This window comes from Lissotriton helveticus, chromosome 5_1 (assembly GCF_964261635.1).
Source record: "Lissotriton helveticus chromosome 5_1, aLisHel1.1, whole genome shotgun sequence".
In the NCBI taxonomy this organism is placed as follows: domain Eukaryota; kingdom Metazoa; phylum Chordata; class Amphibia; order Caudata; family Salamandridae; genus Lissotriton; species Lissotriton helveticus.
In genome coordinates, this window is record NC_136065.1 from 1497987175 (window position 1) to 1498059263 (window position 72089).

Genomic DNA, 72089 nt, shown 5'->3' on the forward strand with positions numbered 1-72089 from the left:
TCCCAAGACAGACGATCCAGAGTCTACTGGCGTCTATTGGGTGTGACTAGTGAGGTAGGAGGCTGGTCAGGCGCCCCTAGAATTGCTTCCCTAATGGGTGATCCCCATTATAGCCTCCCCCCCCTCGGGGTAGAGATGACTCTGAAATGTTGGTTTACTGTACTTTGTTTTTTTTGCAGGTTGGGGGGTGGTGTGGGTGGGGTTCTTTACCCGGCGGGTTGGGATGGCCGGAGTGGGTGGGATGGGGTTCCGACAATTCACAGTCGCAATCATGGTAGCTTGTTGTTGTGTCTGGGTCGGGGAATTGGACGGGAACTGATGATCTATATATGCACAAACTGTGTGGCTAATTGTATGTATTGCACCTGTATGCGTGTCCAGGGTATGGTACTGCACTTGTTGACATGGGGGACGTGACGGAGGCACAATCTGATCTGCAACTGCGCTTGAGGTCATGGAATGTCCGTGGGCTCAATAACCCGCGGAAGAAGAGACTAGTATTGGGTTACTTAGCCAGACAGGGAGTTTCCATCGCCATGCTCCACGAAACACATTTAATGCCGGGAACTCCTCCACTGTTTGCGGCCCGTTGGGCCTCCGGTAGAGTGTTCTCATCATACTCCAATTATGCTAGAGGGGTGACGATTTTGGTCAGACGGGGAGTGCGTTTTATTCTTGAAGGAACTGAAGTAGACACGACCGGCAGGTTTTGCATGGCCTGGGGTAGGCTATACTCTCATAAGGTACTCTTGGCCTTTTTACTATGGCCCCAATACAGATGACCCGTCCACACTTCTCACTTTATGGGGTAAGATTCAGACGCTAGAAATTGCACATGTTGTATTAGGTGGCGATTTCAACACAACACTACGCCCCAACATTGACAGATCCCACCCACAGGCGCTACACTACACGAACACACAATGTACCCTCTCAAATATTGTGGAAGAATATCGTCTAACTGATGTCTGGAGGCACATACACCCTACGCAGGCACAGGGCACCCACTACTCCGCAGTACACTCCACCTGGGCACGCCTAGATTACGTGTTCTGCTCAGCGGGGCTCTCCTCCTGGTTTGTTGCAGCGTCCCACTTGGCTCGCACCCTCTCCGACCACGCCCCAGTGTTAGTGTCATTGCATCTCCCACAGGACGTGTCCCCCTACTTGAACTGGCGCCTTAACCCAGCACATCTCACCGACTCGGCCTTTAAGGCCGAACTAGAACAAGACATACAAGATTTCTTTGATCGTAACTTAAACTCGGTCTCCAGCATAACAACAGTCTGGGAGGCCTTTAAGGTAACCGTCAGGGGGTGGTGTATTGCTAAGGGGGGTGGAGTCCTCAAATCCCTAAGAGGCGAGCTGCGTAAGCTTGAACAAGAGCTGAAGCAAACCGAGAGGGAGGTGGAGAGTGCCACACCCGACCATGCAGCTAAGGCACGACTCCGAGAGAAGCTGAATGACTACGCAGACCTAGCAGACAAAGAATGTAAATTTCTCGGGAAACCGTACACGGCACGCAGCTATGGTGAGGGCGATAGACCAGGCAAGGCACTTGCATCCGTGGTAAACCCCCCCAGGTATCAGAATTACATCACAACACTGCTGGACGAGCACAATACACCCCAACGCGACCTGCCGGAACAACTCCGGATACTAGCGGACCATTATTCCACACTCTACACTTCCCAACGGTCTGCCCCGCTGAATCTGAACACATATCTAGAGGACACAGCGCTGGCGTGGTTAGGCCCATCTCAACAAAAATTCTTACATAACATACTCGAACTGGAAGAGATCACGGACGCTATCATGTCCATGAAATCGGGAAAATCGCCGTGTTCGGACGGCTGACCGATTGATTTTTATAAAGCCTATATGCACATTATTGCCCCGATACTGCAACAAGTCTATTATGCAGCATTAGACGAGGGTATTCTACCAAACACTATGCGGGAAGCTCTCATAACATCGCTGCTGAAGCCGGGCAAGCCGCCGGAGTCTTGTGACTCGTACAGACCCCTTTCCCTACTAAATTCGGACATAAAGATACTGGCGAAGGTACTGGCATCGCGCCTGAATCTACTAATGGAGCGACTGGTGTTGCCAGATCAGGCGGGCTTTGTCCCGAATCGCCCTTCTTCCCATAACCTACGCACGCTCCAGGCTGTAATTCAGGACATTACCCCTACGTGCGAAGCAGCCGCCGTTTTTCTAGACGCCAACAAGGCGTTCGATTCACTGGAGTGGGACTACCTGCTGGCGCTGCTGGAACAAATGGGGTTGCCTTTTAGTTTCTTAGACTGGATTCGACTGCTATATAGTCACCCCATGGCCTCAGTACTGCTGAATGGCTCCCGCTCTCCCCCCTTCGAGATTCACCGCGGGACAAGGCAGGGATGCCCACTGTCCCCGGTCCTATTTGCGATCGCTATTGAACCCCTGGCGGCCAAATTACGACAGCACCATAACCACCGTTCCCTAATATACCCGGAGTGACAATTGCTCGTTGCCCTTTACGCCGATGACATGACTCTCTATGTCCATAAACCCAAGGAAAATCTGAACCCCCTGCTACGTGAGATTACCAAATTTGGTGGTTTCGCAGGCATACAAATAAACTGGTCAAAGTCTGCCCTGTTTCCGCTGACTGACATCACCACACAATTCCCCCTAGACTACCCACTAATCTGGGAGGCGGAAGAGATCAGGTACCTAGGTATCAATGTGACGAGACGCCGTGACACTCTTATCAGAGCTAATTACGGTACAATCCTGGACAAGTTGACCGACACAGTAAATAGATGGATACATCTCCCACTGTCGATGTCAGGGCGTGTTTCCCTGATCAAAATGGTGGTGCTGCCGAAACTGCTGTACCTTTTCACAAACATCCCATATAACCCGGGCTCTCATTTTTTTCGCGCACTTACCTCCCAAATGTCAAGACTGATCTGGGGTGGCAAGCAGCCCCGACTTGGCATGAGTACGCTTATGCTTCCCTTCCATCAGGGAGTGTTCGACGTCCCTAATTTCCGGAGATATTATGATTGTGCACAAGCCCACTTCGCTGTATACTGGCTTCATCCCCCTCCATTTATGGCCCATCTGGCAGTTGAAGACGGCTACATGAGGCCAGTTCACCATCGGGGTACCTCTACACTGACGCCAAAATTGTAGTCCGGGATCCCAGTACGGTAGACTGTACGGTACTCGCCTGGAGACGCCTAGCGAACGATTTAGGCACGCCGTTCCTATACTCGCCACTAATGATGCTGGCGCGTGACCCCAGACTCCGTGTTGCCTGCGAGGAAATAGGCCGTAAAATGCTTACGAGGCTGGCACTCCACACATGGGGAGATCTGTACCTACAAGGTACTTTCCGAACGTCTGCACAATTCTTTGGAGATATTACCCCGTCCATTATGGATACTTTTCTGTATGTACGTTTGAGGCAAAATGTGAAGGCGATTACTCCTACCTTCCCTGACGAGCCGGACATGGTGCAGCCCCTCCACACTCTACTTCAAACCGATGCTCCGAAACATGTAGTTTCGTTGCTCTATAAACACACACAGGCAGCCCCGTCCCCACCTACTCTGAGAGCAAGATGTGACGGGGACAGTGACCTACAGGCCCAAATGACGGACGAACAGTGGGAGGAAAGCTGCGCTCATACTGCGGCTGTGACGGGCAACGCGCGTCTCAGACTTATACACTACAAGTTTTTGCATAGACTCTATTACACGCCAGCTAAGCTGCACCGCTTTCGGCTCCGGGAGGATGACAGGTGTGCCCGTTGCGGGGCCGAGGGTGCGGACTTTTTCCACCTCGCGTGGACATGCCGTAGTGTAGCTGCTTACTGGGAGGAAGTATTCGCGGCCTTCTCGGACATGGTCGAGGTTACCGTACTACCCTGCCAAAAAATCGCACTGCTAGGACAGCAGTGCCAGGCGTTGCAAGCCCACCGCACATTTTTTGCTTTAAGCATTCTCCTCGCGAAACGGCATGTGGCATGCCGTTGGGGACGCGGACGGGCACCCAAGTTTAAGGTGTGGATTGGGACAATGTCCACTTGGCAGGATCACCTACATAATTATGCAGAGCTCCTTCCCCACAAGTCGAGACCCAAAGACGTGTGGGGACCGCTTACTGCATATCTTCTACGTCTCCAAGATTCTACACAACCAGACACGGATACGCCTGATGGGGCAGACACCTCTGTGATATCATGCACTGCGCCCCATTCCTAATACACCTCACTGGGATACCACACTTCTGTCTTGGGCTCCTGCACGTAGCATGTTCTGCTTCCCGCGCTCCCTTACATGCTGCCTCACCTATACCATATTTCGCTGCTCTCGGCTTCCCCGTACGATGTGGCAAGCGCGTATCTCACCCCCACCTCCTAGGCTAGGCGCTTTGTATGCCCCGATACCCTGCAACATATAGGCGTACCGTGTGCCTCCTCTGCGGCATCTCCCGAGTGCTGACCTGACGACGGATAGCTGAACACGCTTCATCTTCTGCATCCCTTACTTTAGACTCTATCCCCCCAGTCCCTCCTCTTCCCCGTATTACATATCTCTCCACGGGACGAGGGGGTGCTACCATCTGGAACTTATGGCCGGGTGGGCGATCTTGAGAGGTGTCTCCTGCGCTTTGCAGCTCCCTTACACTCATGGAGAGGCGGAGGGGGGGTACTGGAGGGGCTGACCTGATGCATTAGACATACTAGATTGCCAGACCACATGCATAAGTTATAATTGACTGTTGTTCATGGGTTTTGTTGGGGATGAATACAATAAAAAGAAAATGAAAACCTCATGCATTCTCTGCTATATGACTGTCGCTGTCTTCGTCATTACTGAATGCTGCCAAATACAGCTCTCTATAACTTTCAACGCGGCCGGCCCTGAGGGGTTTTAGGCGACATGCTGTGTCAGATAATACCCCTACGTTACTACTTTATGCTGAGCACTATGAGATCGCTACCGGCCTGCACCCTGCAGGATGTCGGAGAGAACAGCTGTGTATATAACAAACATCTCAATAAAGGTTTTAAAAAAAAAAAAAAGGACAAGAGAACTTTCCAAGAGCAATATTAGTTTGCTTTAATAACTTTTTAGCACGAGAAGACATTTATGACCTCGCTAGACCAGACAAAAAGGCTAAAGCCAAGGGGTGTCGTTTCTTTGTTAGACCAGATTTCTGCCAGGCGACAGTTTCCAGGAGATGGCATTTAAGGCAACTAATTCCGGACTTTCAAAAGAAAGGTGCAGTTGTATACTTGCGTAACTTAAGGTTATGTTCAAAGGGCAAACCAAGTTCTTTCAGTCAGAAATTCAGGCGACAGAGTATTTAGAAACTTTATAGAATTTGGTGATAGAACATAATGATGCCACAATACAGGTATCTGTGTAACCGACTCTAGATAGTAGCTGCCGACTATATATATGATTGTATAGGGGAATGTGGGGGGGAGGACACAATACTCCATAATGGCAGGGTCTTATGGTCCTTGGGCCTCATGAGGTGGGAATGTCGGGAGGGGGAGGGAAGGGCAGGTCGGAAGGGGTGGGGGGAAAAGGGGTGGGAAAGGAGGGGCATGGGGTTCAGGTGATGGGGGGTGAAAATGGCACCAGCAGAGGATTCAAAGTTGGCTCTGTCAATATTTAAAATGTATGTTGAGAGGTTTTTCCAGAAAATTAAAAGTATAAGAATGATAAGAGAAATCAAATACAATAGCTAGAAAGATTAAGATATGTACATTAAAGGAATGTGGTTTAAATGATCCTCGGAAACGGCAAGTATTAGCTAAGATTATACAGATATTGGGTATAGACATACAAGAAACGTACATTGCATGGGTCAATAGAGAACACCTAAGGAACATGGGGATGGAATTAGTAGTTTTCTCAAAACAATCCGGAGTTAAAAGAGGGGTAGCGATATTAAAAAAGAGGGGGTGGGTGGACTGCATAAAGACGGCAGCAGATAAATGGGGAAGATGGGTGTTAGCAGAATTTAAGGTGGGACGGCAGGGGTTTACACTCTGTAATATATATGGTCCAAATTTAGATGATCCAGAAGTATTTAATTTTATTAATCTAGAACTGGCACAGTGGACTACTCCAGTGCTATTGTCTGGAGATTATAATATCAATGTGGAGTCAAAGGCTGATATAAGATCTAATTCAGCATACTGTGGTAAGAAAAAACTTGTATATACTGCCCTACGTGGGCTACTTCTGGAACATGGCCTTTTTGATGTTTGGCACGAAAAGAATCCGAATCATCCAGGGTTTACGTTTTTTTCTGCTCCTCATCAAAAATTTGTTAGGTTAGACTACTTTTTTATTTCACATACCTTTTTAATACAAGTTAAAATTCAGATCCATCCCAAACTAATATCTGACCACAATCCGGTAGTGTTGGAACTAAATGTTGAAACAGAGGGTAAAATTGAACCATCACGATGGCCTTTTGAGCGCAAATTATTATTGGAGACAGAGTATTGTCAATATATGTCTAAAGTAATAGAGGAATTTTTTGCCTTCAATAAAGGTACAGCAACCCATGAAATGGTCTGGGATACATTTAAAGCGGTGGTCCAGGGGGAGACTCTCAGTTATTCAGGGTTTAAGCGTAAACGACTCCTAATCGAACAACGGGAGGATTTTGATGAAATAATAAAAGCTGAGGAGAAGTTGGCAGAGACCTTAAGGCAAGGAGGGGAATCAGACTTGAGTAGACTTGCCAAAAAGGATCTTTCGATTAAAAGAGCCAATGCTTATTCTAAAATAGCCGATTTAATCGCTATTAATTATACTCAATATAAGGAAACAGCATACGAGTTTGGGGAAAAAAGCGGTAGGTTGCTAGCGAAAAGAGCAAGGGAGAAGCAGGTATACAATGATATCTTAAAAATCAGGGACCTAAAGGGGGACATACAGGAAACTAGAGGAGGAGTTTTGACTGCTTTCCAAGAGTTTTACCAATGTCTCTATAGCGAGGAAGGGGAGTTTTATCGAGTCGGTGAATATTTAAAGGAAACATGTTCTGTGCCCTTGTCGGAGGCTCAACGTCTCAATCTTTTAGCACCCCCTGAATGGGAAGAGATAGAAACAGTGATTCTAGGGCTGGCTTCAGGTAAAGCTATGGGGCCAGACAATATACCGATTTTTTAGAACATTTAGAACACAACTTAAAAAAGAACTGGTGGAAATTTGTCAACGAGCTTTTGAGGGGAAAGCCCCACAATCTTGGGCGGAAGCAATTATTGTCATTTTTAAAAAGAAAGGGAAAAATCCTGAAGAGATGGGGTCTTATAGACCAATCTCTCTATTGAATACTGATAGTAAAATTTACTCGAAGCTTATAGCAAACCGGCTAAATGATCTTATGACAGGGATTGTCTCCATAAGACAACATGGCTTTATACAGGGTAGAGGGACCACTGACCATGTCAGGCGTATAATATCTTTGCTTGACTGGGCTCAGGGGACTGGGTCCCCGGTCGGGGTGGCCCTGTTGGATGCCGAAAAAGCATTCGACAGGGTCACCTGGGCCTTTTTGTGGTCAGTGATGGAGAAAATGGGGATCCCAAGAGAATTTATTAAAGCAATAAGAACACTTTACATCCAACCGACTGCGGTAATCCGGATTTCGGGCTCTCTGTCGGGACTAGTACGGATAGCAAGGGGGACGAGACAGGGTTGTCCCTGTTCCCCCCTGCTATTTGCTTTGTACATCGATCCTTTTTTCCGAAAGTTGGAAAATAATTCTGCAATTAAATCAGTACAATTAAATGGCTGGGAAATAAAAGTCTGCGCCTACGCTGATGATATAGCCGTGGCCATGGCAAAACTCAACACGGCACTACCCAACATTATAAAGTCAGCGGAGGAATTTGGCCGTGTTTCTGGATATAAATTGAATATCGATAAAACGCAGCTCATACATTCTGTGGCTGGATGTCCAGAGAATATGAAGATAGATAAAGAGGCCATATATCTTGGAATTAAAATTTCTGCTAATATTGAGGACATTATTCCTATTCATTTAGATCCAGTAATAGCATATTCAAATAGTATTTTAGAAAGGGTTAATAATTTGAAACTTTCTCTTCTAGGTCGTAGTAATTTGATAAAAATGCTTATCTTTCCAAAATTCTTATACATTTTTCGAGCCATACCATTGCTAATCCCATCTGGCTATTTTGCTCGGTTAGAGAGAATGAGCTCCAGATTTCTGTGGGGTTATCGCCGGGCAAGGAGAGCACTAAAAAGCTGTGAATTACCTTGAGATAGAGGGGGGTGTGGCATGCCAAACTTTCAACTTTACCATTGGATGGCAATAATGCAATATATGGGTGTACTTTTACTACCGGAAGATCATTTGGAGGATTTTCTGACCCCATCGATCTATGAAATGCTTCTGGGGACAGAGGCGAAACAATGTCTAAATCGGATCATAGAGCCCAGTTATTACAAAAAGACTAAATTTAAAGATATTTGATACAGCCTATTTTATTTTGCGATCTGTCAAAAGGAAATTTCCACTCAGTACAAATCTAACGAAATACACATCTTTGCAGAATTGTTCTTTTTTGCCTGCGATATTTCAGGACGGGGTAATGTATAGGTGGAATAATTTAGGCATCAAGAATTTGGGAGATCTATTTATAGAGAAAGATTTTGTTTCATTTGACTATTTGATGTATACTTATCATATACCTCGGTCTGATTTTTTTAAATATCTTCAGGTACGAAGTTTTTGCCTGCAGAAGTTGTCACAGTCTTTAATTTTTTGGGGGAATATCGAAATTTTAGAAGCGATCAAACATCGACAAAGAATTGGATCTTTGTATCAATTAATTCTGGAAAAGAGGGAGGATGATCTAGACGCGGTAGTGATTAAATGGCAGAATAAATTGAATGTAGGAAAGCTGTGGGTGTGCATGGATGGCGAATAAAAGTTTATAAAAAAAAACAAAAAAAACATAGAGAGAAGCTTAGCAATCGCTAGAAATGCTTTAATGAACGGATCACTCATCAGCCAGCATTATATGTCTATATTTGGACATTATTATACACCAGGGAAGATAGCTAAATGGAGTGTAGGGCGTGGGACGAGCTGCAGTCGCTGCAATATACATGGAGCTGATGCAATACACATGTTTTTTGAATGTCCGAAATTGACAAGATTCATTGCTGATGTAGAGCATTTTCTTACAACCGAATTGTTTATTCCAGTTAAATTAACCGCATCTTTAGTTTTGTTTGGCTGTGAAGAAAATGCAACTAATTCAATTTTAGATCCAGTTATTGGATTTGTGTTCATATGCATGTCTGCTTTTCGCTTTTGTATAACGTCTGGCTGGCTTGATGAAGAACCACCAAATATTATTTTGTGGCGAAATAAGCTTTTATCCATGTATTATCTTGAAACTGCATTATACAAACTGAAAGGTATAAGAAAGAAGACATTCGGTCGTAATTTATGGTCTCCAGTTACTAACTGGATAGGAAAGTGAGAAGTTTTTGTCATTTAATTTTGTATTCCTTTTGATTTATGGTGTATAGTAACTGATTTATAGTTTCGGCAACTCTGCTTATTATGGATTGGAATCATACTATTGTTCTTTTTGCTGATTTGATGCTTACCTTTTTTCTCTCTCTCTGCTGATGCCAAAAAAAAGTAATAAAAAAAAAAGAAAAAAGAAAAACACACTGAACCCTCACCAACCACCCCTGACACCGTGAAGCCAGCGATCGACAACAGTACAGCCCTCACCACCAAAGACACACTGAAGACGATGAAGCCAATCCACTCCAGGGCCCCCACAGACCCCTGCCCTCACCACATTTTCAACAGAGCCGCCCACACCATTGCACCCATGCTCTGCCACACTATCAACCACTCCCTGGCAACCGCCTCATTCCCTGACAACTGGAAACACGCTGAGATCAACCCCCTCCTGAAGAAACCCTTGGCCGACCCACAGACCTAAAAAACTACAGACCTATCTCCCTGCTCCCGTTCCCTGCGAAAGTAATCGAGAAAGCCATCAACAGCCAACTCGCCACATTCATCGAAGAGCACAACATCCTCGACTCCTCCCAGTCCGGCTTCAGAAAAAAACACAATACGGAAACTGCCCTCTTTGCCGCAACAGACAACTGTATCACCTATTGGGCCACCTACTACATTGACAGTGCAAAGATGACTGAAGGCTTACCACTGTAGCCCCCTAATGCAGTTTTAAAATCAATCTGACAAAATAACCCCTTATGATAGGCCTAATCCAGAATTTTAATTTTAATTAGTCAATTCAAAGTATGCCTTACTGCTCATAAGCAGGTAGGCAGGCGGGGTGCATGGTATTTAAGATTGGGGAATGCAAAAGCTTACTCTTAAACATGTCATTACAGTGACAAGTCCCCAAAAACGATATCAACTCTTGTAGGGCTACCTGTTGAATAGGAGAGAACTGCAAATACAAAATTAAGGTAATAATGCTATCTCCCCCTAGGAAATAGCAGTTACATTAATTCTTGGACTTTTTAAAATATTTATCACAAGCCCAATTCACTAGTAGTTGGTTTTGCAATAAATATTTTGGAAAAGCTAAATTCAGAAAGTTACCTCTTTCTTGTCTAAAGCCGGGAAAGGCCATTTGCATGAGCTTCTAACTGTCATCCAGGACCTGAATATCCCCCTTGATGAGTTGTGAACTTGCTCAGAGTGCTGAGACAAAGGCGGTGGGGAGCTGTTCTTGTCCTTTGGCAGAATAGCCATCTGAGACATGCCTGGAACCTAATTTACTTTTAGAGGACTACCCTGTCGCAGGCAAATGTCAGCTGACAATTGGGGAGATCTCTCTTTTGTCCATATAGTCAGACAGGCAACACTCCCAGTGGGAGAGGTGCTGCCCCCAGGACTGGTTTGAAATATCCACACAGAGAAGGGATTGCTCATTTCTTTGGCCACACCTCTAGAGTAACCATGGACGAATTTTGCGGATTTGCGATCTGCAAATTCACGCGAAATCGCAAGAAAACCCGTGAGTTCGCGCGAAAATCCGCGAACTCGCGGATTTGCATGATATGTGACCAATGCAATGACCACGTGTGTCTGTAACTTTGCCACCGGGCCGACAGGCGCCGAGGTCCCTCGAGTGACTTGTCCATCATAGTGAGGAAAGGGTGGAAAGAAGTTGCATACCCTAGTGTGTGTGTGGCGGGGCCAAATGGTTGGGGATTCCATGCAAGTTCACATGTCTCTTGTAAGGGTCAGAGACCGATCAGAGCAGCAGATGAGAAGGAAGCAGCCTCCTGGTCACAGGAAGTACACAGGGATTGCGCTAGAGAAACTCGTGGATGCAAATACCTCCATCAAGGATTACATCTAATTGTAGGCGGGAGATATGGGGAGGAAGCGTGGGACCTTAATTTTGTGAAAAGGTTTAATTTCTCCTGCTCTATGCTTTTCCACCAAAAGTCAACTGCATCACTAGGACCTTGTCTGACTGCCATTGTGGGGCCCTTCTCGACTACAGGTCACTGCCTTGCCCTGCTTATTATTTTTGAGTTCCATTTCAGAGACTACGCCAGAAGGTAAAATTTCAGACTGGAACAAACCTTTTTTTCTGTATCTGACCTGCGCTCCATGGCAGTCGGCCCTAAATCACGTCTAGGTACTAGTCTAGCTTAAACAGATGACTGTGGTTGTCACCTAATGCTTTATGCCACTATTTTTATTTTAACATTAATATCTCCTTATTGGGTGTTTAATGTTTTGGTGTGATTTTGTTCATTAAATTATTCAACATTTTTATAAATTGAAGTGGGATTGTTTCTGTTTGTTATTCACTTTTTAACTGTTTTGGTATTTCTAAATCCTTTGCACATTTTCCTAATATAATCATGTCTGCTCTGTGCCACAGCTATGAGGGGTCGAGCTCACGTTTAAATTACTGAAACCTTTACTTGACCTCACAAAATAGTGCCATTATTACTTGTGGTGAACACTCATCCACCCCAGCTAATAATCTACTTTGTCAAACTCTTTACTATATCACTCCCCATTTGTTTTGATTTTAGCAGACTATCTAAATGGCTGGAGTATAGGTTAATTGCCAAGCACAATTCCTTAATGGTGGATAGAATTCTTGAAAGACATGTTCTTAAGTGAGGGCTTCATACAATGAGATCAAGTTTGTTTGCCAATGTGATGGGGTTTCCGTAATCCAGTGGGTTAAACAACTCAAGAGCTCTTTTTATCATCTTGAACTCAATGGCCTAGCTGAACAGAGAAATGGGGTATTGTTTGAATGTATGCTATAGTCATTGGACAATACCTATGGTGTTTCTAGTACTGAAAATACTATGGGCCTAATTACGAATTTGGCGGTCTGATGGACTGGCGCCCTGACCACCATATTCCGAGTTTGGCATTCAGAGCAGCACAGGACCACTGCAATAGCCAGGGATCCCTGATCCCGCGGTGGTGTTGCTGTGGTCAGAGGCCGCAATATGCTGGCAGTACGGTTGTATGACGTTATAACGAATTGCGTTTCAATGCCTGCCTTTTCCACGCATGCATTACAACGGGAATGCCATACCACGCATATGGTTTACCACGAAAATACCTTCACCACGCATACCTTTACAACGATTTTCGTTGTATAACTATGCAAGATAATGGCATTTTCATGGTAAACCGACTGCAGGGCTGATTATTTAGTTCCCATCTATAAATATATTTTTAATAAAGCCCAACCTAATAAATTATTATAATAAAAAATATATACTCACAGTTTCTATGGACGGAATTCTCCTTCTTCTAACACGGTTTTCAGTTGTCCTTTTTCTATTTTTCTTGTAATCACGTCGTTATTGAGGCTCATCACATGAAGCACAAGAGGCACAGAAGAGCATTTTTTAGGTAAGTTTTCTTTTTTTGTTAAAACCCACTCATTTTTGTTTTTTTAGGGGGGGAGACCCCCCAAGCCCCCTTTTTTAATTTGACCTTTAACCCAAGGTTATACATGATAACCAGGCATGCGTTGTGAAGCATGCGTGGTTAGTGTATTCATGGAAATGGCCGTGTTGTCGTGGCTGTTTCCCTGGCAGTGCCGATGCAGCACCGACAAGCATATTACAAGTTGCCTGACTATGATCCTATCCATGGCGGTGAGCCTGCCATGTTAAAGGTGGTGGTGAGGCAACTCAGTGGGCTCTTACAGGGCCCCCTGTCACCTCTGTGCAAGGGGTAGCAGCATGTTCGCACCCCCAGTTCCTGCACAGGAAGACATTCAGGACATAGTGCATTTCTCCCTGTGCAGTAATGTGATGCTGCGCTGCCTTTTAATCAGGTTAAAGTCATAATCTGGTGGGCAGTCTGACTATGGGTTTGGTGGTCTCACAGCGGGGCACTGGCACTGCGGCCTGCTGCGAGACCACTAAACTCATAATCAGGCACTATTTTTTTGTTCTATCTCTGCCTGGGCGAATTTCAAATTATGCTGGAATAGATTCGAGAATTTTGCATTGCTCTTGTTACGCAAAATTCCTGAAATGACACCATTAAACTAGTTTACGTAATATACACTGTTCGTAGTATAAAGTTACGACAAATAGTGCAAATTGAGGTAAACATTTACTTTGAATTCACAGGGACAGCATACCTTGAGAAGCTGGTATTGGCATTGCTCTAGTTTAAATGCCTCCTTGTGCCAAATAATTGTTGCTAGAATTCATGTCCCGCTAACATAGAGCATGAAATGACAGATTTGTATTTTGCATAATTGCACATGCTTGGTTCTGTGTATGTGTGTGTGTGTGTGTGTGTGTGTAGTGGGTTGTTAATTGGAGGAGAGGAAAAGAGGTACAGGATGATAGGTGAAATATGCAGAGGGTGGATTTCAGAATGATGGACGAGAGAAAACATGATTGTCAGAAATTTGATAGACTGCAGATGAAAGTGTTGCAAACGGGAGAGCAGAAGTGTATGAGAGACCCAGAAGACCGCTGTCCTAAGCAATTTTTGATTCACAGCGCCAAGACACCATTTGGTATTTGTGCACTTTTATAAATTTTATTAACATAACATAACATTAACAAGCTCATGTTTTCGAAATTGAAACACTTTCAATCCTAATTATTCACAACAATATCCTTGTTGTTACCCATTTATGAATACTACTAAAAAGCTAGGAAAAGGAAATTATTCTGACTTATTTTAGATCAGTGTTCATTGTTGTGTTATATCTCTGGATGGAATAACAGAAAACGTACAGGATTGCAGGTTATATGTTTTAAGCCATGCGCTCAATAACATAGGCCATACCTCCTGGAAATTATTTCTGGTTACATGTCTTTGGCCATGGCCTATTAGAGACAACACCTGCCTTTTTCATCCCACTTAAAGCACCAACAGCCTTCACTGACATGTGTTAGACACAACTGGTGTTTTTATTTATCTTTATCCGATTACAGTCTAAAGTCTTTCCTAGCATCATCGTGCAAATACACTTTTTGTTGTGGGGTTTATCTGTCTTGTTTTGTAGCAAATACAAATGAAAAGAGTGGTGTGTAATGCACTAATTTTACTGCAATTTAAAAAAAGGTTCTTTCAGGGGGTAGAAGCAGCTCCCACAGACCCTCCTTTAACTCCTTCGCTGCTAGGCCTCCTCCCCCCCCCCCCTTGTGCTAAGCCTTTTTTTGGCTATTTGGGGTAGTTCACGATTAGGCCCCTGTAACGTTTTGCCCACATAAGGTATCCACGTCAAATGTGCTTCCTTTTCTTCCAACATCATGGGTATTCTAAAGGTATGCAGGGTTTGTGGATTCCCCGCAGGGGACCCAGAAAGTAGCCAAAATACAGCTCATTTTTGTTTTTTGTTGTTGGGAAAAATGAGAAGAAATGTGCTGCAAATAAAAGCGTTTGGGTTTTTTCCTGCAAAGGGTATCAACAAAGGGTTTGTGGGGCTGGAATTACCATTTCCCAGCTTTCAGGGACTGACAGACTTTTCTCAGAAAACCAACATTTATTACAGTTTTGGCATTTTACTGGGCCCTAGCATATTTTTGCTATTTTTGTGGATTCAACCGTTATCCAGTTAATAGTAGAAATTGGTATAAAAGCAATAATGGATCCCAGAAAGCTCGCTATACATTTTAAAAAAGAAGACAACATTCTGAATTCAGAAAGGGGTCAATTGTGTACATCCTTCAAGGTTTCTTTATATAAACTAACAATTTAAAATAGGAAAAATTGAAAATGAGTGTAAAAAAAACAGCCATTTGTGCCAACGTTTTCACCTGTACCTTCTTCTAATTATGACAGATGTTTAAAAACAATATAACGTTACATCCGTTTGATCTTCCTGGTTGTGGGGATATATAGGACTTGTAGTTTCACCAAGAACCCGACGAATCCAGAGCCAATAACTGAGCAACATCTTGCAATGGTTTTTTATTTTGTACCGGGTATATAGCAATTAATTTGGGAAAATATATACAGTGAAAATTGGGATGAAAGACACCTATGTATTTCTGAAATTGAAATGAAATATAGAGTTTAGAAACAGTAGCTATTTGCACATTTCCAAAATTGTGAGTACGCATACTAGCATGAGAATTATAGGACATTTTTGAAAGCGACTTCTTTTTACACATTGTCTTTCATTTGAAAGGCAGAAATGCATCGATAGTCAATAGGTAATAACAGTTGTTTTACCATTCTGTGTTACCCTAAGTCTCCCGATAAAAATGCCTCCTCACTTGAGTGGGTAGGCCTAGGGCCCGGGACAGGAAACGGCTCAAAACGAAACGTGGACACACTTTATTTTTACAGTGAAAACTGACCATTTTTCGCAAAGTGCCTAGCTGTAGATTTTGAACCCTAGCTCTGCCGGCACCTAGGAAAACCTAGCAAACCTATACATTTTTTAAACCTAGACACCAGCGAAATACAGGATGGGGTGACTTGGCTGGCTCTCACCAGGTTCTGTTACCCAAAATCCCTTGCAAATCTCAAACTTCATAAAAAACAATCACTCTTTCATCACATTTCTGTTGTGGAAAGTTCGGGAATCTGCGTGGATCCACAACATTCCACCCACCCCGCATTTCGCGAAGTCTTCCCAGAAAAATGGTACCTCACTTGTGTTGGTAGACCTAGTGCCCGCGACAGGAAATGGCCCAAAACGCAACGCCGTATTTTCACAGTGAAAACGGACCATTTTTTTGCAAAGTGCGTAGCTGTAGATTTTGAACCCTAGCTCTGCCTGCATCTAGGAAAACCTAGCAAACCTAAACATTTTTGTGCTGCAAATAAAAGCGTTTGGGTTTTTTCCTGCAAAGGGTATCAACAAAGGGTTTGTGGGGCTGGAATTACCATTTTCCCAGCTTTCAGGGACTGACAGACTTTTCTCAGAAAACCAACATTTATTACACAGTTTTGGCATTTTACTGGGCCCTAGCATATTTTTGCTATTTTTGTGGATTCAACCTTTATCCAGTTAATAGTAGAAATTGGTATAAAAGCAATAATGGATCCCAGAAAGCTCGCTATACATTTTAAAAAAGAAGACAACATTCTGAATTCAGAAAGGGGTCATTTGTGTACATCCTTCAAGGTTTCTTTATATAAACTAACAATTTAAAATAGGAAAAATTGAAAATGAGTGTAAAAAAAACAGCCATTTGTGCCAACGTTTTCACCTGTACCTTCTTCTAATTATGACAGATGTTTAAAAACAATATAACGTTACATCCGTTTGATCTTCCTGGTTGTGGGGATATATAGGACTTGTAGTTTCACCAAAAACCCGACGAATCCAGAGCCAATAACTGAGCAACATCTTGCAATGGTTTTTTATTTTGTACCGGGTATATAGCAATTAATTTGGGAAAATATATACAGTGAAAATCGGGATGAAAGACACCTATGTATTTCTGAAATTGAAATGAAATATAGAGTTTAGAAACAGTAGCTATTTGCACATTTCCAAAATTGTGAGTACGCATACTAGCATGAGAATTATAGGACATTTTTGAAAGCGACTTCTTTTTACACATTGTCTTTCATTTGAAAGGCAGAAATGCATCGATAGTCAATAGGTAATAACAGTTGTTTTACCATTCTGTGTTACCCTAAGTCTCCCGATAAAAATGCCTCCTCACTTGAGTGGGTAGGCCTAGGGCCCGGGACAGGAAACGGCTCAAAACGAAACGTGGACACACTTTATTTTTACAGTGAAAACTGACCATTTTTTGCAAAGTGCCTAGCTGTAGATTTTGAACCCTAGCTCTGCCGGCACCTAGGAAAACCTAGCAAACCTATACATTTTTTAAACCTAGACACCAGCGAAATACAGGATGGGGTGACTTGGCTGGCTCTCACCAGGTTCTGTTACCCAAAATCCCTTGCAAATCTCAAACTTCATAAAAAACAATCACTCTTTCATCACATTTCTGTTGTGGAAAGTTCGGGAATCTGCGTGGATCCACAACATTCCACCCACCCCGCATTTCGCGAAGTCTTCCGAGAAAAATGGTACCTCACTTGTGTTGGTAGACCTAGTGCCCGCGACAGGAAATGGCCCAAAACGCAACGCCGTATTTTCACAGTGAAAACGGACCATTTTTTTGCAAAGTGCGTAGCTGTAGATTTTGAACCCTAGCTCTGCCTGCATCTAGGAAAACCTAGCAAACCTAAACATTTTTGTGCTGCAAATAAAAGCGTTTGGGTTTTTTCCTGCAAAGGGTATCAACAAAGGGTTTGTGGGGCTGGAATTACCATTTTCCCAGCTTTCAGGGACTGACAGACTTTTCTCAGAAAACCAACATTTATTACACAGTTTTGGCATTTTACTGGGCCCTAGCATATTTTTGCTATTTTTGTGGATTCAACCTTTATCCAGTTAATAGTAGAAATTGGTATAAAAGCAATAATGGATCCCAGAAAGCTCGCTATACATTTTAAAAAAGAAGACAACATTCTGAATTCAGAAAGGGGTCATTTGTGTACATCCTTCAAGGTTTCTTTATATAAACTAACAATTTAAAATAGGAAAAATTGAAAATGAGTGTAAAAAAAACAGCCATTTGTGCCAACGTTTTCACCTGTACCTTCTTCTAATTATGACAGATGTTTAAAAACAATATAACGTTACATCCGTTTGATCTTCCTGGTTGTGGGGATATATAGGACTTGTAGTTTCACCAAGAACCCGACGAATCCAGAGCCAATAACTGAGCAACATCTTGCAATGGTTTTTTATTTTGTACCGGGTATATAGCAATTAATTTGGGAAAATATATACAGTGAAAATCGGGATGAAAGACACCTATGTATTTCTGAAATTGAAATGAAATATAGAGTTTAGAAACAGTAGCTATTTGCACATTTCCAAAATTCTGAGTACGCATACTAGCATGAGAATTATAGGACATTTTTGAAAGCGACTTCTTTTTACAGATTGTCTTTCATTTGAAAGGCAGAAATGCATCGATAGTCAATAGGTAATAACAGTTGTTTTACCATTCTGTGTTACCCTAAGTCTCCCGATAAAAATGCCTCCTCACTTGAGTGGGTAGGCCTAGGGCCCGGGACAGGAAACGGCTCAAAACGAAACGTGGACACACTTTATTTTTACAGTGAAAACTGACCATTTTTTGCAAAGTGCCTAGCTGTAGATTTTGAACCCTAGCTCTGCCGGCACCTAGGAAAACCTAGCAAACCTATACATTTTTTCAACCTAGACACCAGCGAAATACAGGATGGGGTGACTTGGCTGGCTCTCACCAGGTTCTGTTACCCAAAATCCCTTGCAAATCTCAAACTTCATAAAAAACAATCACTCTTTCATCACATTTCTGTTGTGGAAAGTTCGGGAATCTGCGTGGATCCACAACATTCCACCCACCCCGCATTTCGCGAAGTCTTCCGAGAAAAATGGTACCTCACTTGTGTTGGTAGACCTAGTGCCCGCGACAGGAAATGGCCCAAAACGCAACGCCGTATTTTCACAGTGAAAACGGACCATTTTTTTGCAAAGTGCGTAGCTGTAGATTTTGAACCCTAGCTCTGCCTGCATCTAGGAAAACCTAGCAAACCTAAACATTTTTGTGCTGCAAATAAAAGCGTTTGGGTTTTTTCCTGCAAAGGGTATCAACAAAGGGTTTGTGGGGCTGGAATTACCATTTTCCCAGCTTTCAGGGACTGACAGACTTTTCTCAGAAAACCAACATTTATTACACAGTTTTGGCATTTTACTGGGCCCTAGCATATTTTTGCTATTTTTGTGGATTCAACCTTTATCCAGTTAATAGTAGAAATTGGTATAAAAGCAATAATGGATCCCAGAAAGCTCGCTATACATTTTAAAAAAGAAGACAACATTCTGAATTCAGAAAGGGGTCATTTGTGTACATCCTTCAAGGTTTCTTTATATAAACTAACAATTTAAAATAGGAAAAATTGAAAATGAGTGTAAAAAAAACAGCCATTTGTGCCAACGTTTTCACCTGTACCTTCTTCTAATTATGACAGATGTTTAAAAACAATATAACGTTACATCCGTTTGATCTTCCTGGTTGTGGGGATATATAGGACTTGTAGTTTCACCAAGAACCCGACGAATCCAGAGCCAATAACTGAGCAACATCTTGCAATGGTTTTTTATTTTGTACCGGGTATATAGCAATTAATTTGGGAAAATATATACAGTGAAAATCGGGATGAAAGACACCTATGTATTTCTGAAATTGAAATGAAATATAGAGTTTAGAAACAGTAGCTATTTGCACATTTCCAAAATTCTGAGTACGCATACTAGCATGAGAATTATAGGACATTTTTGAAAGCGACTTCTTTTTACAGATTGTCTTTCATTTGAAAGGCAGAAATGCATCGATAGTCAATAGGTAATAACAGTTGTTTTACCATTCTGTGTTACCCTAAGTCTCCCGATAAAAATGCCTCCTCACTTGAGTGGGTAGGCCTAGGGCCCGGGACAGGAAACGGCTCAAAACGAAACGTGGACACACTTTATTTTTACAGTGAAAACTGACAATTTTTTGCAAAGTGCCTAGCTGTAGATTTTGAACCCTAGCTCTGCCGGCACCTAGGAAAACCTAGCAAACCTATACATTTTTTAAACCTAGACACCAGCGAAATACAGGATGGGGTGACTTGGCTGGCTCTCACCAGGTTCTGTTACCCAAAATCCCTTGCAAATCTCAAACTTCATAAAAAACAATCACTCTTTCATCACATTTCTGTTTTATGGAAAGTTCGGGAATCTGCGTGGATCCACAACATTCCACCCACCCCGCATTTCGCGAAGTCTTCCGAGAAAAATGGTACCTCACTTGTGTTGGTAGACCTAGTGCCCGCGACAGGAAATGGCCCAAAACGCAACGCCGTATTTTCACAGTGAAAACGGACCATTTTTTTGCAAAGTGCGTAGCTGTAGATTTTGAACCCTAGCTCTGCCTGCATCTAGGAAAACCTAGCAAACCTAAACATTTTTGTGCTGCAAATAAAAGCGTTTGGGTTTTTTCCTGCAAAGGGTATCAACAAAGGGTTTGTGGGGCTGGAATTACCATTTTCCCAGCTTTCAGGGACTGACAGACTTTTTTCAGAAAACCAACATTTATTACACAGTTTTGGCATTTTACTGGGCCCTAGCATATTTTTGCTATTTTTGTGGATTCAACCTTTATCCAGTTAATAGTAGAAATTGGTATAAAAGCAATAATGGATCCCAGAAAGCTCGCTATACATTTTAAAAAAGAAGACAACATTCTGAATTCAGAAAGGGGTCATTTGTGTACATCCTTCAAGGTTTCTTTATATAAACTAACAATTTAAAATAGGAAAAATTGAAAATGAGTGTAAAAAAAACAGCCATTTGTGCCAACGTTTTCACCTGTACCTTCTTCTAATTATGACAGATGTTTAAAAACAATATAACGTTACATCCGTTTGATCTTCCTGGTTGTGGGGATATATAGGACTTGTAGTTTCACCAAGAACCCGACGAATCCAGAGCCAATAACTGAGCAACATCTTGCAATGGTTTTTTATTTTGTACCGGGTATATAGCAATTAATTTGGGAAAATATATACAGTGAAAATCGGGATGAAAGACACCTATGTATTTCTGAAATTGAAATGAAATATAGAGTTTAGAAACAGTAGCTATTTGCACATTTCCAAAATTCTGAGTACGCATACTAGCATGAGAATTATAGGACATTTTTGAAAGCGACTTCTTTTTACAGATTGTCTTTCATTTGAAAGGCAGAAATGCATCGATAGTCAATAGGTAATAACAGTTGTTTTACCATTCTGTGTTACCCTAAGTCTCCCGATAAAAATGCCTCCTCACTTGAGTGGGTAGGCCTAGGGCCCGGGACAGGAAACGGCTCAAAACGAAACGTGGACACACTTTATTTTTACAGTGAAAACTGACCATTTTTTGCAAAGTGCCTAGCTGTAGATTTTGAACCCTAGCTCTGCCGGCACCTAGGAAAACCTAGCAAACCTATACATTTTTTAAACCTAGACACCAGCGAAATACAGGATGGGGTGACTTGGCTGGCTCTCACCAGGTTCTGTTACCCAAAATCCCTTGCAAATCTCAAACTTCATAAAGAACAATCACTCTTTCATCACATTTCTGTTTTATGGAAAGTTCGGGAATCTGCGTGGATCCACAACATTCCACCCACCCCGCATTTCGCGAAGTCTTCCGAGAAAAATGGTACCTCACTTGTGTTGGTAGACCTAGTGCCCGCGACAGGAAATGGCCCAAAACGCAACGCCGTATTTTCACAGTGAAAACGGACCATTTTTTTGCAAAGTGCGTAGCTGTAGATTTTGAACCCTAGCTCTGCCTGCATCTAGGAAAACCTAGCAAACCTAAACATTTTTGAAAACTGGACTCACAGGAGAATACAGGATGGGGTGACTTGTCTGGCTCTCACCAGGTTCTATTACCCAGAGTCCCTTGCAAATGTCAAACTTTGGCAAAAAGAACACATTTGCCTCAGATTTTTGTGGTGGAAAGTTCCGGAATCTGCGTGGATCCAAAGAATTCCACCCACCCCACATTCCCCAAAGTCTTCCAAGAAAAATGGTACCTCACTTGTGTGGGTGGGCCTGGTACCCGCGACAGGAAACGGCTCAAAACGCAATGGACACACCACATTTTCACAGTGAAAACTGACTGTTTTTTTGCAACGTGCCAAGCTGTAGGTTTTGAACCCTAACTCTGCCGGCACCTAGAGAAACCAAGCAAACCTATACATTTTTTTTAAACTGGACACTCGGGGGAATCCAGGATGGGGTGGCTTGTCTGGCTCTCACCAGGTTCTGTTCCCCTTAATCATTTGCAAACCTCAAACTTTGTCAAAAAAACACATTTTCCTCAAATTTCTGTGGAAGAAAGTAATGGAATCTGCATGGATCCACAAAATTTCACCCACCGCGCATTCCACAAAGTCTTCAGAGAAAAATGTACCTCACATGTGTGGGTAGGCCGAGCGCCCGCGACAGGAAACGTCCCAAAATTCCTATCCCCCAGCATTCCTCCAGGTCTCCTGATAAAAATGGTACCTCCCTCGCGTGGGTGGGTCAAGTACCCATGACTGGCAAGGGCCCAAAACGTAAGAAGGAGACATCAAAATTAGCTATCACAAAACAATCTGGTTTTGCAAGGGAGATCAGCTGGGTTTTTGGCCCCGGGCTTGGCGGCCATCTTGGTAAACTACCAAGCCCACACATTTCTGAAAACTAGACACCCGGGGGACTCCATCGAGGTATGGCCCCTAACGCTTTTCTATCCAGAATCCCCTGCAAACCTCACATTTAGCTGAAAAAACTAATTTTTTTGGGGGGGCCACCACTACATTATAAAAAAAAATCATTGGTGCTTAGTCTTTCTGCCCCCGGGAGTGAGACCAGGGGCTACTACCCCTGGGGGGACAGACAGACTGTTATTTTTTTTCGGGGGTGGGGGCATTGGCCTGTCCATCTTGGACAGCCCCCACCCCTAAATCAAGTGTAAAAAAATCCTGTGGTTCTAGTGGGCTTTCTGTCCCCCTGGGGGTCAGATTGGGGGCTACTGCCTCTGTCTGCATCCCCAGAAAGACTGGAATTTATCTCGGGGTGGAGGCATTGTCCTGCCCATTTTGGGCAACCCCCACCCCTACATGAAATTTAAAAAAATCCCTGGTTTCTAGTAGGCTTTTTGCCATCCAGGGGGGACAGATTGGGGGCTACAGACCCATCTGCCCACCGGGGGGCAGTAAGACTGTAGTGGCGAAAAACGATTGGGGGGAGCAAAGGCCCTTGTCCAAGGGGCCACTCCCCCTCCCTGGTGTCTAATGGGAGGATCCTTGCTTGTGGATCAGCCCCCTGGGGCGATCCCTAAGCAGGGATCCACTATGGACTATGGAGATTCTCCCCTTTCTAATGATACCTCTCCCATCTTTCTACATGCTTGGGGGACTGAGATAGCCCCCTGAGAACATAGAAAGTGAAACTGAAATGAGCCTAATTACTTATTTCAGTTTCAGTTTCTAAGAAATGACAACAGTGCAATGTGCACGCTAATCATCATTTCAGGAACACCAGGGGGAGTGCCTCGGGAGCTGGGGAAGCTCTTCCCTATCTCCCGAGGCTTTGGGGGAGGAAAGGAAATCCCTCTGGTACCTGCACTAGAGGGATATCTGGTGCAATTGCCGGGACGGCCAGAGGCTGTCCTGCACACACGAGAAACTGATACACACGACGGCTCCTGGTTGTCGTGCGCATAGAAAGGGTCAAAAAATGAGGGCTGGCTCACTGAACTTCAACTGTGAGCATTGTACCTGAAGGTAGCTGGTGAGACCAGAGTTGGAAGTGGGGAGAGGAATCAGGAGAGCGGGTGGGCGGTGTGGAAGAAGTCGGTGGTGCTAGTGTGGACGTGAATGCTGGCTTTCTAATAAAAATTGCTGGCCCCTGCATTTTTTTAAATTCTTTTTTATTATAATCAATATCGTCAAGGCATAAATCTTCCAGGTAGTATACAGACACATTGTAAATCAGCAATACACAATGTATACTAATGTAACATTATTACATTGGTATTCATTACATCATAATCATTAAACCCCTAATGTTAGTCACACATCCCTCCCTAGTGTTCCTCATCCGTACCCTCTTCCGTCTGTACCCTCGGTGGTTCACAAATGTCTCCCCTGAATTTATTCCACAACTCCCAGATCTTGCTCCACTTCCGGGGACAACCATGACAGATGAAAACTGTTTTCTCGGCCACCATAGCTGTGTCCATGTCTTTGCACCATGCGGCGAGTGACGGTAAATCTGCTGCACCCCATTTTTGTGTGATATTGCGTTTTGCAACCATTATCCCCAACGTGGCCCAGTCTTGTGCCGGATGAGTGAGGTAATTTGGCACCCATATATTTAGCAAACACCTCTTGGGTTCCGGTACCAATGCACTTCCTCTGTTTTTGATATTGTTCTCATCACCTTTGTCCAATAGTTCACAATCTTCGGGCATTACTATATGGTGTGATAAAATGTACCCTCCTCCCCACAGCGCCGCAGGCAATATGGGTGTGATGTATTACCCATCCTATATAGGGTAGGCCTAGTGTAGTAGGTTTGATGTAAAATTTTAAGCTGCACTAGTCTTGAAGGTATACCTACCTTCGGCGATGAGGCCATTGCCTCCTGCCATTCAGTGTCATCAAGGTCTCCCACATCGCAAGACCATTTTTCCCTGAGTGGTACTGTGGCGTTCGGCAGGCTGTTAACTAACTTTCGGTAGGTGAATGATGTAGCCCGCTTCTGCATGCAACCTGTCAATAATCTGTCCTCCAGAAGTGAATCCCCCAGGACCTTGGTACCAGGTGGTAGGACTGCTGTCAGTGCGTGTTTTATCTGTGTGTATCGAAAAATTTCAAAGGGTACCAACTCATATTGTTGCTGAAGACACTCAAATGTAATTATTTCCCCCTTACTCCACATGTAACCCACTGTGGATATGCCTATTCACAGTGATCAAAGCCCTTACTATTCCTTAGCCTTCCCAGCCGCTTCGTGTCCCAAAGAGGAATGAGTTGGGTTATAACCCCTTGCCAGCCCAATTTAGCCTGTGCAGCGTGTCATATGGTGACTGTGTTTTTTGGGCCCTATTAACGCAAGGGCTTGCTTCTTGTTGTAAAGGGAAGACAGCATATTTTCCGTTCCCGATACAAATCTGTCTGCCTTAAATGCAGGGTCTGTTTGTGCGGCATATATCTATTGGTTGACTACCTTTAATTGCGCCACCCAGTAGTATAATTGTATGTTTGGGAGTGCTATCCCAAACCTAAACATTTTTGAAAACTGGACTCACAGGAGAATACAGGATGGGGTGACTTGTCTGGCTCTCACCAGGTTCTATTACCCAGAGTCCCTTGCAAATGTCAAACTTTGGCAAAAAGAACACATTTGCCTCAGATTTTTGTGGTGGAAAGTTCCGGAATCTGCGTGGATCCAAAGAATTCCACCCACCCCACATTCCCCAAAGTCTTCCAAGAAAAATGGTACCTCACTTGTGTGGGTGGGCCTGGTACCCGCGACAGGAAACGGCTCAAAACGCAATGGACACACCACATTTTCACAGTGAAAACTGACTGTTTTTTTGCAACGTGCCAAGCTGTAGGTTTTGAACCCTAACTCTGCCGGCACCTAGAGAAACCAAGCAAACCTATACATTTTTTTTAAACTGGACACTCGGGGGAATCCAGGATGGGGTGGCTTGTCTGGCTCTCACCAGGTTCTGTTCCCCTTAATCATTTGCAAACCTCAAACTTTGTCAAAAAAACACATTTTCCTCAAATTTCTGTGGAAGAAAGTAATGGAATCTGCATGGATCCACAAAATTTCACCCACCGCGCATTCCACAAAGTCTTCAGAGAAAAATGTACCTCACATGTGTGGGTAGGCCGAGCGCCCGCGACAGGAAACGTCCCAAAATTCCTATCCCCCAGCATTCCTCCAGGTCTCCTGATAAAAATGGTACCTCCCTCGCGTGGGTGGGTCAAGTACCCATGACTGGCAAGGGCCCAAAACGTAAGAAGGAGACATCAAAATTAGCTATCACAAAACAATCTGGTTTTGCAAGGGAGATCAGCTGGGTTTTTGGCCCCGGGCTTGGCGGCCATCTTGGTAAACTACCAAGCCCACACATTTCTGAAAACTAGACACCCGGGGGACTCCATCGAGGTATGGCCCCTAACGCTTTTCTATCCAGAATCCCCTGCAAACCTCACATTTAGCTGAAAAAACTAATTTTTTGGGGGGGCCACCACTACATTATAAAAAAAAATCATTGGTGCTTAGTCTTTCTGCCCCCGGGAGTGAGACCAGGGGCTACTACCCCTGGGGGGACAGACAGACTGTTATTTTTTTTCGGGGGTGGGGGCATTGGCCTGTCCATCTTGGACAGCCCCCACCCCTAAATCAAGTGTAAAAAAATCCTGGGGTTCTAGTGGGCTTTCTGTCCCCCTGGGGGTCAGATTGGGGGCTACTGCCTCTGTCTGCATCCCCAGAAAGACTGGAATTTCTCTCGGGGTGGAGGCATTGTCCTGCCCATTTTGGGCAACCCCCACCCCTACATGAAATTTAAAAAAATCCCTGGTTTCTAGTAGGCTTTTTGCCATCCAGGGGGGACAGATTGGGGGCTACAGACCCATCTGCCCACCGGGGGGCAGTAAGACTGTAGTGGCGAAAAACGATTGGGGGGAGCAAAGGCCCTTGTCCAAGGGGCCACTCCCCCTCCCTGGTGTCTAATGGGAGGATCCTTGCTTGTGGATCAGCCCCCTGGGGCGATCCCTAAGCAGGGATCCACTATGGACTATGGAGATTCTCCCCTTTCTAATGATACCTCTCCCATCTTTCTACATGCTTGGGGGACTGAGATAGCCCCCTGAGAACATAGAAAGTGAAACTGAAATGAGCCTAATTACTTATTTCAGTTTCAGTTTCTAAGAAATGACAACAGTGCAATGTGCACGCTAATCATCATTTCAGGAACACCAGGGGGAGTGCCTCGGGAGCTGGGGAAGCTCTTCCCTATCTCCCGAGGCTTTGGGGGAGGAAAGGAAATCCCTCTGGTACCTGCACTAGAGGGATATCTGGTGCAATTGCCGGGACGGCCAGAGGCTGTCCTGCACACACGAGAAACTGATACACACGACGGCTCCTGGTTGTCGTGCGCATAGAAAGGGTCAAAAAATGAGGGCTGGCTCACTGAACTTCAACTGTGAGCATTGTACCTGAAGGTAGCTGGTGAGACCAGAGTTGGAAGTGGGGAGAGGAATCAGGAGAGCGGGTGGGCGGTGTGGAAGAAGTCGGTGGTGCTAGTGTGGACGTGAATGCTGGCTTTCTAATAAAAATTGCTGGCCCCTGCATTTTTTTAAATTCTTTTTTATTATAATCAATATCGTCAAGGCATAAATCTTCCAGGTAGTATACAGACACATTGTAAATCAGCAATACACAATGTATACTAATGTAACATTATTACATTGGTATTCATTACATCATAATCATTAAACCCCTAATGTTAGTCACACATCCCTCCCTAGTGTTCCTCATCCGTACCCTCTTCCGTCTGTACCCTCGGTGGTTCACAAATGTCTCCCCTGAATTTATTCCACAACTCCCAGATCTTGCTCCACTTCCGGGGACAACCATGACAGATGAAAACTGTTTTCTCGGCCACCATAGCTGTGTCCATGTCTTTGCACCATGCGGCGAGTGACGGTAAATCTGCTGCACCCCATTTTTGTGTGATATTGCGTTTTGCAACCATTATCCCCAACGTGGCCCAGTCTTGTGCCGGATGAGTGAGGTAATTTGGCACCCATATATTTAGCAAACACCTCTTGGGTTCCGGTACCAATGCACTTCCTCTGTTTTTGATATTGTTCTCATCACCTTTGTCCAATAGTTCACAATCTTCGGGCATTACTATATGGTGTGATAAAATGTACCCTCCTCCCCACAGCGCCGCAGGCAATATGGGTGTGATGTATTACCCATCTTATATAGGGTAGGCCTAGTGTAGTAGGTTTGATGTAAAATTTTAAGCTGCACTAGTCTTGAAGGTATACCTACCTTCGGCGATGAGGCCATTGCCTCCTGCCATTCAGTGTCATCAAGGTCTCCCACATCGCAAGACCATTTTTCCCTGAGTGGTACTGTGGCGTTCGGCAGGCTGTTAACTAACTTTCGGTAGGTGAATGATGTAGCCCGCTTCTGCATGCAACCTGTCAATAATCTGTCCTCCAGAAGTGAATCCCCCAGGACCTTGGTACCAGGTGGTAGGACTGCTGTCAGTGCGTGTTTTATCTGTGTGTATCGAAAAATTTCAAAGGGTACCAACTCATATTGTTGCTGAAGACACTCAAATGTAATTATTTCCCCCTTACTCCACATGTAACCCACTGTGGATATGCCTATTCACAGTGATCAAAGCCCTTACTATTCCTTAGCCTTCCCAGCCGCTTCGTGTCCCAAAGAGGAATGAGTTGGGTTATAACCCCTTGCCAGCCCAATTTAGCCTGTGCAGCGTGTCATATGGTGACTGTGTTTTTTGGGCCCTATTAACGCAAGGGCTTGCTTCTTGTTGTAAAGGGAAGACAGCATATTTTCCGTTCCCGATACAAATCTGTCTGCCTTAAATGCAGGGTCTGTTTGTGCGGCATATATCTATTGGTTGACTACCTTTAATTGCGCCACCCAGTAGTATAATTGTATGTTTGGGAGTGCTATCCCACCGTCATACCATCCTCGAACCAACTTATTCTGTGTTATACATGCCGGTTTGTTTCCCCACCGCAGGCTAGAAACCTGAGGTGCTATCACTTTGAAGTAGCTTGGTGGTACTGGGAGCGGTGTGTTTTCCAGCGCATACAGAAATCGAGGAAGCACCATCATTTTAAAAAGCAATGCCTTTCCCAACAGTGTTAGCGGCAATGTTCCCAGTGTGTTGCATGCCTTTTTAGGCGCTCTAGCGGGGGCATTACATTTCTTTTGAAGAATCATCTGGGTTGCCTGTTATATATATATACCTAAATATTTAATATGTTCTCCGTGATCTGGAGCGGGCAATCTTTAGGGAGTTGCGGTGGAGGGCCGTGTAGTACATATAAGACAGATTTGGACCAGTTTATGGTGTATCCAGATGCCCGCCCGAAGAGCTCACATATATTTAGGAGAACCTGTATGGAGTGTCTAGGGGAAACCATATATAACAATACATCATCCGCATACAAGGAGATGCGGTCTTCCCACCCTTCCGCCCATTTGAGTCCTCGGATAATTGGCTCCCACCTAATCCATGCCACCAGCCAAAAGCCAGAAGAAGCCAGAAGAAAGTTCCGAATGTACTATCATTTTAAACCCCCATCTGTCCATCGCCATGCATGTGGGACCAGTAAGGTGCGTTTCCTGCAGCGGGGCCACCGCTGGAGAGCACCGCGTTAAACACTGCAGAACCATGCCCCTCTTTATTTTGTCTCCCAGGTCATCTACGTTCCACGTAAGCAAGGACAGGGGTGCCACTTGGGTCATGGGATACGTCCCTGGATCAGGGTCATTTGGCTCTTGTTCTGCCATATCTGTCGAGATGCATAAGAGATGTCATATGCACAATGTATCTGTTGAACAATGTGTAAGAATGCTTCATACCTGAATGCCTCACTAGAAACTAAGACAAGGACAATCCCATCCCCACCACCCTCCACCCTGCCTCCCTGCCAGACGGAGTCAAAACTGCCCGCCATCCCAACTTTGCATTGTGCTTAGTCCCCAATCCCATGAACAGTACTTGCGTGTAGGGGGTGAGAAGTCCGCAGTAAGGTCGCAGTTGTTCCCCACCCCAAAGACAATCCTCTCATAAAGTTCTGTAACCGTCTCCTAGTGTTAGTGAGTTTGCTTGAGTGCCCTCGCTTATCATCATTTCGTGGTTTCTGACTGCCATACATGATCTCACTCTTCGGTCTCATTCCACTGCAGGTGTTCCTCCACTTGCTCCTGTCCACATTCCCTGGGGTCCTCCACCCTGTGATGTCATTGGCGTCTTTCTGACCGTCTGGATCCTTCCACTCGACGCCATCCCTTGAGCCAGTCGTGGGCCTCCTCATGTGTCTCGAAAAACTAAGTTTTTCCATCCGCCATAACACGCAAATTTGCTTGGAACAGCATCGAATATAGCAATTCCCTGTTTCTCAATTCTTTTTTTACCTCCAGGAAGCTCCTGCGACGTTTAGAGACAGCCGCCGTATAGTCCAGGAAGAAGGATACCGCCAAGTGTAGCGGTGGAGCCTGCCTTGCCGTTTGCAGTATGGCATGCCTGTCTCAGAAGTTCAAAATGTGGGCAAGAATAGGTCTAGGGGAGCCCCAGGTTTGGGCTTACCCCCCCGCTACCTGTGCGCTCTTTCAACAGAGAAAAAAGTGGAGAGTCCTCTGGGTTGAAGTCTAGTTTTTATAAGGTCTTTTACATATAGGTCCATGACAGGGTCCCCCTCGCTCTCAGGAATGCCCGTAATTCTGACGTTGTTGCGCCGGGAGCGCCCTTCCTGATCATCCAGCTTCGCCGCCATGAGTTTGTTTTCCGCCTCTAATTGTTTTACCTTTTTGATAAAGGTGGTAGTATCCTTAGCGAGAGATTTCGTCACCTGTTCAACTTCTGTGACCCAGGCGGTCATCTTTTGAAAGTCTGCCCGCAAGAAAGAGACATCTACAGAGATCGATCCCACCGTCGACTGCACATTAGTGAGGGCAGACGTTATATCTTCCAATGTTACCTTGGTCGCTCCCGCCTCTTCTGGGGCCTTGTCTGAGAGACCCTTATGCTCAGGCAGTGCGGGAAAGTCTTTTCCATATGCAAATTTGTCTAGTTTGACCTGAGAGGTTGTGCGCAGGCCTCTGCCCCCCATCCTTGCCAGGATAGTTCAGCACTGGTCGGTAATTGCCTCCGCCTACTGCGAGACCATCAGCCCCGCGCGGCCTGTCAGTTTTCCCACTGTGCCACTAAATGTCTTTGCGGGGTCTGTCACTGGTGATGCGAGGCCAGGGACACCGCCTACGGATTGTTTCGATATTGTTCACCGCGTGAACTCTGTTGTCCTACTCTCGGGGGCCACCAGCCAGTAAGTTCGGTTAGCCTCTATTTGCGGCCTGCAGTGGTGTTTTGGGCCTGCAAGCCCTGCCACCGCCAGTGTCAGCAAGCGAGTCCTTTGAGGCCCTAGGGCCGTGATCTACCCGATGCGCTGTAGGGATACCTGCTCACCGGTCGTCGTGAGCAGTCCTGGGTGTCAGCCAAGTCTCCACGCCACTTACCGGTGACCCAGACCTCTGCTGAGTTGAGGCCACAATGTCCTGTGCTTTCCGCACCCTGTTCCAGTCATCCAGACGGGCCACTGCCGCAATTAAGGTCCCGGCTTCGGTTGGCCAGATAGGTCTCACCCCCCTTTACGTTCTGTGAGGCACTGAAAATGCTGACTGAAGCCCGAAGCTGGGCCGCAGATGTTTTTGGGCGGGTTCCACTGTTCCTCAGGCTCTGGTCCTGGCCGTGCTGCTAGGCCGCTCCCTCACCCGCTGTCCTCTGGCGTATCGGGTGCCAGTTCTGGCCCGGAGTTGGTGTAAAGCGAGCTTCGGGGGCCCTCACACCATGCCTGTCTCCGGGGCAGCAGCGGGTCCCAAATGAGGCAAGCAACTGCTGGCGCCTCTGTTCTTGAGTACGCACGTCTTCCGAGCTCTTCCCTTGTCGGTCGTAGTTCGCGAGCCTGCCCCACTCAGATGGGCTCTCACCACAATTAAGTCCCCGGCTGCGGCCCACCAGCCTCCGCTCCCTTCTACGCACTCTCCCCAGCGCGCCGAACGTCGGATAAAGTCAGGAGTCGGATCGGCTGATGCATCTTGCTCTCCGCTTACAGTGTGTGTCTTTGGGGTATAATTAGTGGCCGGATTATTTGGGGGATCGTCAGGGGAGTCTACGTCTCCCTCTGAGCTCCTCCAAGCTGCAGCCATCTTGTTCAGCTGCAAGCCATGCCCTGGCCCTTGCATTTTTATGTTGTTTACAATTTAAGCACTACAGTGCGGATCTGCACAGACCCATGCGGACTTTAGAAGTCAAAGGTTGGCAACCCCCCAACTTTTGTAGGACTGATGAGACTCAGAAAAACAAGCAAGCTTGTGGTCTGTTATCCACCTACTTCAAGTCTCCTGAGGTAGTTGGTCGATTGGTGAGTCCTCTCCCAGATCATGGATTTGACGCCTCTTTCTTCTCTTCTGTGATATCAGACAAGTTCATAACAAGGTTTTGAAATCAGAGTTCACAATGATGTCTTCAGTAGAAGTAATACATAAGAAATGGGCAACAGCACAGGCAAATATTTATTTGCCTGCATTAGTACCTATATTGTATTTTTTGTGCTTGCTATTGGCACCAGTCATCAATTGGAAAAGGGGCAAAAAGTGGGTCGTACCAGCATGTACAATCCTCTGAAAAGCACACGGTCCCATCAACTTGTGATAGGATAGCTGCTCGTGATACAAGGGCACCAACTCAATGTGCTTCTGTTTCTTAGGTCACAGGGCAGGGAGAAGCTGTCCTGTGGGAGTTATCCCACTTATGCAACAATCCCTGGGGAGAGGAGTAATGGGTCAGAGCCCTTGCTCCTGAGTTATTGCTTGTTGAAAGTGTGATTCACACTTTGAACAGCCTGCATTACAGCCATAGGGTGGTTTAACTGTCATCCTTGTTGATGAATTTTTCACCACTTTATTTGTCCCGCAGTTGTGCCAGTCTACACTGCTAGAGAGCACTGTGTTCTTCCCTTTTTTGTACACAGAACGGAGTATTATCTCCTGTCCTTCATCGGCTGCACTTCGAGGCTATGTCTGCATGACCCTTCCAGGCTTGTACCACTTCTACAAAACTCCAGTAAAACAGCAGAGGCACCGTACATGAGTGGACTGCTGAGAGATCTAAAGCCCCTAGCCATAGTAGGCAGCCTTATTACAGTGATAGCACATGCATTCAAAGCTATGGGAATTGCATAAGGCAGGAAACCGATGATGGTAACTTATCCTAAAGTAATACTTTTATATTTTGCATTTGCATTAAGAAAAAAATCTTCATTGTAGTTGTACTCAGGCAATCACACAGCCTGCAACTAAAAGATGCAGATGGGTAAATTAAGGCAATTTACAAGTAAGTGAAAGCAATCATACACCTTACGTTCTGCTTATTTGGCAGCAGCTACACAGTGGCATGCCTGGTAATCACCCAGCTCATATGTGCATTACAAAGAGGTTGCACTTTAATTATGCTTGCTGATCAGCGATATGGCTTCTAATGCTTTTTACAGTTCTCTCTCAATCAGCATTGTGCATGGCTGCTTTGGATTGTGTTCACGGCTTCACCATGAATACACGGACCAAAGCAGTGACACACCGAGCTGTCTGAGCTACCTATACGCGAGGACCACTGTCAATATGTTGTGTGAACCAAGCTAGCTCCTTAGCGATGAGGCTTTTCGGAGCCCAGTTCTAAGCACGTTTCTTGATGTTTGGGACAGCTTGTGTTTAAGCATTCATAACTGTTTGTTGTGATATTTAATGTCCCTTCCGTGGAACCGTATCACGGTTCCAATTCCCCGGGCGTTCTGTGAGGCACAGTTGCTGCGGCAGTAGAACTGTACACACCTGTTTCTCATGTACAGTGCATCTTTAATAAAGGAATTTAAGTAATCCTACCGCCTAAGCGTGTTCATCTTCATGGGTACCCGTAGAATGGACTAACTTTTGCTAATAGGGAATGCAGGGAAGAGTATTAAAAATTGAGCTCCTGTAGTACTTATTTCTGGACTCACAAAAGCTTTGGTAAATGAACCCTGTGCGGTGCATTGGTCAGGAACCAGCATCGTCGGAGGCAAACATGATTTTGAAAGCTTTATTTTAAGTAAGCATGGGTGCAAAATCCGTTCCGCTCGCGGATTTTGCGGATTTTCGGCAAATTCGCAATCCGCGAATTCCCGCGAATTTCCCGTAAATCTGCAAATCCGCGAGCGGAACGGATCCGGGGGGCAAAAGTTCAAGCTTCAAGCTTGTAACTATTTTAGAATGGCGCCGGCAAGCTGCCAGCGTCATTCTAAAATAGTTACTAAGTTAGCTTCAACAGGAAGCACTAATAGAAGCAGGTGCTCGAGTTTAACTGAATTCGAGCACCTGCTTTATTTTATCTATTAGTGCTTCCTGATGAAGCTAACTTAGTAACTATTTTAGAATGGCGCTGGCAGCTTGCCGGCGCCATTCTAAAATAAAACAGGAGAGGGGCAGAGGGCAGAAGGGCACAACAACGAGTGTGGCAGAGGGCAGAAGGACACAACAACGAGTGGGGCAGAGGGCAGAAGGGCACAACAATGAGTGGGGCAGAGGGCAGAATGGCACAACAACGAGTGTGCAGAGGGCAGAAGGGCACAACAACGAGTGGGGCAGAGGGCATAATGGCACAACAACGAGTGGGGCAGAGGGCAGAAGGGCACAAAAACGAGTGGGGCAGAGGGCAGAAGGGCACAACAACAAGTGGGGCAGAGGGCAGAATGGCACAACAACGAGTGGGGCAGAGGGCAGAAGGGCACAAAAACGAGTGGGGCAGAGGGCAGAATGGCACAAAAACGAGTGGGGCAGAGGGCAAAAGGGCACAAAAACAAGTGGGGCAGAGGGCAGAAGGGCAAAACAACGAGCTGTCTCGCACAAAAAAAACCACGAACACGCAAAGCGCCCCGCGAACACGCAAAGAACCCCGCGAACACGCAAAAATAAAAAAATCCGCAAATTCGCGAATTTTGCAGATCGTGAATTCGCAAATTCGCGGATCGCGAATTCGCAAAATTCGCCCATGCTTAATTTTAAGTACAAAATAACATTAAAGTAATTTATTTATTTTATTTATTTATTCATACAATTTATATAGCGCGCAAATACCCTGAGGTGTCTCGGCGCTGCTCAATTCATATGCTGAAGGGGAGCCGTGACTTATTACTGATTAAAAAGCCATGTTTTTAATTGTTTCCGAAATGTCATCAAAGAAGGACTGTTTTTGATATCGAGGGAGAGGGTGTTCCACAGTCTGGAAACAGCCACTGTGAAGCGTCTATCTCCCCAAGTCACTTTTTTTGTCCGCGGGATTGGGAGCAAATAGGCTGTAGATGAGCGTAAGGTCCTTTTGGGAGTATATGTACACAAGGTTTTTTTTAAGAATTCTGGCCCTATGTTGTGCATGGCTTTATAGGTAATACACAGCGCCTTAAATTTGGTGCGATTTCTGACCGGAAGCCAATGAAGTTGGCGAACAATAGTGCTGATGGAGGAGAATTTTGGAGTATGGGTCAGAATTCTGGCTGCCCGTTCTGGATTAGTTGCATCTTATTGAGGACTTGCTCTTGGGCATTTAATAACAGACCATTACAGTAATCGACCCTGGAGAGTACCAGGGTGCACATGAGGGTCTTGCCCGCGCTGGGGGGGAGAAATGGTAAGAGTTTCTTGACCATCCTAAGAGTGTAAAAAGATGCAGAAACTACCGCATTTGCATGGCTCACAAATGATAGTTTATTATCAAATAATACCCCTAAGTTCCTGACTTTGGTGACCGGTATTGGGGGAGAGCCTAAATCAGATGGCCACCATACTGGGGACCAAGACGGGGTCAAGCTACCAAAGATCATGACCTCCGTCTTGTCAGAGTTTAATTTTAAGCAGTTATGATCCATCCAGGAACTAATGGCCATCATGCCTTCCTGAAAGTTGGCCGCAACTGCTCCTCCGTTGTTATGAATGGCCAGTACCAGCTGGGTATCATCGGCGTACGATGTTAGCCCAATTCCATATGATTTAATGACCCTCGCCAAGTCCGACACGTAGATATTAAAAAGTGTCGGACTTAGCGAGGATCCGCAAGGTAGAGTGAAAACCGGAGAGTAGAAGCCACCCAGTTTAACAGACTGTTTACGGTCAGACAGAAAGGAAGTAAGAAGAGATTTGGCTTTATCCTGGATACCGATAGAGGCTACATGGTCGATCAGGATGATGTGATCGACCGTGTCGAAGGCTGCAGACAAGTCCAGTAATATCAGGACTGCTGCGCCTCCTTGATCCATAATCATTCTGACTTGGTCTGCTGCCTTTATCAGTGCAGTTTCTGTCCCATGACCTTTCCTAAATCCAAATTGGGTGTCATCAAGTAGATTGTTCTGATCGATATAGTGGACCAGCTGACAGTTCATAATTTTTCAAATATTTTGGACGGAAAAGGGAGAGATGCAATTGGTCGATAACTTTTGGGTTCTGAGGGATCAAGATTTGTTTTTTTCAATAAGGGTTTAATAATTGCTTTCTTCCAGATCGACAGATAAGAACCAGAAAGGAACACAGAGTTGCAGATATTTGTGAGAGCTGGAGCAATAAGGCTATAATGGACGTTAATCCTTACTTCCATTTTACCTCGTTTTCTGAGACAAATTTGTCAATGTTTCAAAGAAGCATTACGTTCTTTATGAACAATATTTAATAGTAATAAAAAAGAGAACTCCCAACACAGTCCATGAGTAGTTAACAAATGTATCAGTAAGTGAATTTAAGATTCAAAATAGAAAATTAATTCTGGCATATACCACGGTGAGCAGGAAGCATCATCGGGTCCCCTGTTTCTGACCGAATCGTACACAGTTCCCAATGACCGCTTATGATGCCCGGACACTGTTAGGGCTATCCGAATCGGTTCGGAAAAGGCATTTGGACATGTTGAGTCTTTCGGAACCGAATCCTACAGCTCTCTGAACTCGATGTCCGAGTAAGCGCTTACAATGAACGATTTGGACAGCCGTTCTTAATCGGTCTGCACGAATAGAAACGGCTGTCGCCATCTGTCTTTGGGGGCCCATAGCAGGCCCCCATCCATCCATGGCCTTTCGAGTCAGGACCGTGGGGGTACCCGAGGTACCTCCCTTTCCAACCATGCACAGTATGGCAGGCACCATAGGGGTGCCTGCCACAAGGTAGATGATTTTCCCCAGTCACGCCTTTTTAGGTCTCGCCTGCGTTGCAGCGCGAATGCGTTGCCATTGCTTTGCGAGGCATGGAGTTTAAACGGTAGCTAGAAGCTTCCCGGAAGCTCCACCCACTCTCTGCCCATTGGCTTATGTCTTAAATGCTGCCTTCCGATTGGTTTGAGGCTTGTTAGTCCCTCCTCATTCATCATTTGTATCCTTCCACGGCTACCAGCCCCTATACTTCCAGCAGTATTTTTCTTCCCCTGCCTTCCCCCTCCCGTCCGCAGTCCGCGACTTCTCAGACCACACTAGCCCCCCACTCACATTTGTGCCTTCTTCCCACCCTCACTTCTGATTCTATGCAATAGGTCTCGTGTAAATGCCCTATTGCATTTTCAATGCTTGCTTATAAAAGTCCTTTCTGTGAGGTAGGAGGCGGATTGGATATCCCGGCATGCTGATGTACCCACTTGCATCTACCGTAGTGCTTGCATAACACAGAACTTTCATGTTTGGTTGTTTATTTTGGAAACGTAAATGCATTGTAAACGCGTTAAATGCCTGCTGCTTTACCCTAAAGTGCGTCCCTGTCTCCGGCAAGCAGACATCGAGGCAGGCACTCCCTGTCTTTGTGGTAAGGTTTTATTGCACCAGCTGCCGGACTGCGGGGCTTACAGATATAAGGTTCCACTTTCACTTCTGCTTGCCACCTCCGATTGCTCAAGCACCTGAAAAAAAAGCTTCACACAGTTACGGCGCCTAATGTGGTAGAAACACAGTATGTAGAGCAGAACTGCACAGAAAAGTAAGATATGTACTTATTGCTTCAAATTGATTCACTATGAGGAATGTAATTGAGTCTAGAGCAGTTGTGACGCTTCTGTCGAGCCAGACAGTGTTCAGGAAATGTGTGGGGGTAGGGAGAGTGTGCCATTGTTCTACTGTCCAAGGCGCAGAAGCGGCACATAAAGGATGAGGCGTAATGGCCAGAGCTGCCAACTGTGGAACTAGCTAGGTTGGAGTCACAGTGTCACCTAAACATCCTATGATACTGGGCAAATCATGTAATCACTCTGTGCCTGCAAAAACTGAATGTGCTCTTGTGTAATGTACCTGGTGCACATGTAAAGCGCTGCAGTACCCTTTGATGGTGTGCGCTGATATAAAACTGTACGTAGAATATAGCAAGCAGAACATGGCACAGTGAGGCGAAATGTGCCATCTGCTAAGGGTACAGGTGATGAAGAGAGCACAATAATATAACTAGTTTTTGTTATGAATATAACAGATTTCTGTTAGGGTTTATAGTTGGTGATCAAGAAAGGAGTGGCTTGAAAGAATCCTGGGCCAGGGAAGTTCAAGGTTCAAAGTTCAGTCTTTGAGAATACCTGTCTCCTCTTACTACCTTGGTTGTGGCTGATATTTTCGGTTTCTGAAGGAGACCGAGAATCAGGAAATGCCACCCCTCCGCCCCCGCCATCCCTGTGCGTCCAAAGCATGATAAAATAATTAAATGCTAGAGGTGGGCAGGGTGTGTTTCACTCTATTATTCAAGGTGAAAAACTAAAGTACCCTAGGTAAGGGTCGGGAAGATGGTGAATTCAGGCCTTGCACAAGGAAATGTGTCTCAGCTCTTAGTTTAAAGAAAACAACTCGAAAACAGTATCCAAATAAGATGGGGTTACTCAGGCCCATAGACGTCACCTGGCACGCCTCGATTGTAACTCGAAGCACATCAGTTCTACATATTTAACTTTTTATGGTCATTGTGCAGAAAGTTTTACAATATCCACTGTGAATGTCGATTCTGTGCAGAAGGCAAAACCATCATGAGCTGGAGGTTCGTGTCTCCCTGTGTTGTGAAAGAGGCCAAATGGGAGCCAGCATAAAGTGGTCTCGCTTGTGTTTTTTTTCTTCTTCCTAGTGATTTTTAGGTTAATCCTAGAGCATCGCGCATGTGCTGCTTGCAATACTTTTACTAAGGGGCTTCAGAAAGCTCACCAAGCTCACCACATGCTAGTGCGTGTGTTTTTTTCCGCACAGGCTATTGAGCTTTGCGTGCGTCTTTCTAAGAAAGACAGCACGCAATTGGGCCAAGGCGGGGGCATGTCCCGCCTTTGCTCCACCTACGGCCTATTGCTTGTGGTTATCCGCACAGGCATAATCTGTTTTGAATTACCGTGCCCAGACACGTGAGCGATAATTCAAAACAGATTTTTCGCTGTGGGGCGCACGCACCACTTGCATGCTTGTTTTACCTTGCATGCCTCCATGACGGTCCGCGTGGCAGCTATTTGTCCTTTATTTCTGCTCGCAAATTTTATTGTAAGGTACAGTTACACTGGCTCTCAATTGCTTCTTTCTGTTAACATTTCAAAAAAAGAATTGCAGTTCAAGACTCCTACTTAACTAATGCAGAGTGCTCGTAGGGGGATTCTCGCTGTTTTTGTACTAACGCATAACCCATTCATTTGAGTTGTCGCACCCAAGTCGCTTCACTGTCTGCCACACGCTGCGTCTCAGGCGTTTCACTCACCCGTTCAGGAGATTCCTTGCCGGGATGTGTTCCCACGTCTCCTTCCCTTCCCTGAATCTCCCGATGAGTCGTTGCTTTGTGACGTGTGGCCTAGTGGGGGCTGCCGATTCAATTTTCGTTTCAACCAATCTGGCCCCATAGTCAGCGCTCTCGTTAGGCCGGGCCTGCTGTAAACTTTTTGTAAAACAATGTACTTTGCACTCAGGAATCAAGGAACAGGTATTTATTTCATATGTAGAGGCAGTCTGCCTCGACCAACGCGTTTCAGCCTGACAGCCTTGCTCACGGTTAAGTGACAAATGGCTCATACTTTTCGGGAATGGAAGTGAGTCAGGAGCATGTTCACTTCCATTTTACATGGTTAGCATGCCAGTGTTTGCACTCATTTTGCTGTTCGTGCTTCAAGTTGGCGTCCGTATTTAAATAGCCGAACCCCTTGAACGGTGTAGGAGACCCTTTCCGAACACGGTTTGGCCATTGGGCACGGGAGTATTTGTCTGTGAATATGGACAGTGCTCTTGTACTTTTGGTACTATTAATATACTTGATATGGATATACTTGTAGGCTGATCTGTGTGTTTTTTTTAAAAAAAACTAAGGGTCCTGGTGTTTGGTTATGTAGGTGTGCTGAATATGTAATTAGTGACTTAAATCCTAAATTAGATGCATATACTTGGTTATATTATACGCCTTGCAAACGTGCCAATTGCATGCTTTTGAAAAGACTGTGTTACGCTCGTACTCACTTTTTTGGAGTCAATTTATTGTTAATTGCATTTTGTGATGCCGCAATCCTTGCGTAACTTGTCTATTGCACAACAAATAGACGAGTGCTGAGTGTTTATCTTTAAAATTAACATGATCCAGTTTCAGTTTCACTCCTTCTCTCTCTCTCTTCCTCTATCTCTCGCTCAAACAAACACACACACACACACTTTCTTTCCACACTTCTCTGGCTAAACACTTACAAGGTACCAAAAGTGAGACCTATTAGCTATGCCAATGCTTGTTAAATAGATGTGTTGGCATTATCATATTCTGCTGCAGGCATTGTTTAGCAGAATAAACCCTGGATATTGTGCAGTTGGCTGTCCCTTGCCCGCTTTGTGAATCGCGCACCCACTTTCCTGTAGACAAGTTTGTGGATTGTGAACAATGCTGGCCAGTTCTCAGTGACATTGGAGCAAAGTGCTGGATGTGTACATTAACATTTCACCAGCAGTAGAGAAGACCACAAAGGTTTTCATTGAAGGTAAATTATGCTGCTGGCTCCATTTCATGGATCCTGTGACCCTAGGGCTGTATTGCCTTTCCTGCTCCTAATGGAGTTGTTTGCTGCTCAAATGCCTTTAACACTATCGGAGGTGCAAAAACTCAAGAGCAAGAAATATAATATACATGTTGTTTAAGTGTTAGTGTTAGGGAGGGATTCACCATAGAAAAAGGCAACAAAGGGAGGACTCCCAGTGGCCCTGCCCGTAAGTGCACTGTGGGCCCAAAATGTTTTCTTTGATTTATACGGCAGGAACAGGATCCCTGGAAGGCCTCTCCTTCCTATTATAGGGAGGAGAGGTACTTACTGTGGCATTGGTATGAAATACTAAGGTGCGTACCCATATTGACGCAATAAGCTTCTTACTCACCTGTACAAAACCTCAGATCAGACTTTTGATCAGCTCCTATCTTGAAAGTTTAGGGGTTATTGCTCAAGGGAGGGCTGAGAAAAAACGGGGGTCCGAAAAAGTGTTTTCTTAATGCATTTTACATAGGAAACTTTAGACAAGGCTACAGGTCAAACTGCTGAACGGAATTACGCCAAATTTGGCATGGAGAAAGGTCTTCGTCCAGAAAGCATGCTTTTGTTGAAATGGTGTAAATCCATTCCGTAGTTTTTGGGATATTAAAAGAAAAAAAGATATATCTATATATATATATATATATATATATGTGTGGACGGTGCCTAACTCCCAAAAACAAGCTTGTTTCTGATTGGCTGCTAACACTTCAAACCAGGAAGTGTTCTCTGATTGGCTGCTAACACTTCAAACCAGGAAGTGTTTGCAGCCATCTTGTGCCTCGCATCGAGTGACAATTTAAAAGAAAGGTCATGGGGGCAATTTAATATACCGGAGCTCTGTCTGTGCGAGATACTCCTTTCATGCTGCCTCTCCCTACATCAGCAGGTAATGTGAAGATGCTTGTGAGGTTGGACAAATAGTAATCTTAGTCATGTATGGATTTACATATAACATTTTATTAAAGCAAAACAACAACCAATAAAACTATGTACAGTCATGTTGTGCCATTCTGGACAATTTGTGAATAACAGCCTGCTAGACAAAAATAAAGATAAGATGGTGTGCCATGTGTCCAGCAAAGGAGAAAGAGAAAGAGTGAGAGAGAGGAAGAGAGAGAGAGAAAGAAAGAAAGAGTAAGAGAGAGAGGAAGACAGAGAAAGAGTGAGAGAGAGAAAGAGAGCAAGAATAAGATACAAGGAAGAGAAAAAGAGAGAAATAGTGTGAGAGAGAGAGGAAGAGAGGGAAAGAGTGAAAGAGAGGAAGAGAGAGAGAAAGAGTGAGAGAGAGGAAGAGAGAGAAAGAGTGAGAGAGAGAGGGAGATAGAGAAAGAGAGAAAGAGTGAGAGAGAGAAATAATAAGATACAAGGAAGAGAGAAACAGTGTGAGAGAGAGAACAAAACGAAGAGAGAGGAAGAGAGAGAAAGAGTGAGAGAGAGGAAGAGAGAGAAGAGGAAGAGACAGAGAAAGAGAAAAGTGTGAGAGAGAGAACAAAACGAAGAGAGAGGAAGAGAGAGAAAGAGTGAGAGAGAGGAAGAGAGAGAAGAGGAAGAGACAGAGAAAGAGAAAAGTGTGAGAGAGAGAAAGGAAGAGATGGAGAGGGAGTGTTGACACTGGAGAAAATCTTTGCAGCTCACCTTTGTGCAACCGGTGTGTCTCCAACCACGTTCTGGGACAATATTTAGTCATCTGAATGATAGTATAGAGTTATAAGTGCAGGGTACATACAACTGCACACGCCTAATTCTCTATTTCGCCAATGCACACTCAGGCTGCTGTAGCCCATCCACTCACTGCTCGGTGGTGTCTGTGCGCTGCTGCGGAAAGAAGCCTCTCTGCTCACCTTCCGCCACCGGCGTGTGTGAAAGAGGGTCCAACAAGTGCGAAATCAACTTTCTCAGGCATTGTCAGGATGCCCACACATCATCCCAGGTTCTACACGGGTTCAGCTGTGGTGGTTTGGAGGGGGGAGTTGATTTGTGAATCACATCCTGTTAGATAAAATGCAAGATAAGATTTTGCGTCATGCGTCCATCAAAGGGGAGAGAAAGAGAGAGTGAGAGAGAGAGAGAGAGAGAGAGAGAGTGAGAGAGAGAGAGAGAGAGAAAGAATGAGAGGAAGACAGAGAAAGAAACAGTGATAGGTAGACAGAGAGAAAGAGAGAAACAGTGAGAGTGAGAGGAAGAGAGAGAGAATAAGAATGAAAGAGTGAGAAGAAGAGAAAGAGTGAGAGAGACAAAGAGAGAAACAGTGAGAGAGAGGAAGCGAGAGAGAAAGAGTGTGAGAAAGAGGAAGAGCGAAACAGAGGAAGAGTGTGAGAGAGAGAAAGAGAAAAAGAGAGAAAGAGAAAGAGACAGAGGAAGAGAGAGAGAAAGAGAGAAACAGTGAGAGAGAGAGGAAGAGAGAGAAGAAGGAAGAAAGTGAGACTAAGCCAGAGAGAAAGACAAAGAGTGAGAAAGACAAAGAGAGAGAAACAGTGAGAGAGAGGAAGAGAGAGAAAGAGGGAAAGAGTGTGAGAAAGAGGAACAGAGAAACAGAGGAAGAGAGGCAGACAGAGAAAGAGAGAGAAAGAGAGAGAGAGGAAGGGAGAGAGAAAGATAGAAACAGTGTGAGAGGAAGAGAGAGAGAAGGTGTGAGGTAGAGAAAGGAAGAGATGAGGAGGGAAACTGAGTGCCCACACTGTGGACAAACCCCTCACAACATACCTTTACGCCACCACTGTGTCTCCAACCACGTGCTGGGACCTAGTGAAACTCTCAAGCTCCCACATGTGGAGAAGTGTGGCTCACTGGTTAGAGGAGGCAGACCTGGAAGCAGAGGTCAGCCCGGGACCAGGGTTCAATTCCCGGCTCGGCGGGGTCTTGAGTCCTAAAATGTCCATGGACTCGACAATTCTCGCTCCGGTGCCTACTTGATTCACGGGTTCACACTCTGCGACTCTGGGCAATAGCTTGCTTAATCTCCACAACGGCCCCTCGCGGCGGGATGCCTGGCTTTCACCTTGCGGATACCCTGCCGGGGTTATCTCACAGGGGAATACTAGGACGGGTTCCCTAAGCAAGCGCTTAGAAACCGCTCGGTGATTTGCGCTATATAAAATTCCTGTACATTTACATTTATATAAAATTCCTGTACATTTACATGTGAAACATAGTATAGAATTAGTAATGGCAGAGTATATACTACTGTGTACGCCTAAATCGCTGTGCCGCCTTTGTGTATCCAGGCTGCTGCACCCCATCCACTCCCGCCGCCCAGAGGTATGTGCCCGCCGCTGCACACCCAGGCCTTTCTGCTCACCTTTTGACGGACAGGGCACCCTCCACATCATGGAGCCCCGTTGCGCAAACCAACAACTCTTACATTTGGTGCTACGTCTTGATTTTGCCATGGTGGCGGACATACTAGTGCACCCCTCATCATCGCAGGTTGCACACCCGCTCAGTACTTGCTGTGCTACTAACTCAGTGATCATTGAGGCCCCACTGTTGCATGGCTCAGGCCTACACTGTGGTCCAGCAGGGCACACCGGGACGGGCCATCACGGGTCGGGGGTTCCCGTGTTTTATTTTAAGGAGACCCCGGGGTGGGCTACGTCCTTGGGGCATTTCTTAAAAAATAATAGCGGAGGCTTGCTAGGGCTGTGGGCAACCCCTGGGGTCCTCACAAGTCCTGGGGCTTCACTCATGTTGGGAGGGGGGTTGCATGGCCCTCCTCCTGGAGCCCTTCATGTGCTTTTAGCTTTGGAGTCATTTGACGAAACTTTACGAAATTTTCCAAAAAGTTTCTCTTTTTTGATCAGCTCCTATCTTGAAAGTTTAGGAGTTATTGTCCAAGGGGGGGCTGAGAAAAAAGGGGAGTCCACATTTTTTTTTCTCAATGCATTTTACATAGGAAACTTTAGAAAAGGCTACAGGTCAAACTGCTCAACGAAATTACGCCAAATTTGGCATGGAGAAAGGTCTTGGTCCAGAAAGCACTTTCATTGAAATGGTGTAAATCCGTTGCGTAGTTTCTGGGATATTAAAAGAAAAAAGGTATATATATCTGGACGGTACCTAACTCTCGAGCACAAGCTTCTCTCTGATTGGCTGGTAACACTTCAAATCAGGAAGTGTTCTTTGATTGGCTGCTAACACTTCAAACCAGGAAGTGTTAGCAGCCATCTTGTGTCTCACATCGAGTGAAAATATAAAAGAAAGGTCCCAGGGGCAATTTAATATACCGGAGCTCTGTCTGTGCGAGATACCCCTTTCACGCTGCCTCTCCCTACATCAGAAGGTAACACACCCTTTTCCCCCATCAACAGCATACCTCCAAAAACATTATTGGGCCCGCACGTCTCCCTCTGTGAACTGCTTTTCGGCTCTCAGCTCTTCAGGTGCAAGTTCTCGGGCCCGCCGTTGTATCTGTGAAGCCAAGACTGGAAATATACCGCAGTTCTCTCTCTGTGCGATACGCTCTTCACGCTCCCTTTCCCCACATCACTGTTCTGCAGCTATCCTTTGGAAGCCAACGGCCCGCACCTTTCCCTATACCAGTCGGCCCGCAGATGTTCCTCTGCGAGCCGGCCCGCAGCTCTCCCTCTGCGAACTGACGAACCGCGGTTCTCCTTCTATGAGCCTGTCAGTCGGCTCACAGCTCTTCATCTACGAGCCAACCCGCCAGCTTGTAAGTCTCTGAGAACGGATGCAATGAAGGCAACGATCATGCAGGTCGGACACCCAACACTGCTCTGACATCCCCCAACAGGAGCTCCTTGTCCGCCATCCACCCTCACCCCCAAACCCCACAAACGAATGTGACAGTCACGTTAGGGAATCTGGAACGTAAAAAGTTGGGTAATGTTGTACAATTATTATTATTATTATTACATTTCTTAAGCGCACAGCTACCCGTAGGTTTTTATTATTAATTATTAATAAGAAGATGCTTGTGAGGTTGGACAGATAAGAATCTTAGTCATGTATGAATTTACATATACAACATTTTATTAAAATAAAACAACAACAAATAAAACTATGTACAGTCATGTTGTGTCATCGCTGGACCATTTGTGAATCACAGCTTGCAAGACAAAAAGAAATATAAGATGGTGTGCCATGTGTCCAGCAAAGGAGAAAGAGAAAGAGTGAGAGAGAGGAAGAGAGAGAGAAAGAAAGAGTGAGAGAGAGAGAGGAAGACAGAGAAAGAGTTATAGAGAGATGAAGACAGAGAAAGAGTGTGAGAGAGAAAGAGAGAATGAATAAGATACAAGGAAGAGAGAAAGAGAGAAACAGTGTGAGAGAGAGAGAGGAAGAGAGAGAGAGAAAGAGTGAGAGAGAGGACGACAGAAAGAGTGAGAGAGAGGAAGACAGAGAAAGAGTGAGAGAGAGAGGAAGACAGAGAAAGAGAGAAAGAGTGAGAGAGAAATAGTAAGATACAAGGAAAAGAGAGAGAGAAACAGTGTGAGAGAGAGGAAGAGAGAGAGAGAGAGAGAGTGAGAGACAGGAAGAGAGAGAAAGAGAAAGAGGAAGAGAGAGAAAGAGTGAGAGAGAGGAAGAGAGAGAAGAGGAAGAGACAGAGAAAGTGTGAGAGAGAGAAAGGAAGAGATGGAGAGGGAGTGTTGACACTGGAGAATATCTTCGCAGCTCACCTTTGTGCCACTGGTGTGTCTCCAACCACATGCTGGGACATAGTACACCCTCAAGTTTAGTCATCTTAAAGATAGTATAGAATTATAAGTGCAAGTACATACAACTGCACACGCCTAATTCTCTATTTCGCCAATGCACACTCAGTCTGCTGCAGCCCATCCACTCCCACTGCTCGGAGGTGTCTGCGCGCTGCTGCAGAAAGAAGTCTCTCTGCTCATCTTCTGCCATTGGCGTGTGTGAAAGAGGGTCCGCCACCTGAGAAAGCAACTTTCTGAGGCATTTTCAGGATGGCCACACATCATCGCAGGTTCTACACGCGTTCAGCTGTGGTGGTTTTGGTGGGGAAATGATTTGTGAATCACATCCTGTTAGATAAAAAGCAAGATAAGATTTTGCGTCATTCGTCCATCAAAGGAGAGAGGAAGAGAGAGAGAGAGAGAGAGAGAGAGAGAGGGAAAGAATGAGAGGAAGACAGAGTAAAAGAAAGAAACAATGAGAGGAAGACAGAGAGAAACAGTGAGAGTAAGAGGAGAGAGAATAAGAAAGAAATAGTGAGAAGAAGACAAAGAGAAAGAGAGTGAGAGAGACAAAGAGAGAGAAAAAATGAGAGAGAGGAAGTGAGAGAGAAAGAGTGTGAGAAAGAGGAAGAGAGAAACAGAGGAAGAGTGTGAGAGAGAGAAAGAGAAAGAGAGAGAGAAAGAAGAGAGAGAGAGAGAGAGAGAGGAAGAGAGAGAGAAAGAGAAAGAGAGAAACAGTGTGAGAGAGAGGAAGAGAGAGAGACAAAGGAAGAAAGTGAGACTAAGACAGAGAGAAAGAGTGAGAAAGACAAAGAGAGAGTGAAACAGTGAGAGATAGGAAGAGAGAGAGTAAGAGGAAAAGAGTGTGAGAAAGAGGAACAGAGAGACAGAGGAAGAGAGGCAGAGAGAGAAAGAGAGAGAGAGAGGAAGAGAGAGAGAAAGAGAGAAACAGTGTGATAGGAAGAGAGAGAGAAAGAGTGTGAGGGAGAGAAAGGAAGAGATGAGGAGGGACACTGAGTGTCCACACTGTGAACAAAACCCTCACAACTTACCTTTACACCACTGCTGTATCTCCAACCATGTGTTGGGACCTAGTGAATCTCTCAAGCTCCCACATCTGAAACATAGTATAGAATTAGTAATGGCAGAGTATATACTACTGTGTACGCCTAAATCGCTGTCTCACCTTTGTGCATCCATGCTGCTGCACCCCATCCACTCCCGCCACCCAGAGGTCTGTGCCCGTAGCTGCACAACCAGGCCTTACTGCTCACCTTTTCACGGACAGGGCACCCTCCACATCATGGAGCCCTGTTGCACAAGCCAACAAGTCTTACGTTTGGTGCTGCATCTTGATTTTGTCATGGTGGTGGACATACTAGTGCACCCATCATCATCGCAGGTTGCACACCCGCTCAGTACTTGCGGTGCTACTAACTCAGTGATCAATGAGGCCCCACTGTTGCATGGCCCAGGCCTACACTGCGGTCCAGCAGGGCACACAAAACAGGAAGTGTTCGGACCACCGGGATGGGCCATCACCATGGCGATGTGACTGTGCCGGCCGCAGTGCATCCTGTGAAAGCATTGTAGCATTGTAGCGTTGTTGTCCTTCCCTGTAAGCGTATGCTGAGTGGGCTGGCCTGGCATATGCCAGTCCTGCGTGAGGCTGTGAAGAACGACTCCGGAGCTATGGGCGAGGCTCCGTCGTGAGCTCTATGAGGAATCAACTGACCATGCGGGTGTCCATGTTTCAGCGCTGCCATCACGCGGGTCACAATCGCAAATGTGTCACTCTGTGAGCCAAGTCCCACAACATGGCCAACATGGAAGGTACGGGGAATCACTGACCCTACATTAATCCATAGTTCCACACAAGAAAGATGGTGGACATGACACATCTTTAGCAATACAGGGCAATGGAAAGTTCAAGTTTCAGTTCTTGGCACATGGAGGGCAACCAATTAGAGACAAGCTTGTTGTCAGAGTTAGGCTGCGCCAACATATGTACTTATACAATCACTCTGCCAATCCCCATGCACTTATAAATCCACTATTTACTCTGCTTGCAGTACTCTAATGATCCAGTCTCTACGTATGTACTTGTACAATGACCGGGACAAAGTTACATAACCAAAGTTTTCCCCCACTGTCAAAGGTCATTTGGTTGCATACGCTGTCCAGAGCACAATGTAATGAGGTAGGGCCCAGGAGCAGCAAGTTGCATACATAATGAAAACACTGACACAAATACATAGTGGAAGTGGGTACGGGCACGTGCACTCGACTCCTTTTTATTACCAGGGTCACATTTTCAGTGACGTCTGTGCTGGATGCTTGTGGGGTGAGTGTAAGCCAACCCTTCGGGAATGGTTGGTGCTGGCAACAAGTACAACAATAATCATTGCATCAGACACAGAGATTCAATCATAAAGGGTCAATGATTTGTGCTGCACTAAGGTAGGGGGACCAGATGTGAAATAATACACAAAAGATTCTATCGTAACGGGTCCATGACTTGTGGTACACTGAGGTAGGGGCACCAGATGTGAAATTATACACAAAATATTGTATCATAAAGGGTCCATGAGTTGTGCTGCACTGAGATAGAGGCATCAGAAGCATTTAGAGTCTGCGCAGCCAGCGATGATGCGTGGTGTGGGCGAGCCGCACTGGGAGCAATGTGTGTTGCCTACTGGACTGAGTCATCTGCAATCTCGACTCTGTGTGAATTGTGAGCCCTGCTATCCGCAGTGTACATCGAAGGCAGTAGTCAGCACAGACATCGAGGAATGCTTTTAGTCACTTCCTCTTGACAAAAGTCGAGGACATAGAGTACAATTCTCTGCAATAAATAAATCATGTCTCAATTTAAATTGTGAGCTCTGCTGACCGCAGTGTAGGTGTATGGAACAAAAGATGAAACATTTATGGACCCTGTTTTCAGGCAGGTCACTCCCCATGCACCTAAGGCAAGCCCGTCTGCGCCCTTCCGCACCTGGACCGAGCAAGCGCCAGACCCCTGGTCCCTGTGAACGCCACACTAAACGCCACTACTACACCACCAGCACCCTCCACGTACTCAACACCAGATGACCGCACGCCTGCTTCCTGGCCGCCCAAAGCACACCAAAGGACCCTTCTCCTTCTGGAGCTGCAGCTTCACCAGCCTCCGAGCCGCCAAACCGCCCACTGTGACAGGACGCAACCACCGCAGATGCATACTACTGAACACCCACTCCGCACTCAAACACTCAGTCAATCTCTGGGACCTGCCTGGCACATCCTTCCTGGACGTCGCCTTCCTGACAGAGACCTGGATGAACGCCTCCTTGGCACCTGACATGGCCATAGCCATCCCGGACAGCTACAGGATCACCCACATGGTCCGCGCCAATGGAGTAGGAGGTAGAATCACCATCATCCACAAGAACACCCTCGGGGTCTCGACCCGCACCGACGACTCCCTGAGCACTGCCGAAAACCTGCACTTCCAGATCCACACTGATCGCAACATCACCCTCAGAGCAACTCTTGTCTACAGACCACCCGGACCCCGACCTCAGTTCAATGACTCCATCGACAGCTTCATCAGCACGCACGCCCTTGCCTCCACAGGCTACATCATCCTCGGAAACCTGAATTTCCATCTCGAGAACAACAACAACACCAACTCCACCACCCTGATTGCCAACCTCGGTCTCAGATAGCTCGTCACGACACCCACCCTCTCCGCCGGCCACATGCTTGACCCCATCTTCTCCTCAAGATGCCACGTCACCTTCAGCCACACCACCGAATTCCACTGGACTGACCATTGCTGCATCCACTTAATTTTCCGGAAACCCACCAGGCACCACAAACTCAACAGATCCCCCACCGCAGCTGGAGCAAGATCCCCAAAGACTAGCTAATCACCACCCTTGCACGAAGCCCTCCCGCCGACTCCACTGACACCGACACCGCCGCCCAAAACCTCAGGTGTTGGATCGACGAATGTGCCAACACTCTTGCCCTGATCAAGAAACCCTCCAACAAACGTACTAACAAGAAAGCCAGCTGATCCACCCCAGACCTCCAGGCCTCCAAGCAAACCTGCTGAAAACTAGAGAAGAAATGGCACCGCGAACAGTCACCGTACAGCTACGCAGCCCACAAGAATGCCATCCGCAGACACCATCACCTCATCATATCTGCCAAAAGGGCCTCCTTCAAGGACCGTCTCAATAACAATGCACACAACTGCAAAGAGCTCTTCAACATTATGAAGGAACTCTCCAACCCTAGCTCCAACACCAACGACATCCCACCATCGCAAGACCTGTGCGACTCCCTTGCCACCTTCTTCCTTCACAAGATCGCAGACATCAACGACAGCTTCAACAACCTTACCGGCCGACAGCCACCGACACCTCAGACCCCCGACCACCATCCACATCAACCCTCTGCTCACCTGAACCAACATAAACGACGACAACACGGGTTCTGTGGAGGGTTTTGATGTATACAGGAAGTGTGGCACCTTAACTGGTAGCGGTGTGTGTTAGGTAAAAAAAAACAATAATGAAGACAGTGCAGCAAGGTCAGAGGAGACCCCGAAACCTCTGCAGAGAGTGGCCAAGGCACACTCAGTAATTATGACAAGAATCCTGTGCACACATTAAGCGAGGTGTATACATGTATCATGCTTATTCAAAAGAACACAATAGGTAGTAAATGAAACAAAGTAGACACAATAGAAAGTCTTTTTGTTTTTCAACTTCAAAAGTTACCTTTCAATAAAGGAAGATCAAATACAATCCTTTGAAGAACAAAAAGACTACAACACCATCAAAATCAGGAACACCATCCACTCCAGCTCTCCGTCAGACCCATGCCCACACCACATCTTCAACAAAGCTAGCGCCACCATCGCACCCCATCTCCGCAAGGCCATCAACACTTCCTTTGAGACCTCGACCTTCCCAGAGAGCTGGAAGCATGCTGAGATCAACGCCTTACTCAAGAAACCCAAGACGGATCTGAGGGACATCAGAACTTCCTGCCCATCTCCCTCTTCCCATTACCGGCGAAGGTCATTGAGAAAACTGTCAACAGACATCTGACCTGCTACCTCGAGGAGAACAACACCCTGGACCCATCCCAGTCCGGGTTCCGCAGCAACTGCAGTACTGAAACTGCCCTCATTGCTGCCACCGATGACATCAGGGCCCTGCTGGACAACGGCGAAACCGCGGCCCTCATCCTCCTGGACCTTTCAGCTGCCTTCGACACTGTCTGCCACCGCACCCTATGCACATGCCTCCACAATGCAGGGATCCGAGACAAGGCTCTGGAATGGACCACCTCCTTCCTCTCCGGCAGAACCCAAAGCGTCCGCCACCCCCTTTCCATTCCAAATCCTCTGAAATCATCTGCGGTGTACCCCAAGGATCATCCCTTAGCCCAACATTGTTCAACATCTACATGGCACAGCTCGCCCACGTCGCCTGACTGCACGACCTCAACATCATCTCTTATGCCGACGCCACCCAGCAGATCCTCTCCCTCACCAAGGACTCCCTCACCACCAAAACCATCCTTCTCAAAGGAATGAAAGCTATCGCCGAGTGGATGAAGAACAGCTGTCTGAAGCTGAACTCGACAAAACGGAGGTCCTCATCCACGGACCCACCCCCTCTGCCCGGGACGACTCCTGGTGCCCGACCGCACTGGGAGAAGCAACAAAACCCACCGACCACGCATGCAACCTGGGGTTTATCCTCGACTCAATACTCTCCATGGCCAAACAAGTCAACACCATCTCATCCTCCTGCTTCAACACCCTTCGCATGCTCTACATGATCTACAGGTGGATCCCCACTGAAGCAAGAAGAACGGTCACCAAGGCCCTCGTCAGCAGGAGGCTGGACTACGGAAACACCCTCTACGCAGGAGCCTCGGCCAAACTCCTGAAACGACTACATCACATAAAGAATGCCTCTGCATGCCTGATCCTCGACATCCCATGCCACAGCCACATCACACCCCACCTGAGAGACCTGCACTGGCTTCCCCTCAACAAGAGGATCACCGACAAGCTCCTCACCCACGCACACAAGGCACACCACAACACTGGACCAGCATACCCAAACAGATGACTCACCTTCTACACCCCGAACTGCCCGCTCCACCGACCTCGCCCTCATCACCGCCCCCCACATCCGAAGAGCAACCACCGGTGGTAGATCGTTCTCCCACCTCACCGCCAAGATCTGGAACACCCTCCCCATCCTCCTACATCAGACCCAGGACCTACTAACCTTCAGGAGGCTACTCAAGACCTGGCTAAGCGGACAGTAGCAGCACCCCCCCTGCACCTTGAGACCCTCCCGGGTGAGTAGTGCACTTTACAAATTTCTTATTGATTGATTGATTGATTGTATACACTGACAAAATCTTGGTTCTTCTGAGTACAGTTGTAAAGTACGGTATTCTGAAGCTGGAATCTGAACTGGTCGATCATCATATTGTCCACCTTTTCCAGTAGGGAACAGTTGTGGAAAACAACAAACTTCCAAACATTTTTCTCACACACTCATGGGAGTTCCTTTTGCTCTTTTCATTTGGAACGAATCAATAGTATCTCCTATCAGTTCTTTTGATTGTAAAGGGTGTATAGTATAATGTTCATCATTTTCTTCTTTTCTTGAATTCTCCACTTTTTCTATTTGTCCACTTGAAATATGTGTTTAATCTTCTAAAGTCATTTCTTCTTCTTGTACATTTACAACTTTATAGTAAATATTGTTTTGCACCAGATATAATGTAGGCTTTTGGACTGACATCTACTACCTCTTGCCTGTTTGTGGATATACCATTATGAAGAATGACTACAGGTTCAGTATCCTCTCTTTCTACACCAACACTTTCAACATTTTTTCTTAAACTCTAAAGGTAAATACACAACTCTTCCTTTTACACCTCTTTGTAGATCTGATGGAGACAGGTTACCTGTTTTAGGCCGCATACAAATTATAGCCTGAAAAGGGTACATAGATTGTATAAGGATGGCCTCAAATGTATTAAAAACTTAAAGCTCAGGAGGTATAGCTACTCATTCTAAGTCATATGGACAGCTCAAGCTGGCATTTTGTTTTCTTCTAATTTATTGTAACAATATTTACAAATACATTGTACAGTACCTAACTCAAAACAACTTTCCACAAACAGATAGGCAGCAAAATATTTCCAATTATCATTGTGTTCCTTTTCACTTTTTAAAAACACATCTACTTTCCTAGTTTGAATTTTATAAGGAGTATGTTGACAGCAAATACAAACATAGTTGGGATTTTCACCAGAAACTACTTTAAACTTTGTTATTTCTTCACATCAGTACTGTCTTCCATCTCTTCTTCATCACTTACACTTATCAAACTCTTACTTTCTCTGCACTCCTGTTGACCAGCAAAGAAAAGTAACTCTATATCATCCCAATTTTTTTTTTACATCTAACAATGAACCATGCAAAAGAGCTGGATTAATTCATTTAGACATAATACAGGACTTTTCACGTAAGATAATCTTGTAACTAACTTTCGCATTTGGGAATGATGTACCGCTAACATTCTTAAATGATGAAAACGGTTTTGACACACTTTCCTAGAAAGACAAGCCAGAGAATGACCTTGAAACCCTGAATTTTTTCTCACTTTCTGAGAATCTAGTCTTTACAATATCTTAATCTTCTGTTTCACTGTTTTTCTTCCATATTGTCTTAAGATTGTTGACTTATACTACAAATACTACGACAATCCCATGTAAACATTGAGGCCTGGGTACGTGTCCTTGAACTTCCACAGCTATTACTTGTTCGACATTTCTAGGAACTATCTTTTCTTTTTCAATTGGAGAGACATTTTTCCCTTCATAACAATGACCACATGTATCAACTGCATGCCGTAATCTATTTTGTTGAAAATAACAAAATATTGTATCATAAAGGGTCCATGAGTTGTTCTGCACTGAGTTAGTGGCTCCTGAAGCACTCAGTGTGTGCGCACCCTGCGATGATGCTATAATTGATATCAAAAAAGTTCTTGAAGCAAGCATACTAAAAAGATAATATGTAGGTTTTAGGGACGTTGTAGTTTGTTGGCTACTGCACTCTGTAGTTAATGAATCAAGCCCTGATGACCACAGTGCAGGCAAGAGGCAGTGGTCAGCAAGGGCCCACAGCCACGAGGCATTGAGTTCATCTGCACAGTTATTGGCAATTCAACGTGTGTGCAGATAGTGATGGTAAGTGGTGCACTGAGTTAGTGGCACCTGAAGCAACTAGTGTGTGTGCACCCTGCATTGATGCGTGGTCCGTGCCGGCTACACTGGGAGCAATGTTTTTTGCCTCCTGAATTCTGCCTTAATAAGTCTACGTGGTGATGACTTATGGTGCAGTGAGTTAGTGGCACCTGAAGCAGTCAGCAAGTGCGCACCCTGCGATGATGTGTGGTCCAGGCGGGCCGCACTGGGAGTAATTTCTTTTGTCTATTGAATTCCACCTTAATAAGGCCACGTGGTGATGACTTATCGTGCAGTGAGGTAGTGGCATCTCAAGCACTCACGTGTGCACACCCTGTAATGATGCACGGTCCGGGCAGGCCGCACTGGGAGCAATGTCTTTTGTCTATTGAATTCTGCCTTAATAAGGCCACATGGCGATGACTTGTGGTGCAGTGATTTAGTGGCACCTGAAGCATTTAGCGTGTGCGCACCCTGCGATGATGCGTGGTCAGGGCGGGCCGCACTGGGAGCAATGACTTTTGTCTATTGAGTTCTGCCTTAATAAGGCCACGTGGCGATGACTTAGGGTGCAATGAGTTAGTGGCACCTCTAGCACTCAGCATGTGCACACCCTGCGATGATGCGTGGTCCGGACGGGCCGTACTGAGAGCAATCTCTTTTGTCTATCGAATTCTGCCTTAATAAGGCCAAGTGGCGATGACTTATGGTGCACTGTGTTAGTGGCACCTGAAACATTTAGCGTGTGTGCACCCTGCGATGCTGCGTGGTCTGGGCAGGCCGCAGTAGCAGCAATGTCTTTTGTCTAATGAACTCTACCTTAATAAGGCCACGTGGCATTGACTTCTGGTGCACTGAGTTAGTGGTACCTTTGGCGCTCAGCGTGTGTGCACCCTGCGATTATGCGTGATCCGGGGAGGGGCCGCACTGGGAGCAATGTTTCTTGCGTACTGGACTGCCTCATCTGCAATCAGCACTCCATCTGTATTGTGAGCCCTGCTGACCTCAGTATAGATCGAAGACAGTAATGTGTACAGACATAAGTATGCAGTGCTCTGCTACTGGTTTCTCAGAGTGCCTGTGTCGAGGAGGCCCGTAAGCCACGTGGCAAGGTAAGGGCCGCCGCTCTGGAAATGGTTTGGTCTTCTCACAAGTGAACCACTCCCAGAGCTCCGTCCTATTTATTTATACTATTACGTTGGAGTGGCGTACGTTGGACCATTCCACTCCACTTCCAGGGGGGGACAACATAGCACATGACTGAGATCTTCCCCTCTGCCTGAGGTAACATGGTTGCAACTATTGTCCACAACACTACAAGCACCAGCTGTATATGTACACTTGGAAAGGTTTGTGCTCTGCATAGTGAGGTCTCTCTAGTACATCACAGCTACACTTGTTTTATGTGCATTTTTTTGATGGTTGACTTGTGTCCTTCACACATACTTGGTTGCCACATCTGCCAACATTCAAGTATTGTGTGGCTGAGGAACCATGCCGTTTTTGGAAGGTCTGCTGTCCTGTTCTGTTCTGCGCTGCCTCAGTGGTAGTAGGGAGGTGGTCCTGGGGAGACGTCCTGAGGCTGGTGGCAGTGGGTGTTGTGGCCTTCTTGGGTGTCGGAGCTGCATGATCAGTAAGTTTATGATGTGATTCTGGTTTAGGCTCCCTTTCACACTGTAGGTAGTCGTCCTGGTTTACACCAGTAAAAGGCAAATATTAGATTCCTACTGCTAACACGGCTTATTGCCTGTTTTTGGATCGCACCCCAGATTTGGCTGCTCTTTGAAAATGTCGGGAAGTGGTATTTTTGCACGGGAACGCCTACTGTGCATATTATTAACGTTAGTTGTTGCTCTCATTTGTGGCGATTTTTTTTGCGAAAGCTATTGCTGGAAAACTGTTTTCACTAGGTTGAGAATAGAATGATCATTTAAAATCACTGAAAAAACCATAGATGTAATGAAGATTATATTCAGAAATTAGCATTTAAAAAAACTTTGAAATTCACTGAAAAAAAACATAGGTTTCAGGGACGTTATAGTTACCAATTAGCATTTAAAAAACCTTTGTAATTCACTGAAAAAAACATAGGTTTCAGGGACGTTATAGTTAGTTGGACATTTTACTCCAACAAAACGATAGAAATTCCGCTGTTAAAGTTAGTTGAGCTAACTATAACTCGCCCCCCGCAATGCACTGCTGATGGCGTCCCATATTACATCATTCATGACATGGTCAGTGACATCACTGATGACATCACTGACACAATCTGAGGTTTGCAAGGGATTGTGGGCAACAGATTCTGGTGAGTACCACACAAGTCACCCCATCGTTGAGTCCCCTGTCTGTCTAGTTTTAAAAATGAATAGGTTTGCTAGGTGTCCCTAGGGGCCGGCTGAGCTAGGGTTCAAAGTCTATAGCTAGGCACTTTGCAAAAAAAGGGTCAGTTTTAACTGTAAAAATGTGATGTGCACATGTTGCATTTTGGGACGTTTCCTGTCACGGGCACTAGGCCTACCCACACAAGTGAGGTACGGTTATTATCAAGAGACATTGTGGAATGCGAGGTGGGTGGAATTTTCTGGACCCACGCAGATTCTAGAACTTTCCATCACAGAAATGTGAGGAAAATGGTTTTTTTTTACAAAGTTTTAGGTTTGCAAGGGATTGTGGGTAACAGAACCTGGAGAAAGCCACAAAAGTCACCCCATCCTGGATTCCCTTCGGTGTCTAGCTTTCTAAAATGTATAGGTTTGCTAGGTTTCTCTAGGTGCCAGCAGGGCTGGGGTTTAAAATCTACCGCGAGGCGTTTTACAAAAAAAGGGTCAGTTTTCACTGTAGAATTGTGGTGTGTCCAAGTTGCATTTTGGGCCATTTCCTGTCCTATGCACTAGGCTTACTGTAACATTGTGTATTTTACTTATATTTACCTTGTTGCTCCTTTAAGGGTTTTAGTTATGGTTCAAGCAGCATCTCCATGGCAATGGAATGTATATGTGGTTCAGAGAGTCAGTTGCATCTGACGTGATCAAGCAGATGGATGGGACAATTCTTTCTCCAGAATAAACTTACCTTTATTCATCTTATGGAAGAGTATTCTTGATTTTACACTGGCGATGAGGATGGGATCTTTACATGTTTGTGGAAAGTTTTTAGTCATTGTCTTAATGTGACTTTGACACTCTCACAGAAGATTGCTGCCTACTCAAATTTGAATAATTATCTCCTTTTGATAGAGTTGGAAAGTCAGTTTCCCCTTAGTTGGAAAGTCAGTTTCCTTTTTCTTTCATGTTAAATGTGACTCCTTTGCACCTGTTCTACTTCATTGCATAATTTCTACAACATGCGTGGATAATTTATAAAGTGCATCTTCGTGGAAGTTTAAATTATTGAAAGTTAGCAACAACGAAGGAGAACTAATTTGAAAATAAACGTCTAACTCAGCTTATTTTATTTCACAAGAGTTGCTTATGACTGTGTTTACCTCGTGGGGTACAAGTGAGGTACTGTTTTTATCGAAAGACTTTGGGGAATGTGGGGTAGGTGGAATTTAGTGTATCCACACAGATTCCAGAACTTTCCATTACAGAAATGTGAGGAAAATGGTTATTTTGAGGTTTGCAAGGGTTAGTGGGTAACAGAACCTGGAGCGAGCCACACAAATCACCCCATCCTGGATTCCCCCTGGGTGTCTAGTTTTCAAAACTGTATAGGTTTGCTTGGTTTTCCTAGGTGCCGGCAGAGCTAGGGTTCAAAAGCTAAAGCTAGGCACTTTGCAAAAAAAGGGTCAGTTTTCACTGTAAAAATGTCCATATTGCATTTTTATCCATTTCCTGTCGCGTGCACTAGCCCTACCCACACAAGTGAGGTACTGTTATTATCAAGAGGCTTAGGGAAATGCGGGGTGGGTGTAATTTTATGGATCCACGCAGATTCCAGAAATTTCCATCACGGAAATGTAAGGAAAAAGTGTTTTCTTTTTTTACACATTTTGATGTTTGCAAGGGACTCTGGGTAACAGAACTTGGTAAGAGCCACACAAGTCACCCCATCCTGGATTCCCCTTGGTGTCTAGTTTTCCAAAATGTAGGTTTTCTAGGTTTCTCTAGGTGCCGGCAAAGCTAGGGTTCAAATTCAACAGCTTAGTACTTTGCGAAAAAGGGTCCTTTTTTACTGTAAAATTGTAGTATCCCCATGTTGCGTTTTAGCCCATTTCCTGTCATGTGCACTAGGCCTACCCACACAAGTGAGGTATTGTTTTTATCGGAAGACTTTGGGGAATGCGGGGTAGGTGGAATTTTATGGATCCACGCAGAGTCCAGAACTTTCTATCACGGAAATGTGAGGAAAATGTTTTGTTTTTTTACCAAGTTTGAGGTGAGATTCTGGGTAACAGAACCTGGTGAAAGCCACACAAGTCACCTCATCGTGGATTCCCCTGGGTGTCTAGTTTTTAAAAATATATAGGTTTGCTAGTTTTCCCTAGGTGCCGGCAGAGCTAGGCCTCAAAATCAACAACTAGGCACTTTGCAGAAAAAGTGTCTGTGTTCACTGTAAAAATGCTGTGTGTTCACATTGCGTTTTGGGGCGTTTCGTGTCGCGAGCACTAAGCCTACCCACACAAGTGAGGTACTGTTTTTATCGAGAGACTTTGGAGAATGCGGGGTGGGTGGAATTTTGTGGATCCACGCATATTTCAGAATGCTCTGTCACAAAAATGTGAGGAATTTTTTTTTGACAATGTTTGAGGTTTGCAAGGGACTCTGGGTAACAGAACCTGGTGAAAGCCAGCCAAGTTACCCCCTCCTGGATTCCCCTGTGTGTCTAGCTTTTTCAAATGTAAAGGTTTTCTAGGTTTCCCTAGGTAGCAGCTGAGCTAGAGTCCAAAAACCACCGCTAGGCACACTGTCAAAAAAAGGTGAATGTTCACTGGAAAAAAATGATGTACCCACGTTGCATTTTGGGCCGTGTCTTGTTGCAGGCACCATGCCTACCCACGCAAGTGAGGTACCACTTTTACTGAGAGTCTAAGGGAAACCAGAATAGTAGAACAAGTGTTTCAAAAATACCCTTATCTTAGTTTCCTGGCGCTGGTTGAGTGCAGTGAGGTGTAAAGACGGGGGTCTAGCCAGTCTGCGTGAAAAGGTAGGTTTTCAGAAGTTTTCTGAATACCAGAAGGGAGTTGGCAGATTTGAGTGGGAGGGACAACTGATTCCAAAGAGTGGGGGCCCGGTGGGCGAATCTACGGCCGCCAAACTTTTTAAGTTTAGCAGAAGGGACAACTAAAAGTTGGCGGTAAGAAGACCGGAGGTTACGTGCCGGGCAGTAGGGAATGACCAATGATTTAAGAAAGGCGGGAGAGGTCCCAGACACAGCCTTAAAAGTCAGGCAGCCGATCTTAAATGCAGTGTTCTGCTCCACCGGCAACCAGTGGAGTCTGCGGAGCAGTGGTTTCGCAGACTGCCACTTCCGCATTTTATAGGCCAGTCTCGGCGCTTGGTTCTGTACAATCTGAAGCCTATTAAGGAGGAATTTAGGTAGGCCATGGTACAGAGAGTTTGAGAAATCCAGGCGGGAGAGCACCAGGGCAATCAGGACTTGTATCAGAGCCTCCGGTGTGAGGAGGTGAGAGACTTTCCTGATTTTTCTGAGCTGGAACATATATGATGACACAACCGCACCCACCTGGCGCTTAAGAGAGAGCTCTGTGTCAATTATGACCCCGAGGCTCTTTGCTGACTTGGCCGGAACGGGCGGGGAGCCAAGCTCAGTCGGCCAAAACTGTGGACCCCAGTGAGTAAGACTGTTGCCCGGAAGAATTAACTTGGTCTTCCTCGGGTTCAACTTAAGCTGGTGGGAGTTCATCCAATGCTGGATGTGTAGCATCACCGCTTGGCAGTCGAGAACTGCATTGGTGGTGTTAAGCGGGAAGATGATTTGCAGATCGTCTGCGTAGTTGAATACGGTGGCATTCCACTTCTTCAGGGAATAAATGAGGGGCTGAAGGTAAAGATTAAAAAGCAAAGGGGACAGGGATGATCCCTGGGGCACTCCGCAGGTGGATGGGACCTTCGCAGCTATGATGGGGCCTAAACGGACCGCCTGGGTTCTGCCCGACAGGGAGGATTTGAGCCAGGCAGAGGCCAGGCCTCGGATGCCGGCCTGCTCGGCACGGTGGACAAGGATGTTATGGTCCACCGTGTCGAATGCTGCCGATAAGTCCAATAAGACAAGCGCCTGTGGTGTCCCTTTATCGGCATTGGCCCTAAGGGCATCCATAACTGCCAGGATCACAGCCTCGGTGGAATGGGCTGGTCTGAAGCCGGCTTGGTTAGGTTCGAGAAAGTTGGAACACTCGATGAATTTAGAGAGGCAGCTGGTGACATGTGCCTCCAAGAGTTTGGATAAGTAGGGCAAGAGAGAAATAGGCCGATAGTTGGCGAGGTCGTCCGGGTCAACTCCAGGCTTTTTCAGCAGGGGCACCAGGACAGCCTCTTTGAAGGAGTTGGGCACCACACCTGCCTCAAGAGAGTTGTTTAACAAAGGCAGGATGCAGTCCGGTAAAGTCAGGCAGATGTCACGGAAGATAGAGGGAGGGCAACAATCATTAGGCGAGCCGGATTTGACTCGAGCAGCAAGTTTGGCCAAAGTACTGGGGTCAAGGGCAGGGAAGGATGATAATGAGAGTAGATTTTCAGGAGAGGAGGCTAGCGTGCTGTCAGGGAAGGCAGAAGGAATATTATTCTTGATCTTGATGATTTTTTCGATGAAGAAACTATTTAGGGCATTGCAGGACTCTTGCGTCGGAGTCTGAGAAGGAAGAGTCCTAGCGTCAGACGTAAGCTCCCTCATGACTGAAAAAATCTCCTTGGATTTGTTGGGGGCGGTGAGGATCCTTTCTGAGATGTGAGAAGATTTTGCTCCTGTGATTGCATTTTTATATTTTTTTCGCGCAGTGACGTATAGCTCTCTATCGATGGATAAGTAGTTACGTCTCCACCTACGTTCCGTCTTGCGCAGTTCAAGTTGCTGGGTTTTCAAGGTAGCATTGAACCACTTGTGGGACTTGCTGTGCCGGGAACGGGGGAATCTGGAGAGAGGGGCAAATCGATCGCTGGCTTTGGTAATCCAGCCAGTGAGATCCTCCTCCAGGGTGTGAACAGCCGCGGCGCTGGACGGCGGAGGGCGAGTCTCAGCCAGAAACGAAAGGAAAGCCTGAGAATCAAGGGTGATCCATCTACGAGCAGTCCCACCTGCCAGGGGAGGGACCTTCATACAGCCCCTGACTGTGATCACCGTGTCGATTAAGTAATCGTCGGACCAAATACAAGGAGTGATCACAGGACAGGAGAGGGTAAGGTTGTGGGTCCAGATGTGATCTAGGATATGGCCCCCGATATGGGTAGGAGAAGTAACAAGTTGGGTCATGTTAAAGCTGGAGAGAACTTCAAATAGCTTGGCCGCATGAGGACCAGCGTCGCTGTTGTTATACCAATAGTTGAAGTCGCCCAGAATGGCCACTCGAGCAGATGAAGTGAGTAAATTGGCTAACTGTTCACTGAGGGCAGCAGGGAACAGAGGCATGGAGTGGGGAGGACGATAAAGGATAATGATGGTAAGAGCTCCCTCTCCAGTCTCCAAGCTGATGATGAGATTATCCACGTCAATAAGAGTGAAAAAAGACGTGGAAATAAATTTAAGCTCCTTTCGAATAACAGCTGCCACCCCACCGCCGGCACGACCAGAGGGTCGGTTCGTATTGAGCATGTAATAGTCGGAGGGCAGAGCTGCCAAGATGTCAGGGAGGGAATCATCAGTCAGCCAGGTCTCGGTGAGTAAAAGGATATCGGGCCTTTCATCAGTGAGAAGAAGGAAAAGATCAGCCTGATGCTTTACCAGTGAGCGTGTATTTAAATATAGGACTCGGATGTGCGTTTCAGTAGTACTGAAGCCAGCTGGGTGCTTACAGCAGAAAGATGGAGAAGATACATTACGCGCAATGCCAAGTGAGGAGATACGATCTAAGTTTGTCGGAGATAATACACCGCATGCGCGATCCAGGTTCCTAAGGGCAGAAGGAGAGTAAACAAGGGGGGTGGCAGCCTCCTTGGCCCCTGGCGCCTCCTCAGCGTGGACGGGCGCAGACGGGCAAGACTCTGGCACGACTCTGGCACAGGTCCGGCGCGTCCGCTGTTCGCGTCCGCTGGTCATGCTGGCATAGGTACCCACATATAAGGAGGTGTGCAAGTAAACACTTCTTCTAAGCTGCATATCTTGTTCTCATTTCAGAAATCCATAGTTTTCCTTGATACCTATTTTTCACTCTTTTTATTTTACCAAGTGAATTGCTGTATACCCGGTAGACATAGAAAAACCATAGCAAGGTGCAGCTCAGTTATTGTCCATGGGCACTTTGGATTCTTTGTGAACCCACAAGTCCTATATACCCTTGCAACTATGAGGCTCCAGTGGACATAACGGTATATTGCTTGTAAAAATCTGTCATACTTAAAAAAAGTTACATGTGAAAATACAGACATATATGGCAGTTTTTTTCAACTCATTTTCAATATGTTTTAATTTGAACTGTTACTTTCCATAGGAAAACCTTGAAGGATCTACACAAATGACCCCTTGCTGAATTCAGAATTGTGTCTACTGTTCATAGAAATATATAGCTTTCTGGGATCCTGTAGGACCTGGCCCTTTTTGGCTAAAATCTATAAACATTTTGCTTTCCCCCAGACCTTTTTTCTGACATGGTGTTTCCAACTTAGAGACTTTGGACACTTTGCCACTGCTAAACAGTGTCAAAGTGCAAGTGCTCCCTGTATAAAGTGTATTGGTAATTGGTTGTCCATGATTGGCATGTTTGCCTTACTAGTAAAGTGCACTTCGTGTGCCAGGGCTGGTAATGCAAATGCTACTAGTGGGCCTGCAGCACTAATAGTGCCACCCATATAAGTAGCCATTGCAGGGCCTGCATGCAGTTTGTTAAACTGCCATGTTGTTCTGAGAAGTGCACTCACTTGCCAGACCTTACCCTTCCCATTCTATGCACATCAGACACCCCAATGGTAGGTACAGGGTACCCCCTGGTCAGGGTGCAGTGTATGTGAAAGGTAGGACATGTACTAAGGTGTGTACCATGTGCTGACAGTGAAATAATCTCCATTTCATTTTTCACTGTTGAAAGGCCATCTTGCCTATAAGATAGAATGAGAAGGATGTGTAATATGTTTTCCAGCCTATCTTCCCAAAGGTTTAAGATGGAAAGGTGACATTTAGTATGCCTGAACTCACAATGTACTAACACATCTTTTTATGAAGGTGGTTTTTGCATTGTGGGTTTTGAAGCCACTCGAAATGGCTGAGTTTTTGTGCTTTAACATTTCTGTTTGTTTCTGCCTTGCTGTGGATTGACTGTCTGGATCTGAAAGCGATAGAATCTGGGGAATGTCTTGACCCAGGGGAGGAGGTGAGACAGCAACAAGCTGACCTGCATCTGGAGTGTAGGGGAGGACAAGCCCCTAGAGGTGAAGAGGACTGGGTGGCTGCTATAAAACAACTGTCCCATCTCCTGCTGAGTGATTGAGAATTCTGACCACCACTAATCAAAGGAAGAAGGTGTCACTGGCAGGGAGGCACCCAGAACTAGTTTGAACAGGGGTCAGTGCCCCCTGAAACACAAAGACTTCAAAGCCATTGAGGGGCATAACTATGGGATCTGAAACCCCTGAACTTTGGAGAATGGCTTTATCAAGTGTGAACAAGACTGGAGCTACATTGTGGTCATGAGGACCTTTGCCAAGGAAGAAACAACTGAATAGACTGAAGGAAAGGACTGACCCTTGCTGTGTGTTCTGGGGCTGGCCTGCAGTTTGCTGTTTTAACTAAGGAAAGGCTAAAGGGACTTTGATTTGTGCTGTGTCCCCCCTGCTTGAAAGGACTTTCCTGAAGTAACTTATCCCCAAGGGCCCGAGGTGAGCTGGCTCCCTTAGACCCTTGTTAGGTGTGCCCTGTAATTGTGGGTACCTGGAGTCCAAGCAAGTATCAGCAATGCGGTGTGCGTGTGCTTTGTGCAGCCTGAACCCCTTTGTGAGGAATCCAAGTGAGTCTCATCGACGATGTGTGTGCGTGCGTTGTGCACATGAGACCTTCGTGAGGATTTGCCTTGTTATCATGCATCAGGAATCCGAGTGGGTCTCATCGACGCTGTGTGCGTGTGCTTTGTGCACCGTGGGACCTTCATGAGGATTTGCTTTGTCATCATGCACCTGGAGTTAAAGTGAGTCTCAGTGTTGCTGTGCGCGTGATCTCCGTGCAGCCTGAGACCTTCATGTGGAGTTCCCGATGATCGTGCACCCAAAGCTCAAGGAAATCTCAGCAACGCTGTGTGCATGTGCCCTGTGGCAGCTTGAGATCTTTGTAGCATTACCGGCCCGGACCGGCAGCCCCAGAGAAGCTGAGCTGTCAGCCCGAGCCCGCCATTGCTAAGTCCCAAACATTGCATCAGAGGCCCAAAGTGCTGGATGAGGAGAGGAGAGTGAGTACGTGCCCCCCAGGTAATGTGTTTTGACTCCTGGGTAGGTCGCGGGCTCGGAGGAAGACGCTCTCGGCCTCTCTCTCACTTCAGCAGTGAAAAGTGCTGCTTTGGCTCGTATTGCGGCCCGTATTGCCAAGGGAGTGGCAGTACTGGGGCCAGAGCGCAGAGCTGCACTTGTTGTTTTATACTATACCCGTGTGGGGGGCAAGTGTTGTCCGAGGCTTCCTGCGAGTAAACACGAGTGGCGGAGAGACCGCCTGAGGCACTGTGATCGGTGCCAGAGTTGTAGTACGGATTACTCAATTTTTGCATAATGGAGTACCTGATTGTTGTATTACACATTGCATCATTTCTGCATAACGAAGTACCTCATTAGTGTATTACACATTGCATCTCTCCTGCATATTGAACTACCTGATTAGTGTATGATGCATGGCATTGTTTCTGCATAACAAACTACCTGATTGTCATATGACGCATTGCATTGTTTCTGCATAACAAACTACCTGATTAGCGTATTACGCAGTGCATTATTCTTGCATAACGAATTACCTGATGCGTGTATAACGCATTATCTTGTCCCCAGAACTAAAAAATCCTCTTGGGGCGACCGAAGATTCACAGTTGCCTCCGCCAAACTATGGAACACACTTCCCCTTCACATCAAAAACGCCCCCTCCTACCTGGCCTTCCGCAAGCAACTCAAAACCTGGTTATTCAACCAATAATCCACCAGTCTGTAGCGGTCCTATCCTCTTCTGTCCTCAGCGCTGAGACACCCAACGGTATTTGTTTCGCTTAATAAATCGCTTAAAATAAAAATCTGTATGACAACGTACCTGGTGGTTGTATTACGCATTGCATTATTTTTACATTGCAATGTACCTGATTGTCGTGCTACGCATTGCATTATTTTAACATCGCAAAGTGCCTGATTGTTGCATAGACATTGCATTATTTTTACCTTGCAAAAGTGCCTGATTCTAGCATTACGATCTGCATAACATGGTGTTTGGATTACAGTAGAATGTTTAGAAGTGCTCATTAATATCGCCAGTACTTACAAGGGCTGGCTGGCCTAACAACCGGCTAGGAGAAATATTACAAATATGCATTTGTTGGATTTATATCATGTGGTCTTATCGTATATCTTTTCATATAAAGTTTATACTTGTTTATATAAAACTGTGCGGAGTGTATTTGTGGTGTCTTCATTGGGTTGCTGTGAGCGTGGTTGCAAATACTTTACACAGTTGCCTTGAAGATAAGCCTGGCTGCTCGTGCCAAGCAACCAAGGGGGTGAACTGGGCTATCTCAGGAGGTGACCTTCCTTACCCTGATTGTGAAACACAGGTCCCTATTTGGCCTAAGGTGCCTACCTCAGCCAACCAGGGATCCCAGGTCTAACAGATACACTATTGGTTTTACATCAATTTCTAGCAGTAACTGAAAGGAGGTTAAAGCACAAAACATAGAAAAAAATAGGCTATGTCCCACTAAAATGTCAAAACTGTGTAGAACATTTTGGTTTTCTAACAAAAGTCTTCCTATTCCTAAAAGCTGGGGAAATTGTGATTTTATCACCATAAACGCTTGATTGATACCATTTGCAGGGGGGAAAAACCAGATGCTTTCTTCTTCGGCACTTTTTTCACATTTTTCACCAAAACCCCCAAATTTAGCCGTATTTTGGCTAATTTCTGGATCCTCTCCAGGGGAATCCACAAACCCTGGTTTCTTTTAAAATCCTCAGGATGTTGGAAGAAAAGGAAGCATATTTGACGCTGATACCTTATGTGGACATAAGGTTACAGGGGCCTAAGCGCGAACTACCACAAATAGCCAAACAATAGATCAGCACTCGGGGGAGGGAGGGAGGCCCATCAGTTAAAGGGTTAAAATATCTATTTCTAATTTTATCAATAACATAAATGTCAGAAACACGAATATTGTTACCTTTAAAAAAATGAAAAAATATTTACATCGAAATATGTAATACTTACTATATTACTATCACACAAAATTAAGCCAAATATTATAAAATACATTTTTAATCACATTTTACTTTAAACAAAATATGAAAAGATCTCTAAAACATTACTAAATAGTGTCACAATATTATATGTATTTTAGAACACTAAAATTCACTTTAAACACATTCAAGAATATGTACTTCAACTCATCAAATATTTTAAAATAATTAAAAATACTTACTGTAATATAAAAATTAAACAATAATAAATGAAAATATAAACACAAATCATACACCCAAAATAACAATAAAAAGGATAAAAATGAATGGTCAGGTGGTTCAAGACACAAGTTGTGGGATACAAGTCGGGAAGGAACAAGCGGGTATGACGAGCCCCATCCTGTCTTTGAATACCGAGACTAACCAGACAACAGGTTTAAAAACAATGCAATTGTCAGTCAAGGACATGCTAAATTTAATTTTGTATGAGATTCGTGAAGTGAAGCAGTCTCAACAGTCTCAAAAAGCAGAATTCGCCGGGATTCAAAATCGTTTGGAAAAAATTGAGGTTATTGTCACTTCTTTCCCACCTCGTCTTCAGGAGGCTGAAGCCAGAATTTCAAGCTTAGAGGATGAAATCCCCAAACTTCAAAAGGACGTCAAGGACGTTTATAAATCATCGAAGACCTTGGAATCTAAGCTTGATGAGTTGGAGAATTATAATCGCAGATCAAATCTGCGAATAGTAGGGGTTCCAGAGAAGATTGAGGGCTCAGATATGGTTCAATGGGTCACTTCTTTTATATCGCACGAAGTAATTCCGGAATTTAAAGGTGATTTGACAATCACCCGAGCTCATCGTGTGCCCGCTCAGCCATTTCCAAACTCTCCCTTTCCTCGTACTATTTTGGTTAATTTCGCTGACTATCGGGTTAAGGAGACAATTCTGACAAGAGCCATTAAACAGGGTCAGTTTGCAGCAAATGCTACTTCCAAATGCCGGATTTTTACCGATATGTCAGCCGTTGCTGCGAAGCGTAGAAGAGAGTTCGTTAAACTTTTGCACCTGTTTAAAGCTAAAGGGGCACAAGCATCTATAGCACAGCAGTCAAAGTTGAAGGTGCTGATTAAGGGCAAATTTCATTTGCTCACAGATATTGATGAAGCCAATGTTTTACTTAGCCAAATGTCACCCGGATAGAGGTTGAAGGCAAAATTCATTATTTCTTAGCACATTCTCTTCTTTTCTTGTATTTTTCTCAGGTTTTTTCTTTTGTTAAATGATGTTAAATGATGGCTATACCATGGTTAGAGATATGGTGGATCTGGTGGAGGGGTGAGGGGTGAGGGAGCGGGAGGGGGAGGGCAGGGAGCGGGGTGTTATTCCAAGACACCTCTATGGTTGGGGGGAGACCCGGTGGCGAGCGTGGGGGAGAGCAGTAGGAGGAGGGCCATGGGTGAAAGGGGGGAGAGGAAAAAATGGAAAAATTGAGGTTGTTTTCAGTGGATTTGAATGTGGCAAGATCCTGCATTTTTGGTACTCTTGTATGCTTTTTTGCATATATATATGTAATTTAAGTATTTTTGAGTTTAAAACTTTTGTATTTCTTTGTGCAATTAATGATGGCCCATGTCGTCTAGGATGGAGCTGAAATTGATATCCTTTAATGTGAATGGTCTGAATAATGCCAGAAAATTGCGTGCAATAGAGTCTTGGATTAGAACTGAAAATCCTACAGTGATCATGTTACAGGAGACTCATATAGCGGCTGCTAAGAAAGAGGATTTTAAGATGTTTAAAACGTGGGCTTCTTTTCGGGGGTTTTCGTGCGCCATGGGTTCACAACGAGGCGTCGCTCTATTCATAAATAAAAATTTTGAGATTGAGATAGTCCAGACGGAAAATGATTCTTCAGGTCGTTGGTGTTGGGTTTCATGTAAAGTCAAAAATCATCACTCCTTGATTACTTTTGTTTGTTTTTATGCACCTATAGAGGATAACCCCCAGATTTATGACGCTCTGTTTCAATCTCTTCTATTGGTAGGTGGAGATATCATTATAGGTGGCGATTTTAATATACTTATGAACCCTAGTTTAGATTCTACATCAACTCTTAAGAGGCAGTCTAAGCCTAGATCTCTTAAGACTATCCTAAATTATATATCTTTATTTGGTTTATGTGACCCGTGGCGTGTGAGAAACCCTCTGAAAATGGAGTACACCTGCTGGTCCGGAAGGTTTAAATCCTCATCTCGTATAGATTTTTTTCTAACTTCTAGACAGCTTAAATTTAGTTCACAGAGATTCTACCACAATGGCTTTTCAGACCATGCTATGATAGTGATTAATTTCGACTATGTAGAGACTATAAAGGTTTCGAAAAGATGGATGTTTAATAAAATGTATTTACAGAATTTGAATTGGATATCAGCATTAAAGGTGGAGATAGCAGAGTACATTAACCGAAATATAGGCACGGCCCCTCTTCATGTTATCTGGGACTCGTTAAAGGCTTTTTTACGGGGGGTACTTATTAGTAAGGATGCGGCTGAGTGGAGCGCTGTGAAAAGTAAAAGGAACTCCTTGCTTCAAAAAATTCAGGATATAACATTTAGCTATCAATGTCAACCAAATTATGAAGTTGCAATCCAACTGAGGGAAGCTAAGCAAGCGCTCAGCGCTTATTATTATGAGCAAAGTGAATTGGTGTTCCAGAAACAATCACAAAAAGTGTACGAAGAGAGTAATTTTTCAGGGAAATTCCTAGCCTGGCAAGTAAGAGAACAAGCGGCTTCAAACTTGATTCATTCCTTAAAAGACCCTCTTACTCATTTCGAAACATCTGATCAGGTTGAAATAAATAATATTATGCTTAAACATTATGAGCGTATTTACTCAGTAAAACATAATTTTAATCATCAAAAATTATCAGAGTTTTTGGATCGATATGAGATTCCGAATCTACCCCTCGAAGATCAGAGGCATATGCAGAGACCTTTTTCTAAAGCAGAATTGGAAGAAGTTGTTAAAAATCTACCATTAGGCAAGGCTTGTGGTCCTGACGGCTTCCCTTCTGAATTCTTTAAAGTTTTTTTTAGCTCCTTTAGTGACTTATTTCTGCTTCTGTTGAATTCAATGCTGGAAGGAGGACAAGTCCCGGAGTCCTTCCATGAAGGTACAGTCATTAGCTTTTTAAAAAAAGGGAAAGAATCCAAAGATCCGAATTCATATAGGCCAATTACCTTATTAAACTCCGATTATAAAATAACTACTAAGATGTTATCATTACGTCTTAATGATCAGGCGGTGGATTTGATCCATCCAGATCAAAATGGCTTTATAAGAGGCAGACAATTATTTACTAACACACATTTTTTAGTTGAAGCATTAGATTATTTTGAAGCACGTGGGATACAGGCCTTGGTCTTACTTTTAGATGCAGAAAAAGCTTTTGATTTGGTGGTATGGGACACCCTTTTCATTATTTTATCTAAGTTTGCCATTTCCCAATGCATCATTAATTTGATAAAGAATTTGTATGTAGGCGCTAGAGCAAACATAATTGTTAACAAGTCATTAGCAGGCTCAATTTTAGTTCAACGCGGCACTAGGCAAGGCTGCCCTTTATCACCTATTCTTTTTGCCTTTTTTATCGAACCATTAACCATTGCTATCAGGAATTGTTTCCAGATCAAACCTCCAGTTACCTCAATGGCCAAAATTAAACTTTACGCAGATGACATTATGCTACTTATTAAACCTGATTTGGAATCACAGACCTATATTTTTCAAATTTTTGAAGAGTTTGAATCTCTAGGAGGTTATCGGATTAACAAAAAAAAGACAGAAATATTGGTTTGTGGGGGTGGGAACCCAGTTTTACACAAAGATTTACAAGGCTGCATTAATTTAAAACCTAAAAGATATCTAGGAATTTTGTTCTCTTCAAATATTTTGGATTTATATACACTTAATTTTGTTCCATTAATTAAAAAAGTCCAATCAATGTTCACTCGCTGGGATCCTCTGCCCTTAACTATTCTCGGACGCATCAATTTAATTAAAATGTCAATCCTCCCTCTTTTCAATTTTTTGTTTGCATCAATTCCAGTCTATTTGTCGGGTAATTTTTTTTCCAAAATAGAATCTATGTTCTCTAAATTTATTTGGGCAAAAAAAACACCTAGATTAGATATACGGACATTAACTGCAGAAACTAACTATGGCGGTCTTTCTTTACCAAATTTGAAAGATTATTATTTTGCTTACTTTGCACAGTACTTAGAAAGATTTAAGAACAGGAATGCAGTAACTAGTTGTTTTATAAAATTTTTTTTGATTTGATATGCTTAGAAATACAAATACCATCCCCGTTGTTTGTATTGAAATCCCCCAAATTTGTGCGGTATAAAATCCTAAATTGGTTTTTTAAACGACGTAATGCAATGCTTAAGAGATATTAACTTCCACATTTTCATTTACTAACTCCCTTAATCGGAGTGTTTTCTTTTTTAAAGATTAAAATCAATCCCATTGTAATAAAAAATTGGGGTAGGTCTGGGTTTAAAACATTATCTGACTTTTTGGTAAGCGGGACTTGGCTCTCAGTTACTGAGATGTCAGCTCGAATTGGTGGCAATTTTTTGCTAATTGGCTCCTAC